General features: G+C 34.0%; 6 protein-coding genes, 1 long non-coding RNA gene and 1 other non-coding gene across 11 annotated transcripts; 4 read left to right on the forward strand and 4 right to left on the reverse strand.

Annotated features, from left to right (window-relative positions):
* Positions 1–1,671: 1,671 nt before the first annotated feature.
* LOC132276942 (S-adenosyl-L-methionine-dependent tRNA 4-demethylwyosine synthase) lies at positions 1,672–9,981 on the reverse strand. Its single transcript, XM_059778592.1, has 8 exons — positions 8,940–9,981; positions 7,815–7,930; positions 6,862–7,037; positions 6,574–6,764; positions 6,382–6,468; positions 2,743–2,900; positions 2,448–2,658; positions 1,672–2,358 (listed from the first exon to the last, which is right to left on the reverse strand). The coding sequence occupies exons 1-8, from the start codon at positions 9,810–9,812 to the stop codon at positions 2,221–2,223; spliced, it is 1,950 nt and encodes a 649-aa protein (XP_059634575.1). The 5' UTR covers positions 9,813–9,981; the 3' UTR covers positions 1,672–2,220.
* Positions 9,982–11,577: 1,596 nt separating this feature from the next.
* On the reverse strand, positions 11,578–21,143 carry LOC132276488 (probable methyltransferase PMT28). 3 transcript variants are annotated; one of them, XM_059777921.1, is made up of 9 exons: positions 20,865–21,141; positions 19,825–20,689; positions 19,574–19,723; positions 18,688–18,958; positions 18,483–18,575; positions 17,570–17,744; positions 14,523–14,765; positions 14,151–14,345; positions 11,578–12,067 (listed from the first exon to the last, which is right to left on the reverse strand). In XM_059777921.1, exons 2-9 carry the CDS (start codon positions 20,653–20,655, stop codon positions 11,869–11,871), a joined length of 2,157 nt encoding a protein of 718 aa, XP_059633904.1. In that variant the 5' UTR covers positions 20,656–20,689; positions 20,865–21,141; the 3' UTR covers positions 11,578–11,868. The 3 variants fall into 3 exon arrangements, with proteins under 3 accessions (XP_059633904.1, XP_059633906.1, XP_059633905.1); XM_059777923.1 differs by having other exon boundaries at positions 19,825–20,340; positions 20,865–21,140; XM_059777922.1 differs by lacking the exon at positions 14,151–14,345 and having other exon boundaries at positions 19,825–21,143.
* Positions 21,144–23,520: 2,377 nt separating this feature from the next.
* Positions 23,521–25,504, forward strand: LOC132279904 (uncharacterized). Its single transcript, XM_059781964.1, has 2 exons — positions 23,521–24,035; positions 24,669–25,504. The coding sequence occupies exons 1-2, from the start codon at positions 23,654–23,656 to the stop codon at positions 25,295–25,297; spliced, it is 1,011 nt and encodes a 336-aa protein (XP_059637947.1). The 5' UTR covers positions 23,521–23,653; the 3' UTR covers positions 25,298–25,504.
* A 103-nt stretch (positions 25,505–25,607) lies between these two features.
* Positions 25,608–28,852, reverse strand: LOC132279906 (uncharacterized). The gene is made up of 3 exons (XR_009471424.1): positions 28,571–28,852; positions 28,370–28,455; positions 25,608–26,041 (listed from the first exon to the last, which is right to left on the reverse strand). It is a non-coding gene; the product is annotated as an uncharacterized LOC132279906 (long non-coding RNA).
* TRNAA-UGC (transfer RNA alanine (anticodon UGC)) lies at positions 28,746–28,818 on the reverse strand. Its single transcript has one exon. It is a non-coding gene; the product is annotated as a tRNA-Ala (tRNA).
* A 40-nt stretch (positions 28,853–28,892) lies between the features above and the next one.
* LOC132279905 (uncharacterized) lies at positions 28,893–34,896 on the forward strand. Of its 2 annotated transcripts, XM_059781966.1 has the most exons (10): positions 28,893–29,061; positions 29,765–29,836; positions 29,907–29,981; positions 30,368–30,451; positions 31,358–31,438; positions 32,910–32,979; positions 33,065–33,156; positions 33,914–33,955; positions 34,052–34,132; positions 34,642–34,896. In XM_059781966.1, the coding sequence occupies exons 1-10, from the start codon at positions 29,035–29,037 to the stop codon at positions 34,711–34,713; spliced, it is 696 nt and encodes a 231-aa protein (XP_059637949.1). In that variant the 5' UTR covers positions 28,893–29,034; the 3' UTR covers positions 34,714–34,896. The 2 variants fall into 2 exon arrangements, with proteins under 2 accessions (XP_059637949.1, XP_059637950.1); XM_059781967.1 differs by lacking the exon at positions 31,358–31,438 and having other exon boundaries at positions 28,894–29,061.
* Positions 34,897–40,991: 6,095 nt separating this feature from the next.
* Positions 40,992–45,415, forward strand: LOC132279992 (large ribosomal subunit protein uL6m). The gene is made up of 2 exons (XM_059782079.1): positions 40,992–41,181; positions 44,750–45,415. Exon 2 carries the CDS (start codon positions 44,782–44,784, stop codon positions 45,088–45,090), a length of 309 nt encoding a protein of 102 aa, XP_059638062.1. The 5' UTR covers positions 40,992–41,181; positions 44,750–44,781; the 3' UTR covers positions 45,091–45,415.
* A 2,427-nt stretch (positions 45,416–47,842) lies between these two features.
* LOC132279991 (3-ketoacyl-CoA synthase 4) lies at positions 47,843–49,763 on the forward strand. The gene has a single exon (XM_059782078.1). It carries the CDS (start codon positions 48,047–48,049, stop codon positions 49,619–49,621), a length of 1,575 nt encoding a protein of 524 aa, XP_059638061.1. The 5' UTR covers positions 47,843–48,046; the 3' UTR covers positions 49,622–49,763.
* Positions 49,764–62,249: the final 12,486 nt, after the last annotated feature.

The following is a 62,249-nucleotide window of genomic DNA, read 5'->3' on the forward strand; positions in this document are numbered from 1 at the left end:
ATTACTTGATAATTTAATAACATTATATTCTATATCAAAAACTATTTTGTCACAAAAAATAATTTACATTATTATTTAATATATTATATATTAAAATATATTTTTATCAAATAAAAAATAATATATAATATCTAATTTATTCTATATTAAAAATTTATATTTTTATTAACATTTATTATGTAACTTAGTATATTACACAAATAATATGAATTTTATTTGAAATGAATAATACTGTACAGTAACATTAGTGAAAACGTTTTTGCGTTACAGTGCCGAAAATATAAGAAACATTATTTTGATATTTTCACTTTTCTTCACAAAAATTAAAAACGTTTTCTGTTATAGAAAAACAAAAATATTTTATTAAACGTGATTTTTGTTTTTGTTTTACCATTTTAGAGGTTGACAACAATAAACAAGAAACATTTTTCCTACTAAAGGCAGCCTAAACTTTTTCATTTATTATATAGATTTGACAAATAATAAATTACATATGCATGACTTGTTTTGCTCGACATACAGCTTGGAGTAGCTCCAATGTCATCATAATCAAAAAGTACAGGTCCTTGCCTGATCAAGTCGCCTAATATGTCTTTTCAAAAACAAAAGGTCAAATTCCATAGCATCTGTTTTGTAGATTGTATCACTGAGTGAAAACAATTTTGTTATCATATTACTTATAAGCAATACCAATCAAACAGATCAAATAGCTCTGAATCATGAAATATTCATCTTGACAAGAAATTATCTACACAATAAAATAGATATTACAAACACTAAGGGCTATATCTCAGTTCGGTAGAGCACCTCGTTTACACGCACGCCAATGTTTTTCAGGAGAGTCCATCATGCAATCAAAAGAATTGATACGATCAACCAGACCTTTTATTATTATTATTATTATTCTTGGTAGCCGAACTTTAAGATTCATTGAATACATGCATTTAATATCGTTCCACATGCATACATTGATCCTGCCAACAGGCCAAATACATATCATTAATACATTACATGTGAAAAATATTTTAAACTACCTTTCATTGAACATGGATTTTTGGGGCTTTAGTTGTTGCACTATGATTTCAACACGCACTTGTTGAAAAACATAGGCATTTGATCACTAGACGCATCTAATTAATTGAGAGGTAATTACGTTGTCTTAAATTAATGTTGACACACATCATCATCATCATAGTGAATAATAACATAAAACTCAATACTAGTCAATTTTCTAATTTTTCTTTCAAAATCAGATCCAAATCCAGGGACTTTAGATCATGTAAGCTGGGTAATGATCCAAAGGGCTTGGTGTATGAAAGACATACTAGATTCTAATTATTCTTTTTTTATTCCCTACCAAACTAGGGGAGGGGGGACCTGAACACGAACATACCTGCTTCCGCTCGGGGAGCTGGGCGCTCTACAGTTCTACCAACTAGGCCACTAGGTAATATGCCCATAGATGCTAATTATTCTTTCAAACAAAATGACTTCTTGCCAACCAAACAAACCAAATGGTAGGTAGAGAATAAAATAATAGATATAGAGAATGAAAAAAAAGGAAAAAAATGCAAAACAGACTAAAGCAAGTAGAAATGCAGGAACATAATGCCAAATGTGAAAAAATATGTATAGTACAAGCAATTTCACAGAAACTTTAAAGCTTGCATCTTTAACATCAAATGGAAACTGAGAAGATAAAAATTTAAATAAAAACTTCTAAATATGATACAAAAGTAATATATAACCTATTCCATAAATCTAAATGAACAAAGAAGAAAGCTTAATTGAGATTATTGAACGCCATCAGTACTTTAGGCTAGCAGCTTCAAATATAGCCAAGGTCAGTAGGTAAGGAATCCCAAGAAGCATTTCAGGCTGAGGAATCCCATTATTTTCTTGAAAGGAAGGGCAATTGAGTCACGATGCACTAGAACACTCTATGGAAGGGCGAAATGATGTATTTATAACCCCCCAAAACCAAAGCATTACAATTTTTAAATAATGACAAAATTACATGCACGAAGTATTACATTGACGACGATTTGCAACCTTCTATTGTCATGTAATGCAAAACTTTTCCTCGAGGAACTAAATTACAGTAACACCTAATCTCAGGTAACAAAAAATGAAGGCAATTCTAGCGACTCAACACAGTTACTTCAACACTCTTGCAGTTTCTCTACTTAGGTAGTCGAAATTCAGCACACACCTGATCGGTCATTGAGTTTTGTGATGCCGCTCCTTTCTATATCGAGATTGACCAGGATCAAACCCACCTTCCTCTGCTCCATAGACAGCCCAAGATGGGGTGGCAGCCATGTAATCATTGCTATTAAAAGGTCTTCCAGAAGCCACCTGAAAAGAGAACAAAAATCTTAGATGCACATATTTAATATGATGCTATGGAAACGCACACTGAAAGGTTATAACAGAGTAGGGGTTACCAAGTCATGAAACTTTTCATAATCTATCCATGTGAACCATTGGCCATTGACCTTAAACTTTTCAACCCTTGCCAAGAGGACACAACATGAGTGGACATGCTCACAAGCAACCTCATATTCCCCTTTGCTTTTTTGAGCTAAGGCCTCTGAAAAAGCTTTCACGTCAGCATGCCATGGCACATTCTCCATGGTCAACTTTGATGTAGCAGACCTGTTAAAAATTCTCTTGATTATGTCAGTACAGGATGCTGATTGATGCATGTGTGCAGGGGATGATTAAACAAGAAAAACTTACGTTCCACAATAGGTGACGCCTTTAATTTCAACAAAATCAGGTGTTCCGATGTCAAATAGGCTAAAATAGGCATCTATGTCCTCTGTATTCCACCCTTTAACCAGTGTCAAGCGATACACAGTTCGCTGCTGCTTCTCTCGGAGAGCTGTCAAGGAATCCTGGCATTGATTTTTGCAAATTAATCGCAATAAGTAATGCCTAGATGATAGAAAACTAAGGTGGAAGATCACATATGGGAATCCATGTGACAGTAACTGAGCATTATTGCTGGTTCCTTCACAACAGACATTCCGAAGATGGATCCATAATCTAATGCGTAACAAGATATTTTCATGACAGAAATGAATCCAAGAGGATAATCACTCCTAAGAAATCCAATGCGTTAAAAATTGAGAGGAACAATAGACAGAATGATTCGGAAAAAAAAAAATATGGAAGCAGCAGTTGTTAAGTAAGCACTTGGTAAAAGTAAAACATCATTCACAGGTTCAGTACAAATCAGGCAGTGTCAAGAACCAAGGGACAGGTTAATTCTCAGTGTTTAACATACGAGGTATAGGAAGAAAATGACAGTAAAAGATGACAAGTTACAAGAAAGTGGAAGATGGAATATGACATAATTTAATGAATACCAGAAACCTCCTAAAGTGAATTCATATGTCAAACAGAGATATTATAAAAAAGTAGTATGATTACAGATCAAGAATTAGTTTTCCACATTGATTCTCTATCATGGGCGCTCATGTCAGCCGACAAGGAAGCATATACATATATATGCTAAAACTGGTGTTACTACAATAGAGTTGTTTGTGGAAGACTACTTTTGACCCACAACCAAGTTTTACACATTGTTGCCAGATATTTTTTTTAAAATCGGCCAAGTTAAAACAAGGGAGGATTTTGTTCTGTTAAATTATATGGATGCAGTAAATGATTGGGGATCAGTAATTCAACTATTCTGCTTTAATGCTGTCTTTTGTGGTTTTTCAGTTCATCCAACCACCAGGGGAACAAAAAAAAGGTCATCCGATCAGGGAAAAAATGTTAAGGTGACCAAATTAGAGTTGTTTATGGGAGATCATTTTACTACTCTATGCAATAACTTTTGATGTTTTGGATCATTATTATCCGTTATTTCTTTGTTACTATCTACCTTTCTCTTTCCACCTTATATTTTTTTAAACAAATCTCCTCATTCCGCTACATAATTTCTCTTGAAATATATTTAGTGTAATTCAACCACCCCGCCCCACCCAAAAAAAAGAAGGTAAATTACAATGACCTCCCCTAAGGTTGGCCTAATTGCAAGTAGACGAAACTATTGAATTTTTTTGCAGCAAGTCCCCCTGAGGTTTGACCCCTTTTTGCAAAGACCTCCCCTCGGTACAAAAATCAGTATTTTTTGTCAGAAAAAATTGATTGAAGTGACCAAAATGCCCTTCAACTAAGTGAAAAAGGCCCTATTACCCTTATAGTGCCATCACATATACACAAAAAAAAAAAAAAAAAAAAAAAAAAAAAAAAAAAAAAAAAAAAAAAAATCTTATTTTAATGGACCAAAGTACCCTCTTCTCCCTTCAAGTATTCTCCTCCACGGCCTTCTCTCTCTAAAATGAATTCTATTGATGAACAATAGAAGAGGCATTTGGGTTTGAATCAATTGAATTCAATCTCTCATCATTTGTACACTATAAAAATCATAATCATAGTAGTTAAAGGCTCAAAGCGCACTAATGCGCCAAAGGCCTTCTGGAGCCTAAGCGCAAGGCGCAGTATAAGGCGCGAGCCTGATCGAAGTAAGGCACAGTATAAGGCGCGAGCCTGATCGAAGTAAGGCGCATGTATATAATAATGCATATTTAACAATATATTATTATATATATTCATAATCAAGCAATAATTACAGTTAATGTTAGTAGTGAACAATAAATTTATGAATTTCGTCAAATATTTCACAAGGTTAAACAATACGATTTATGCTATAGAACCTTTTAATTTAGTAGCCATTAAGTAAAAAAAGAAAATGATACGAATAAATGATTAGAAAATACTAGACGCGCCTTTTCTGAGCCTGGAGCCTACTAAAAAGTATGAGTCTGAGGACTTTATGTGAGCCTGATTGAAGGGCCTGGCCTATAGTAGGTTGAGGCGCTTTAGCTGAGCCTTGATGAGCCTGGGGCTTTTTTGGAGCCTAGGCGCGCCTTTAACAACTATGATCATAATCAATATGAGAATGAACACCCTACATATATATATAAACACACACACACTTTTTAATCATATACATGTAAATCACTGAATAATCTTTTGAATCCAATCTCTATTTAACAATCCATCCCATCCTTCTATATATACACAGTCACACAAGTTTTTTTTCCCTCTAAAATGCAAAACATTTGAGTTTGAATCATTTGAACCCAATCAGTAACATAAAAAGAATGAACACCAAATATATAAAAGCTTGTGAATCTGAAGGGATCAATTCACTAAAAATTTGAGAAATAATCTTTTGTGAGTATGAAGGTTAGCCTTTGTGACTATATGTGGCTTGTCATAACACAGTTCAGAGGATCAATGTTATGCCTTGAACAGCTACTGAGATACCGAAACTAGACAATACGACATAATATGAAGATGATGTACTGAAAATATGAAAACCCAGGAAAAAAAAGTTTAAATAATGTGTAATTTGTAAAGGTCAGCATCTTCAAATTATGTCATTTAAATTTTTGTTTAACTGCCAAACCAAACCGGATAAAGCTGGCTCTTTTTAAGTTCACAACTCACAGATCCCTCCCCCCCAAACCTCTGCTGAAACCATTATTCTCAGACTGAGACATTGATGTATAATTCCTCGAGAAAAGCTTAACAAAATAAAAACATGAGCCAACATTTACTATCTGTTTTCTCCACTCCATTCCACTCCTTAGACAAGCACAAAACAACCCAGTTGCCGGAATCTGGGTTCTTACAAAAAGATGAACAGAATTCCGATTAAGCGGATCCATTGTCATGCGTTTCTCTTATTGCCAGCAAAAAAAAACTGGGCTTGCAATGGAAGATTTTTCCGGCGAGATCGATCAAGGAATCAAGAAGGGCAGCCGGAGAAACGGCTTCACAAGGGCGGACCAACGGAAATGTCAGAATCTGGCGATTAGACTGATCATACTTGTTGATCATTGAAGAAGATGAATAAATTGAAGAAACAAACACAAAATGACGGGTTTCAGTCTTCAATGGCTGATCGGCGGTGTTTGGCAGATGTTTGTGGAGGTAGAGAGAAGAAGAGGGGTGGTGGCGGCTATGGCGATGGGTGGAGGTGAGAGAACTAAGAACACTATTGTGTCCGGTGTCTTGACATATATGAATGGGCCAAAGGGTCATTTACTATTTTCAGATATTTGTACTTTTTTAACAATATAATAAGGGAAGATAAGTGAAATCACATCAAAATCTGACATAAGAAGGTCTTTGTATTAAAATGGCAAACCTTTGGTTTATTTGTAATCAGGCCAAACCTCAGGGGAGGTCATTGTAGTTTACCCCACAAAAAAAAAGGGACAATGAAAGAAAGAAAAAGTAGAGTTGATAATAGATGTTTTCAGGTCAATTATCCAAATTCCAATAAGAATTACTCACAATAAATCGCTCCCAGAAATCCCCAAACAGTGGCCTATCAATTGCCTTCAAGCTGTCCTTTGTTGCAGCATCTACACTAACGTATAACTGCACAAGTCAAAGAAGTTAAATAAATCACATTAGATGTCAACATCAAAGAAATTAAATATGTCTACTACGTATAAAACTAAAATGAGGACAAGGCCTGCAAACCTGGGTGATAGGTTTCAGCATCTTAATCTTTTCAGGGAACTGTGCATTGGTGACCAGAAAAGTAGAAATACGCCTCCGGTGCAGTTCATCTACAAGTGAGTTAATCTCTGGATACATGATAGGTTCACCAACAAGTGATAAGGCACAATGCCTAGGGGAAAGACCTTCCGATAAGCGCTCCTGTTTAACACCTGCAGGCAAATTTGCCTTGTCAATTTTGTGCATTGGCTTATATCACAATTCTCTCTATACATTATCATCGAACTAGAATGAAAACACAAAGCCTACCAGGAACTCCTTTCATTTGCCTTATCATTTTTGTGTGCAGGTCTATGGCAGAGTTCACAATATCTAAAGGATCATCCATCTTCCATCGCCAGCTCTTTCCTACAGGATTTGTGTGATGCCTCCAACAGAAAACGCATTTGTTGGCACATGCCAAACTTGGAGTTGTCTCCATGCACCTGTTTCATTTCCAGCAAAAGGGAGGAAGAAAAAAAGAAGAAAAAGAAATTAAATTGTCACCAATGAATATCATAGCTGATGTGTAAATTAAAGAAATAGCAATAAGACTTCATTATCAGATCAGAAGTCGGTAGCAAGTTAGAGAAAGTGTTTTTAGTTGTAAGTAAAAGGCAAGGAGCTTCAATTGATGAAGAAATGAGGTGCAATCCTTTGATACTGCCGCGCATAACTAGAGCAGCCAAAGAATGGATCATACCGACCCTACATATAGGAATTGGTGTCTTACAATAAATAAAAACCTATAGGCCACATGAGAAACAATACATATAGCAGATACTAAATCTTGATTGCCTCATTTATACAGGATTTAATACATAAACATATGAATATATATATATATATATATATAATACCATACATATACCAAAAATATATATAAAAGATACGTACAATGCACATAAGATATATGTTAGTGTAAAGGTACTCTATGAGTATAAGAAGATATTTGGAGGCTCTTTTTTACTTTCTTTATATATTTTTTTCACCATTCAGAAAAATAATAATAGAACAACAAAACCAAATATAAAAAACATTTAACCATCTGCAATTGAACATGCATTTTATAGACCTTGAATCACTAAGCTGTAACTTGGAACTCAAAAGATTCAGCAGCACATTACACATTGTAAAATCTGTCAAAAATAAAAGCATTACTTGAATTTATGCAATATCCGAAGTCCAAAACTAACAAAAATGAAGTAGTTATAAGGAATCACCTATGACTCTCTATTCCATAAAACGAGTGCTTGTAGCAGCCTCCACGCCCTCTGAGTTGTGACTTGGTCCATCTACAAAGTTTAACACCGCTATGTGAACCAATAATTTTATATCCCTGCAAAATTATGTCATTTAAGACATACAGTTAAAACAAGAACTGATCTAAAAGTAAAAATAAATGGTGTAAAATCATTTATAAGTTGAGCCAAAATCATATGCAAGGCTACTATGTGAATGTATCATTCTTAAGATAGAAAGAAGCATCAGAGATACAGATTATTTACCAAAAAATTTAAAAGTGATGGTAAGAATCCAATGGATCCTTTCTAAAGATTTCACTCTGACAGTTTGCAAAACCAATAAACACCGAGTTTCTTTATATTCAAGACTTCCAAATTCCAATCATTTCAAGCTGCATACTGTGCAAGCAAGAATTGACTGTCAACCTTAGTAAGCTTCACCATAATAATTATCATTTTTTTTTTTTTTTCGCGCTGGGGGGGGAATGGAAATGATGAAGAAAATATGAAATGGAGAAAATGCTTGAAAATGGGGCGATCTGTATTAGATGAAAATGTCCAAACCAATTTACAATTACAACAAATATATATACATAAAGAAGAAGTAATATTCATAAAATTGCAACTTGTAGAAGGGATTAATGGGTGTCTTCGGACACAAAATTGTTGAACTGAATGATGTACTTCAAGATCTATGAGATGGTAAAAATTATAATTTTTATATGAAATCCTGAACATTTGAATAGAAAAAACCAAAAAGTGAAAAAATTACAAGCAAACAAAAGTTATGAAATTCAACCTATAGAAAAAAACTAGCTGAGCATACTTTAACAAAAAGAGAACGAAATACTTACAAAAATTAAGTGAAAGCCCAAAAACTGATACCATTGGTTCAAATCCTAACATACTCTTATTTAAACTAGCACTCTAGAACTTCGAAACAAAAATAGAGCCAAGCTTCAAAAAAAATTCTCATGCATCATCGCACTAAGATACTAAATAAAGCCATTTAGAATACAAAACTACAGAAATTTTCTCATAAAAACCCCATTGGTCAAATTCCTTATTCACCAATTGCAACAAGAAGAAACTTTAAAAGATTACCTGTTTTTCTAAGCTCGTTCTAATTACTGGAGTCACCATTTCTTTTTCGCCATTCACCAGCTTCCCATTAGATTCAACAATTGTTGTTGCTTTCCTTGAAGGACCTTTCCCTGCAATGTCCTCAAGATCAACAATACTCGATTCCAAGGCATTCTCTTCCTCCTCATCATCATCATCCGACCCATCAATTATCTCCGAGTCACTGTCATTAACAACCCCAGAAGCAATAATACCCCCATTTTCCGAACAACCACCTTTCAAAACTCCAATCAACTTCCCACTCCAAACATCAAACACCTCATCCAAACCACCTTCGTCAACATCACCCTCACAAACAGGCAAAACCTCCGCCGCCCCAAGCGCTCTCATCCGCTTCGAAAAACCCCTCGCCACGGCATTAAACGCCGCTCCGTAGGACCGGCTTCCAACCCCAAAGACAGCAAATTTACACTTGCTAAGCAGCAGCGATCCGACTCTGAAGTCATCGGCACTCTCCTCCAACCAATTCCCAAAGAATCCACCATTCGGAGGAGGCTTACCGTCTTCCCAGGTGGAAGCGACGATCAATACTAGGGTTTCCAAATGGAGGTCTTCGGGCTCGTAGTCCTTTGGATCGACGAGGTCGAATGCGAGACCGTTGGAGGTGAGAAGATCGAAGAGACGCCGAGCTAGGGCTTTGGAAGTACCGGTCTGCGACACGAAGAAGAGTTTGGCTCTGCGTGGAGTGAGATTAGGGTTAGGGTTAGGGTTAGGGTTTGAGATTGAGGAGAGTTTGAGGCGGCGAGACTTGTAGAAGCAGTAGAAGGTGGTGGCGGAGAGGAGGGCGAGGAGAGTGAGACGAGCGGGGACGGAGGCAGAGGACACGTTTGTCATTTTTCACTTTGGTTTCGCCCTTTTAGGACATCGTTGGCTTCACAGGGACGAGATGGTTAGTTTAATTCTTCATTTTGCGCGAAATCACTGAAGCTGGTGTTTGTCGCCGAAGATCGGGGAAAGGCGGCAAAGAAGCACACACATACACACACTGGGAGGTGTAACAAGAATTTTGTTTTATGATTTTTGCAAAAAATAAAAATTATAAAAATGATAAATTATACAGTAGTCACTTCAATTATTATGTCTACAAATATTCGCAATAGTATATATTCTTCATTTCAAATGAAAAGTGGAAGATTGCAAATTCAAAAAACAAATAAATGTGTGCGGTTTTTTATTTTTTACAAGTACTGTATTATTTTAATTATTATTATTATTTTGAATTGTTTTAATTAGAAAGTTGATAAAGTAAAAAGAGGAAGACAAATCTAGGTCGTTTTGTAATTTAATTTTGATATGCAAGCCAATTTATGACAATATATTAACCATAGAGGAAATTAGTGTTATTTTTAGATAAAAAAATTAAGTTTTGCCTGTAATTAATTATATTAAATTTATTTGTTTCAGGAGTATTTTATACATGTAAAAGAAAAGGTCACAAACATATGGATCCTATGATTCCTATAAACAAATAAACTCCTCCCAAACACACTCACTTTTTCAAAAGAGCAATGTTGTTGGCTAGTTCTGCCACTCTTTTACAAGAACTGGTTCAACTTCAATATCAAATTTTTTTTTTTTTTTTTTAATCTCAAAAGCATGCTTTATAATTGGCTTGTGTTAATTTATTAAATAAAAAAAAAAAATCCGAAATAATAAATAAACTGATCAATTTAAACAGCATTATTAAGCTTGTTTATCAAATTGACTAGGCTTGTTAAGTTAATTTCTGATCATTCTCTTAAACAATATGACTCATTAGGATTTTAAACTGATTTCTTAAATTAATCTTAATTGTAAGCTAAAAACATAATTAAACATAATTTCTGAGCATTCTCTTAAACATAATTAAATGTCAACTTCATTGAATCCTAACATTTTCTGGATTCATTTATAATGAGCCCAGAAAAACCAATGCCAATGCCACCAATCAGGCTTCTGTTAGATGATTGTGCAAGAAACTAACTTTTACATGTTCAGAATATATAGAAAAAGCAAATATTTGAAGCCAAGTGAAATCCAACTAGCCTGAACTTGTAGCATTTCATGACCTAAGTCACATGAAACGAGAACGAATTCGAGAGCAGGAGCGCGTAAGCAAAATTCAAGTCACACAGAAGCAAGAGCGCGAGCAGAACATGAGAGCTAGAGCTCGCTCAGAACGTAAAAGCAACACCCGTTGAGAAGGATTGTGTAACTCGGATTCATGACAACCCACTATTAAGATCTCCAAAATGGATAATGAACTTCACTCCCCAGCCAATTTATAAATAAACTCACAACTTTAATTGACAAAAACACAATAAACATAGATTTAGAACATGTGTGTAATAACAATGATAACTGCATCTTGCCATTTGCATTTCCTTTTTCATCTTCTAAAAAAGATCAACAACTAAACAATCACAGCTATTTGGTGCATTGCGTAAAATTGAGAAGTTGGGGCCACTGAAATAAAGATGTAATCACTACAACAGAATTGGATTTAACACTGCAATTGTTAATGAAATATTTAAAATATACTCAATTTTTTAAGGCTAGAAAAAACAAATACATCAATTTTTTATTTTATTTTATTCAATAAAAGAAAGGACTCCTGCAGTTGATGCTGAACATAATTGCTTTCATTTCCATCAGATGTCAAAATACACCCCAAAAATCAATGAGTACAAAGAAAAAAAATTGTGAAATGGTAGTATCTGACAACTGTCATGTTAGTAATAACGAACAAATGAACTTGTATATCTCACAAAATTGATAAAGAAAATCAATGCTCTTCCTTCGAACACAAGTGAGCTTAAAAGCTTGCCTTGGTTTTGTTGTATGGTAAAGGAGGGGAAGAATGTAACCTGAAGCCACCGGGGGTCACTCGATGCACATTGCAAACAGAGTTTCAAGGCCGCCACATAGTTTTTTGGACACACATGAGACCCTCCTTATCTTGAGCATAAGTCATCCGGACCTCCCAATGCAAACTTCTAAATATTTCCTGTAGAGGATCAAGTATCTCCATCTTATCACGTAGAATTGCCCAACCGCCAGGCCGTAATACACGATCCATCTCAACAACAATTGCCACTGGCTGCTTACACCTGCAAAACCGACTTTCAAGAATCAAGAACAATGATCATAAGAAAATAAATCTAATTTCTTCTTATCTCGAAAATATTAAACACATTGTCACCATATTTATTTTTCTTTCTTCTTTTTTTTTTTCCCACTATTTCGAAACATTACGTGGAAAATAGATTGCAATAAGATGGACTGTTAAGCTATTGCTTAAAAAAAATAGCTATACAATGCAAAGAAAATACAAACTACCATAACAATTATCATTCTTAACTAGTTCCAGTAAACTGTTACTAATAATTTTAAACCTGATCTTAATTTATCAAATAATGTCTTTAAATCAAGTGCTAAAATTATATATCTAATAGACTCCAGTATGTGTGTCGGGTGTGGGTACAATCAAGTCTAATACTCATATTTAACAAATATTCAAGCCTAATGACATGGGGACATCACTATGCATTCATATCTATTTCTTTAATATATATATATATATATATATATATATATATGTATATTTGTTTCCTAGGGTACAAAGGTATTCTTATCTAATATAGAGTGTTCAACATAGGCACTTCATCCACTTAAACCAAAATTATAATAAAGGAACATAGTATGAGAGCTTATGTGCAATTATATATACTTGAATTATCGGATATGTTTTGCTGCATGTCCTGTGGAACACATATTCCAGTACCAAGGTCTCATGTGTCCAACATGGGAACTCTGCATGCATTTAGAAGGGTCCATGTAAAAGTAGACTCTAATAATAGAATAATGAAAACAACAAGAAAAAAATAATAGTGCCACTGTTTGACTGTTTAAATGTCATTCTATACCTTCACTAAAGAAAAGAAAAAAGGTTCACGTTTATTAGGGGTTGTTTTGCTAGTTTGGATGGATTTGTTTGGAGTCCTATACATATATAAAAGCAGTCTCACTGTTGATACTTCCTTTGTATTCTCAAAAATGAATAAGCAAATCTCTGGTGCAATTTTGAACCAATACATGCCTGCATTGGATTAATATGGACTCTCTAACTTTAGCAATCTTCATGAAAAGGAAAAAAAGCGACAAATAGAAACCAACAGGAGAACTTCATATAGAAGGTTACAGCGATACAAATTAAAAGTCCGATACGCATGAAACTCAATGTACTATTGGATACACATTCCCTTAGATGGAGGCACTATTTCTTAGAAATCATAAAAAAATGAACCTGTATAGCTAGATCTAGCATGGTATTTCAGTTCATTGCTTCATAAAAGTTTATAGAGGCTTCGATCAGAAATCCAGCTGATACACCATTATGGCCTACACCTAGTCTTCTGTTATAGCTAAGTGTAATGGTGAAGCTACAATTGCTTGAACTAAAGACAAGTCAGGCGGTGGAAAGAATAGACATATTTGTTTGAAACACAATCATTTGAGGCAAATTCTTTCCAGTGACCTTTTATCCTATAATTTGTTTTAAACCGAAAGAAATCTAGCAGATCAATTAACCCAATTCACTAACTAAAAAGGTTAGTCTTTGACATGTTGAGGAATTCTGGATTAAAGCCTACTGGCTATTATAGACAATCTGTGATGGAAAGGAAACTGACGCAAGTGAAGATCTTAAACTAGGTCAAATCGTAAAACAATGCAAGGAGTCTGTTAGCAGTGATTTTCTTTACCCCTCCATGGGGTGTATAGTGTCAATCACCTACAGTGAGAGGATGAGTTATTTGCACCTTCTAACGGTGTCGTGTCTATATTTGGATATTATCAAGCAAACTAACCTAATCACACTATCCACATTATAGGCACAAGGGGTGCAAATTAAGGTTAAAATAAGAGCAAGAAGACAATAAAAAATCCAACTGAGCACCTGGGACCCCATGATGTGGAATGGTTTTACCACATATTATCATGGTGGAGCAATGTGGAGCCTACGTAACATCTGGGTGATGGCACACAGTTCACTCGATAGATCAGCTTTATCAGGTAACAACTGAGAATACCCTAACCTCTTACATTAAATGAACAAATGAGCTGAGCTCTAAAAGGGTCAAAAGGGAATAGAATGGATTTAAAAAACCAAAAGTGGAACGAATTCAATGTAACCTGTGCTTAAGCCTTGAGAAGAGATGATCAGCATGCAAAAGGTCGTACGATCTTGGATAAGTACCAAAAGACTCGCACCAGTCGTGATAGATGCCAACAAGTCCACGTTCAAAGATTATAGGAAGTGTGTCTGGTGCATGTACAGGGACCACATTCATAACCCAAACGTTCTGTTGTGAGAGGGCAGCTGCGAATCTGTATTTGTAACATTAATTATTTATGCTGTTTGGTTTGTATGAATTAAATCACTTCCAGTACAAAAGAAGTTGTGGATAAAAAAACAGCAGAGTTATCATTATAGCATAAAAGAAAGAAATTAACTCAACTTTCGAAAAAAGATAAAATCTAATTTAGCATTTTTGCTATGCATACCCTCCATTGATGGCTTTCATGTCCATTATATTCCGAACATTTGACCACTCAACACCCATCCCGGTGAGGTAGGACTTGTTAAAAATAGCTTTCCAGTGTTCAGTGTCAGCAATCAGTTTCTCTCTATTGTTCATCCAGTCGGGAAAAGTTTCAAGCCTCTTGGGCCATTCCTCAGGCCACTCAGTCCCACGTTGTTCTATGGCAGAAGGAATTGTGTGCAAGCAAGTTTTCATTGGAGTGTACCTGTTCAAGATAAAATGTTACAATCAACAAGGAAATTGAAATAGAAACAAAATAGATGAGAATGTTTCCATGTAGCGCCTTTGATGTAGTTGATAAAAAACTAAGGAAAAAGCATTTCTAAAGAAGAGAGAATAATGGAAACACTATGAACATTGAATGGTTGAGTTTCAGTTGTAGCATGGTACTACTTTATCTTTCGGTTGGCATGCTGATGGTCAGTATACGTAATTTTCAGATTTACTGGACATATGATGTAGTTGTGAACCATGGGTGATGTTTAGGTCAAATTATGATATTGAATCGTATTTGTGGACTTGAGTGGCTGTTTATTGTTTATATTGGTCGAAGTTCTAGCATCTCAATATTGAGTCCAATTTTTTTAGAGTTAGAATCCCCAGACGTCTATATATAGTTATACTTTCAAGTCAATGCTGATCATAGAACAAAGATGGGCATCCCCTTGAGAGCAAACAGCAAAAAAGAACGAGGGCAACATCCATTATATTTCTTCACGGCCAAAGTTGTTGTATCCTTTGTGCTATTAGTCCCTAATCAACCCTAATTGTTTCCCTATACTAGAAGCTTTTTCTTTCTTTCCCTTTTCCTTATTTTTCTTTTTTTCCTGTAAGAATACTAGAAGTATTTTCTTTAAGATCTAAACAAATGCTGACCAGAGGTCCAGAATCTCCACCAGCGTTTTTTCTTAATTGCCTGTGACCTAACATTCTCAAAATCTAACCAATCTCAGCCCCTTTTCATTCATAAGGCCTACAATCCTTCTTCCAGCTATTAGAACTCTTGAGTCTACAAGCTTTTCTTCACCCAAAGCCCACCAAATCACCTATAAAGGAGTTGGCATACATCAATTTTGCTATTATAGCAAGTAGATTGTTCTCTACATCTGTCCTACATCACCAACACTTTACATTGCGATGGAATGTTCTGGTGCAATACTGTCATGCTATTCTGTCATATATATATGTTTGATATGGACTTAGTGATTATTAAGTGCAAAATATAACGCCATTCTTCTTATGCCATGAATTATATGCGGAAAATCTACCATGCTCACCAATTTAATAGCAAGATTACCTGTAGAGAAAATGTAATTATGGGTAGTAGTATACAAAAATTGTTTGGTTTCTTTGTGGGTATTCAGCATCTTGCCCAATCTAGTAGCCCCAGTTCATCTCGACTCAACAAAACCTTTTTCCAACTACTTAAGATCGGTTAGATGAATCATATTTTCCCATTCTTCTCTAAGGTCATAGTCATAGTCAAACCACATGTTAGTACATATTTCCTAACTAACTCTACCTAGGTTAATTTTGGTCTTTCCCTTTCCCTAGCATTACCCTCAATGTGGACCATGTCACCTTTTCTAATTAGTCCATTTAGCGGTCTTCTTCACACATATCCAAATCATCTTAATCCATCTTCTGCCACTTTATCTTCAACGTGTGCCACTTCAATCATCTCAAATGTGTTACTTTCTAAATCTATCATTTCTTGTCTTTTCACACATCTATCTTAACACTCACATTTCCCCACGCGCACTTTATGAATATGTTTTTAGTTGTCCAACATTCTATCCATAAAAAATGGCTCATCTAATAGATGTTTCATATAAATTCCCTTTCAATTTTAGGGTATACGCTAATCACACAATATTTCAAATGCACTACTCCATTTAACCCATAATGTTTTGATTCTATGATTAACATTATCTCTAGTTTCTCTTTCACTGCGGATAATTTAACCTAAACAATGAACATTAATTCAACCTAAATAGTGAAAATGTTCACTTTTTGGTATGTCTTAATCCTCAATCTTCACTACACCCCGTTTGTATTTCTAGATTACTAAAATTACACTTCATATATTCAATTTTATTCCTACTTATCTTAAATCATTTTAATTCTAAAGCTTCCCTCCAAGCCTCCAATTTAGCAATTACCCCCTCTAGTTTCATCAATTACAGCAATATCATCATCAAATAATATACACCATTGAATCTCATTGTGAATGTGTCTCATAAATTCATCAATAACTAAAGCAAAAAGATATGGAGTTGTTGATCCTCGATGTCAACCTGCAACAATTGGAAATCACTTTTTTTCCGCACATCATTCTAACTATAGTCACGCTTCCCCATACACGTCCTTAATCTTGTCAATGTATCTCTTTTTTGACTCATTTCAAAGTCCTAGACAATCTCAGAGATGCAGACGCCCGGAAAGCATTACATTGTCTAGCTTGGAAGCTTCATTCGATCATTTTTTTTTTTTTTTTTTTTTTTAATGACGTGGGAACCCTCGCAACCACCCGCCCTTTGGATTTGTAGCTACCAAGTAAACCCCCGACTGCCGATGCCGGCCCCACATTGTAAGCAGCAAGTTAAGTCGAAAGTAATAATTCATTCGATCATTGTGTATTGTAGATCAAGCTATAAATAGAATAAACTATGTAAGTTCACATGTTTTGTTTTGTTTTTTTTTTTTTTTCGGAAATATCAATAAACTATTAGATTTTATTTTATTTTTGCACGCCATAAAAGGCACAATACCATCATCACCTCCTACTCCAATGTTCACCAAACATATTGTTTCTTTAAACAGCCAAAACCAAGCATGTGCACCACCTTAATGTAGGCCAATACCAAGGCATATGCCATTTTTTATCACACAACAAAGTCAAATATTACAAACGAAAAATCAAATGAATGTTGGGAGTATTGAATATCAATGATTAATTATATAGAAGAGAAAAAATATGTTCCACAAAGTTAGCACATCACACTTTACCAGGCAGCATCTGGATTCTCATTTTCCTTGCATAGAGGAGGGTTTTTCTTTCTTCTCAACTCGTATATATCATTTGATTCTGGTTTCTGATATATTTTGACACCTACTTCACTGACTTCATCAGTTTTATGAGCCAGGATATTCCAACATATAGATGCTGTCACTGTGGACATAGCTGGAAAACAGAAACAAGCATCATTCATACAACAAAATTAAGACCACTCCACGAAGAAGTAATATCTTTCACAGATGATAAAGAAATACAAGTATACAAAGTGCTTTTTGTCCACACTTCCCTTCTGCATATACACTAAGATGGAACCATGCAGTTGGTAGAAAAACAGCATTTCAGGGAACAAGAGTATCTGTTTTGCCAAGATCTACTAAAATAATGAACATGCCTTATGGCATGTAGCAAACAAGTAGGCCCTAAGGTATTATAAGCAAATATTTGGCCAGAAGGCATAGGTGAGTCATATACCATGAAAAAGTTTGTGAAAGGAAGTTGAAATGCAACCTTATATAAGATGCTCCTGCATTGTACTAAAATGTGTTGGAGTTAGAAATAGAGAAATGCTAGCGAAAAACTTTTAGAATCCTTGACAAAAAAAATACTTTTACAATGTAAATATTTGGATTACCAGCCTATAAATAAAACCAGGCCATACCATTGATCCACTCAAATGAGTCATGGTCTACAGAATAATCAATTAGACAATTGAGATGAGAAATTTTTTCTACATTGCCCTGAGAGGTATTGTTGTTTAAATTAAAAGAAATGTTCTATAACAAAAGCAGACATGATAAATATATACATCCTTTCTAGGGGAAATAAATGTATTGCTTTCTAAAGAACAATGTTATTTTTTCACAAATTGCCAATTAAAGTTCTGAATACATTTTGAGGCCACACCTTCTTCATCTTCAATGGTGTCACGTTCAGTTGACAAAATAAAGTACCCACCAGGCCTCAAAATCCTATTCATCTCGAGAAGAAGCTTAGCCCCTGCAAGTTAAGGAAAATAATATTTTCCTAATATTGACGGTAATGAACGAAGCATAATTTATTATAACAGGAAAAAAATGTGATTAAGGAAGAAAAACAATAAAACACAAACCATCAGAATGCCAGTGAATACGGCATTCACCACAATGAATTGCATCAAAAACACCACTAGGGAAAGGAAGTCTCCTAGTTCCAAACGGGCTGACTGCTACAGGAAATCCACGCTCAAGGGCAACCTGTGCTAAGTCCACTAGGTCATCCTTCAAGCCTAGTGTAAGTGTCAATACATTCTTATCATGTAGAGAAGCTCCAAAACTTGAATCTGTACATCCAATATCCAGTACTATGCGAATATTCTTTCCCCATTCAATGTCCGGTACCATCTACCAAATCCAACCAAATTTTCAAAAACTTCAAATATGCTTGAGTATAGTAAATTAACTGCTAAAACAAAATTAGCATCAGTAGACACCTTTGATATTAATAATTATAGCAGCAACTATTAACTTGCAGTAATCAGCAAGCAAATAAAAGTGTGATGTTTATTCACCAAAAAAATATACAAGAAAATATAAGTGTAATGTTCTTTAAATATAACTAAATGATTTAAATGCAGCAAGATATTTCAAAATAAACAAAATTGAACATGCACACTCTTAGCTCAGCACATTGCTTGAAATTGTCTTGGCTTATGTATTCATTATATAATCAAGTATTTGAGCTCCATGCTAGTTGGGCAACTTATTTTGTTTCATTTCTTTCCTGTGTAGGGAAACAAGAGGCAGTAACTAATAAGTAGCCAGACTACATTATTCAAATTAAAACAATTAAAATTTCACTGACAACCAAGACATAACTGTAATTATTTTCTTCAAGCAAAATGTCGGTTTGATTTTATGTTTATTTTTAGAACTCGTTCAAGTCTCTTTAAAATTAGAAATTCAAAGGCATTAAGCAGCAAAAATATTGTAGATCATTTGAGAATTAAAAAAATTCACCTCTTCAATGTAATCAAGATAATGCAGAATTCCACCCTTGAATTCAGACTGGTTCTGGGGAAAAGTGAGATATTCTCCAGACTCCACCACCCAACTGTGCATCTTGATGAATGCAGCAAGTTTTGGATGTGCCACATTCTTATACAGTATCTGCAAAACTTGTAACATTAACATAAGAGAGAGTCAAATAGTCCATATATATTCTTCATCTGATCCTTTAAACTGAAAACATATCAAACACCATAATATACCTTCAATTTGCTTTCGGGCCAGCTAACTGGAGTCGAGTATCCCTCGTGGGGAAGAGGAACAAGGCACATTGGAGCAGTTCGAGGGCAACTCCTCTCATGATGCCTATAACTCTGCAGTTTGGCACTTTCAATGTCAATACAAGGGATGTAATTATGCTTGCTTTTTGTGCTACATAATCTCCAAGTATAACGTGCTTTCGGATCGAACAAAGGACCCACTTTCTTTCTCTTCTTCCCACTGCTTTTCAACCCACCACTCTCATCTTCCACATTCTCCATGATTTCCTGATCCCCATCTGCAGCAGTAATCAAATCACCATCCACTTCCACTTCCTCATTCTCTTTGCCTTCACTCTCCACCAATTCCCCTTCCTTATCATCTGCTTCTCCTTCTTCATTCTCTTCATCTTTCTTCACCTCCTTACCTTCAGATCCTTCTGACCCATGATTCCTATCATCAACCTCTTTGGGTAACTTCCCATCTTTTCTCTCATTACCCATTTCTTTCTCAGCCTCCTGTTCATTAACAGACACAAAAGGCACAGACCCATTAACCTTTTCCTCTTCCTTTTTCAAATCAGATTCGAATTTCTTTACTTTCTTGTCTCCTGTATCAACCTTATGATTCTTAGAACCACCCACTTTCCCATTAGACGATACAGGTTTTGGGATATCGTTAAATGTACTTCTTTGAGAGGTCACAGAAGAAGAAGGAGATGAAAATACAGACCAAATGAAAATAAAACACAGACCCAAGATGGCCACTGCTGTCATCCTCAAGCAGAACCCATATGAGCGTTTTGCTTGGCGACCGAACCGAGCTATAGCCATCAATCTGTGTCTCTAAACCCAGTAGTTTTTGTCTCTTAAACAAAATTTAAAAAACAACATCAAACAAGAAAATCTATGCGAAAATCAGAAACTCAACAAAAAAAATGCTAATGATCATAACAAATCTACGAATTAGAGTATTGAAATAGTGGGAAGATAGTGAAATTTGAAACTGTGCATCAGAAGTAAAAGGAGATATAGATCCATACAAGGGTTTTCAAGCTGAAGTAAGAAGTTGGAGCACAAATTTGGAGTAGCCATCATCAATAATCATCTGAATCAACACAAGGAGGTTCGATTAACGAATTTGCCCTCGGAAATTCGAGGAAAGTCTGTGTACCCATGTTCAGAGAGTTGATGAACTGGAGCTTCAGCTGAGGTTTATTTGGTAAAATTATAATCGGCATCCACCAACTTCAGCTTTTTAAAAAACCATTACGATCATATTTACCAAAAACAAAAAGTTGCAGGTATTTATGTGTAGTTTATACTAGTTATTTGTGCTTTTATAGGACTAATAACAAGGAAGAAATCTTAAAAAAAAAAAAAAAAAAAAAAAAAAAAAGAATACAAACCGAGAGAAAATAATTAATATTATTTTCCCTTCTTTTATGGGGTGGGTGAAAAGGCTCAGAAAATATAAAAATTTATATTAACAAATTTGTATCCTTTGTTTCACATGGTTGACAAACAGTTGAGATTTGTTAAATAAAAAATGGAAAAGAAAGAAAGAAATTGAAATTTGAAGGGATTAATTAATAGTAAATGTTTTTGGTTAAGATTTTATACTTATGTTATCTTACAAGTAAATGTGGTTGGTTTATCTTTACCTCGTAGTCAATGGCAAGGGAAATGATAGAGAAAGAGAGAAAGAACATCCACAATTATTCGGGTCTATGTAATTTGTCTAGGAGGTTTTTCTCGTTATTACGTGTTATTATTATTATTATTATTTATTTTTATCTTTTTTATGAATTTGGTAATAGTGTGGAGTGTGAATTTTTATTTTATCAAGACTAATGGGTTGAACACTGAACAGTGAGATCCAGATTTTGTTAGGCCCATCATGTTTTGCAAGGGGTTAGGTTTCTGAACCGGGCCCATCAGATTTTTTACCCCTAGCCCATCAGATCTCTTCATTCTGTCAATTTTGATACACTTAAACATTAAATTCTCTCAACATCAAGACACATGCAAGGACCTATTCCCTCCCTGTCCAGACAGTCACATCTTTTGGCATTCGATTTCATTGGGTTGGTTAACTTGACTGGAATGAAGGATATACTCCTATCCGATAAGAAGGAATTTTCTTCTACAAGTTGACGTGGACTAATAAAAATAAAACATATGTCTAAAAATTAAAAACAAGTATAATTGGATCAATCCCATCTTTTCAGGTTGAAGAAACAGATAACCGGGTATTGTCTCTCTCATTCGTGTTTCTCTCTTTCTCCTCCCTATCTCGCCCTTCTGCAATGGGATCAATGTCTCTGTCATCCCTTCTCTATTTCTGATTTGCAAAACTCTGTCGCTTTGCCACCAGATCAAGCTTCTCTCATCTATAGCAAATCTCTGTACTGTTTAATTGTGGGGTGTGGCGGGTTATGCTATTTTAAGCTGGTTCGACTTTTAAATTATTAAGTAATGAATATTAATATATAAATCGACACTTGCAACAAAGTAACAATAGTTTTAAAAATATTAAATATATAAAAAAAATTTAAGGTATATATAATCTGGGTGGGACAATTTATCACTAAATTTGCCTCTGCCCCAATCGCCACACGGGTTTTTTATTATTTTACCATTTTTACTCCAAACCATTTAGGGGACTGCCAAATTTGCCGAGGAATTATCAACCCTACTCTTTACAACCAGATCGTGCTTCTCTCATTTGTAGCAAATATCTGTACAAACCTCTTCCGAAAGCCTAATCCCCATTGAATCGCCGCTACTCCCAACCCTTCACAAACACTACCGCTGCTCCCCACCGCCCCGCATTCTTCTTATTTTATTGCCTGTCGTCTAATTTTTTTTGTACTTTATATTACAAATGCACACAAATATATATTTCTATAAGAATATCAAATTTGTATGAAGTGTTGTTGGAGATCGATTAGGGAGAGGAAAGAGGGCCGATGAGTTTAAAAGTGGAATTTTTCTGGGTATTAATTTGAGCCCGTTAATCCGTTAAAAGTTGGTTGATCCAATTTTTTAGTATTAGTTTTAAATTATTTAAAGTGTTAAAATTTTGTTGGTCCCACATCAGCTAGGAGAAGTAAATTCCTTCTTAAGGTAGGAGGCAAGTATTGTCTTAAAAAAAAAGAAAAAAATACACTTTATTAATCGAATTTTTCCATGACCTACTTTCTATGGTAACAAAGGGTTCAAGAATCAATTTTCTTTTTACTTATTTTGACTTGATTTTTTAAATAGTATAAAACGAACTGCTTCCAATCATGGCTATTTTGACCCGTACTTGGTTACTTCATTTTTTAAAAAAAATAAAAAATGTAAGAGTAGTTTTTGTGATTTCCAGTAAATGATGTGGATTAATTTGCTTCTCATTCTTGGTCACTTCCCAATTTGCCAGCACGATTTCCGCAGAAATTGGGAAGATAAGGATAGCCATATTCGATCAAAAACAAAGGAGTACCTGGTGAAGGACGACCATCAAAAGGACCTACAACAATGTATAACTGGACAAGGTGGGAACAACCCACCTCTGATAATAAAAGGTCATTTCTGGTGGGGTCATTCTTACTTTTTTTGCTCTTAAAAGGGACAGCTCATGAGTTCGTGGTAGTCGTGGACTCTCCTCCTTTAAGACATTGAAGCTTGGATACGATTGTGGAGTTCTCTCAGACGTTGGTTTTGTGTGTGGCTCTCTTTTCTTATCCCTACCTGTGTCCATCCTTTCTACTATATATTCAATGCATTATCTCTTCACTTCTTTCCTTCTTACTATTACTCTTTCAAATTCTAATTCAGGTAGATCATGTCTGATCAACCAAATGGCCTGCCAGAGGACCGGACGTGGCCGGAGCTGAACTTACCGGAGTTGCTAGTGACTGGCACCGTCCGGGAATTCCATGCTGCCATTGAGAAAGAGTGGGACTCTCTTCGGAGGTCAGCGTGCCAGACTGCAGCCGGAAGAGCCCTCTGGAAGCATGTGACTCATGACTCACTCGCGGAGCTACTAGCAGGGGAGACATACCTGACAAGCCTTTACGATAAGATCAAGAAAGACCGGCTCAGCAATGCCAGAGAAATCTCCGGGGTCATCCTTGCCATTCGAACCCTCTGGTTTGATTCCAAACTCGAAGCTGCTATCAATTCCTTTGGCGGTGGAGCTTCGCAAGTTGTTCTTCTTGGCGCAGGTTGGTAACTGCAAAAACTGTCATATGTCTTGCACTTTTTGCACCTACCATAATAATGAATACTATCATAGATTGAACTAACAGAGGGATGTGAAAATACGCAAATTTCATGCACATGTTTGGTCCTTTTTTGCAGTTCCTCCAAATTTGCATACTCATACCTAAATTGTGGTTCTGACATAAGGAACCTGTCTTCTTTACTGCCCAATAAAGCCATTACATTACAGGACATTTAATAATTTACAATTGATCTCAAGTTGCAAATGATATAGATCCATACAGGGTATAAAATACCATGCTGTCATTTATCCAATTAAAAAATATCATGCATGTCACGAAGGTTCCCCTGTTTTGTAGTGATGTCATCCCTAGATAGACTTGCCACACAATGTATTTCTCATTTATTGAACTGAAACAAGAAGGATGCAGAATAATCCTTAATTATAATTGTTGATGCATGAAAAATAAAGTAGAAAATCAAATGGTTGAATCATGTCCACAGCCTGCATTCAAAACTTACAGAAGATTTATGTTCTTAAAACAAATTTTGGTTGCATTTAGTATTTGAAAATATCTAGAGTAAATTACAAATGCAGAGAAAATTTGTGCCAAATGTATTTGTTTTATGCGTAGGAATGGATGCAAGGGCTTACCGCTTAAGCTGCTTGAAAGAAAGCCACATTTTTGAGGTTGATTTTCCAGAGGTCTTGCAAATGAAAACCACAATTCTTCAGGCAGCATCAGAATCAACAAATCAACACCAGCGTCAAGGGATGACAGCAAAATCCCTTAGCAGAGTGGCGGCTGATATCAGAAGCAATGACTGGCTTGAAAAGCTTCAGATATCGGGGTTTGACCCAGAGAAGAATACGGTGTGGGTTCTTGAAGGTATCCTCTACTACCTCTCCCAATCCCATGCCATGGAAGTATTGAACATTATAGCCAACTATTGCACTCTTACCCACACAGTCCTCTTAGCAGATTTTATGAACAAGCCATCCACCACACTCTCCAGTTCCGTCTTCCACTTCTATAGCGATTGGCCCGATCATCTCCTACCATCTTTAGGGTTTTCTGATGTTCAACTTTCACAAATCGGTGATCCAGATGCCCATTTTGGGCTCTTGCATGATCCATTAAATCTGTTTGACAAGCTGCGTAGCTTGCCCAGATCGATTCAGACCCACCCAGATGATGGAACACCATGCTGTCGCTTGTATTTGGTGCAGGCTTCTGGTTCACCCAATCAAACTATTCCTTAGAGAGCCAGCTACCCATAAATTCTAGATACTATACATGTCAACTCCCAAGTATAGTGCAGGTGTAGGGATCATATATTTTTTGGTGTTGCCTTAATAATACAAATTGCATTTGGATGACAACATCACAACATACTCTCTAAGCTATTTGATGATTGTCTAAGCAAGTCAAATTATTTATACTAAGATATATTTCGAGTTCTTGTCCCAGTCTTTGGTAGCAAAATTGTCTACGAGGAAAACTTTTTACATTTCCTTTGTTCCATTTACAATTTTTATTTTTTGTACAATATGCAACAAAGAAATAATGCTTCAAAATATGGGTAAGGGGCATTATAAGATATGGTCAAAAGTGGTGAAGGACTCCCATGCTACTCTGGAAGCATGGGTAAACAACCCTGTTCAATATAGTACACTTAGACTAACAACTTATATATAGAAACATGAACATGTTAAAAGATGTTGCTGGTGGACACTATGATTAAAAAGGATGATTAATATAGTATGTTTACATGTCTAAAACCAGACAAGTGTAACTAATAGGAATTCATGACTTCTTTTTGATGCCATTCAACTTGGGTGGGGTTATAGGAAAATCAAACATGTAGAAGACACATAATTTGACAAAAGGATTGAGATACATGATGTACATGTGAAACAGGGACCCTCTTCAAGGCAATCCTTGATAGGCTGCTCGAATTTGTAACGAAAGATACTGTACTTGTAAGCACTTATACCATCTTCTGCCTGCAGCAAAGGAGACAAACAAACTAGATGATCGGAAAGAGTAGCAAATGAATATTTGACAGGCTAACTTCTGTTGACAAGAAATCATATCAACAGAATTGAACTTCACAATCCAAACTAAAAATTCTGTTATAGTGTGACATTAGTGTTGAAATGTTGCTCATCAACAACAAACTAAGACCATATCAAAATGGTAACTGCAGAGAGTACAAAGTGTCAGCTATGACCTAGGCGTCTTCAAGTATAACTAAACTCACAACTTACTGGCACCATTGTTACCAGTGCAAACATGTTCTGGATGAATGTGCATTAATAAAACGCGTCCAAATTTGCTTTTAATTTGGAAAATGATTATATTCCCGAAATTTACAACCGAACGGCTCCCCGTGCAAGTGGGAGCCATGTTTGGGTCCCACATGCACAATAAAATGAGTGTAACTTTCGTTTTCCATACCAGTGCTCCTTCAATTTATGGCAAACACAGAAAGATCATAAAATGGCACCAGTGGCATAGTACGTTCAATAGGTAATGAATTTTAGTCTCCAAAACATTCCACCCTCCTGCGATAGATGCTGCTAAATAGATTGAGCCTTGAGCCCATCAAAATTAGTTCTTAAATCAAGTAGCTATCTTTTTTCACAAGAATTGCACCTCTTGGGCTCTCCTATATTACTAGTAATAATTTGACAGTAATGCTGGGGGAAGTAAAAGACCAAAACTAATATAAGTTGAAACGATATGAAAGAATATGGTTCGACTGCAATTATGGCCTTAGAGAGAGTGAAATGACAAAACATGATTTATATAGCCAACGCCAAATAGTTGGACAAAGGCATGATTGAGTTAAGTTGATTATGTTACTGATGATGGTGATGATGGTGATGATGATGATGATGATGGTAAAGATGGCTGGGATGATGGATTAAACAGTGACGACAAGTTTCAGCCCATGTTTGATGTATGAAGCACAGGCTTCACTGACTTTGGAAGTTGGCATCTTCTAAGACAATCACATTCAGATTAGTAGCCGGACTATAAAGTGGCATGGAGAAAAAATTCCACTCTCAAACAAGGCTAATCGTATGCTTTCAAAAAGATCTAAAAATTACTCAAACACAGTATATGATTTTTATAGAAATATATAGTTAAAATACCTACTAGAAGGGAGTCAAATATCAGTTTTATTTTTGTCATTTCATTGAGAGAGGTCGAAAATTTGCAGTTAGTCGGCGGGGGGAGGGGAGCACTGACTTTGTATAAGAATAAGCAAGAAGTACCAAATATAGGGGAAAACATTAAATCTTGTGGATTACTTTGAAGCATAGAACCTAATATCATTTAAATGGAAATAATTCTTCTTTCATTGTTTATCTTGACTTGAGCCATCAGAATTTCGTTTGATTAAAAAAATTGAAAACTGCATAAATGTTTTTGAAATTCAACTTGACTATGACCAATCTACCGAATTATACACTATCAAGTGCATATGCCGGCCTAATTCTGGGAAAGATCAGCTCATCTCAACAATGCCTTCCTCTCACTAATGAATATAAGAGAATATGCCATATACCAGACATATACTTGAGTATGACTTAGCAAGCAATAATAATTTTCTTATTAAAAAGAATTGAGAAAAGATAAAAGCCCCATAGTAATCACGGTGTCAGTTTGACATGACTAAATATCAGAGTAATATGGCGAACGAATATCATATGAGAAGAATCACAAGGATAGCTTATGAGATCACTAATATTAGCTTCAGCTTCCAACTTATAAGATTTGTATCAACATGCAACGAAACATGTAAAACTGAGAATTGCATGAATTAAGAATACAAGCATTCATTTGCCTTTTAATTTCTCAATTCATTTATGTTCCACTAATTAGCCTTTGTAGTTGGATGTGCTCATAATTCATATTGCTCACAACCTTCTTCATCCTTATTATACAGTCAAAGAAAACCAAGTAAAAAAAATGCCCTTTATAACAATCACTCCATACTTATCAATTTTTATTTTATTTTTCATTTTTTATGCAATTTTCTACTTTTCTCATGGCAATTTTTTTCAACAAAGGAACAATCTATAAAATTCTCTCACACAAAAGCAAAACAAATCAATACAAAACAACCACAAAACCCCAGAGGTCCTCAGCTAAATTTGCATCATGACTAAGGAGATATGTTATTGAATGCTTAACAATAAATAATCCCAAATACAACATTTATATAAAGAGCTCAAAATGATAGCTTTCACATTCATTGATAACCAAGAAAAATGACAAAATAAAATAAAATAAGGAGTGTGTAATCTGGGAGAGAATGAAACCTCCAGTCCGGTGCTAGCTTGAAATGCAATCAGTGAAATCCTTTCTTACAATAATCACTGAGCAGCCTCTGAAGTTCATCCGAGCCCTTCACCGCAAAAGTAGGCTTGTTATTCGCTGCCAAATTAATCAGATTAAGCAATTGAAAATACATACATACATACATATATATATATATATATAGAAAGAGAGGTTGTGGATACTTGGTAAGAGATAGGCTGTTGTTGTCAATGGGAGCCAAGAGGAGGTTGGTTTTCTCTCAGAGAATGGGGGGTAATCGACAATAAAAAGTATGCGGTGTTGAAAGGAGATTTGGCGGAACTAGAACTAGAAGATGAGGGAGAGTAAAAAAAAAAAAAAAAAGGGGGTAATAAAATTTGGAGATGCGGGGGATCGAACCCCGTGCCTCTCGCATGCAAAGCGAGCGCTCTACCATTTGAGCTACATCCCCAATTGAAGTGTGGAGGCCCAACATATTATTTATACTTGAAAACAGAGGCTTGCAATCGCACAAATAAAGAAAGTAGAAAAATTTTCGCTACCGCCGAAACTTCCGTCTATTGCACCGTCAAAATAAAGGGTTTAATCGACGGCCTATCTGCTCAAGGACTTAACTTTACTGTTCATTTGTGCTCTGTCTTCGTTTAATCGATTACTTCCCAGAAAGATGGAAGCCAACAATTCTCCATTCAAGGTATGAATTTACATTGTTAAACATGTAAAAAAAATTTATTTTTCTTGCATTCTTTCCCAAGAACCAAACGCAGCGAAGAAAATTTTATAATGCCTTGAAGTAGTAATATCTTTGTTTATGGATTATGACTTTTCCTGCACCGTTCTTGTAATTTTTGTCTTGATGTGCTTTAGTTACCCCAAGATAGGTCGATGATTGTGTGAATCCTCCAGTTTGATTTAAATTGTTATTTTGATTTTGGGGACCGTTTGGTTCAAGTTTTTGAAGATATTCAAATGATTGGTAGTTCATTGGCATGTTTTTATAGTTGTCGTCTTGGCCAACAACTGAACTAAGGTATTTGTCTGGTAATTGGGAATTGCTTAGATGATTTGGTTTCTTTCTTACCATGAAACTTTCCAGAAGTTGAATCTCAGATGTGGTTGAAGTATAAGGGTGTATTTTGACTCATCTTTGGTGGAAAATTGACTTCTGATGGCCACTAGAGTGTTCTTTCGGTATCCCATTTTAGTTCCTCGGAAGTTGATACTGAAAATGTTGTATTATGTTGATGGATAATTTTATTTTCCAGCCTCCAATACAATTATAATTTGTTTGTAACAATTTGTTAGATGTACCCTTTTGAGGATTCACTTCAATACTCAATTCTTTCTGTATCTTGTTTGCAATTATATATTTATGTAAGCATAGTGTTATGATGCAGATAATCTTGGGATCATCTTCAGTGGCACGTCGGAAAATTTTAGCTGAGATGGGATATGAATTCACACTCATGGTATATCATAGTCAAATTTCTACTATATTTATTTTAGATTTCGAGAGGTTAAACCCTTCTTATAATTTAGACAGCAGACATAGATGAGAAAAGTATCCGGACGGAGAAACCAGAAGAGTTGGTTATGGCTATTGCAGAGGCAAAGGTAGTTTCTTATTTTAAAATTTCTGAAATCAATTATTTGAATGATGTTAAAATTAAAAATTGTATATCCTAGGTCTTGTGTTTGGCCTCTAACCTAGAAATGCAGTATATTAATGTAAAGCCCCTATTATGATTTACGACACATCATTACTACCTTGCCTTTTTATGTTAATGATAGATTTTTAGTGCCTAACCTAGTATATCTTGTTGTGACTGCGTCCTAGGGGTTTAAAATTGTATTTTATGTTGCATCAAATTTTCTCCTCTCATCTCTATGTTTTCTTCTGGTCTGTCTGTCCATCTTTTTTTATATATGTATTTAAGATGTCATGGTTTTTAGTTTTTAATTTTTTCTGTTGTTTGGTTTTAAATTTTATTGCATCTCAGGCTGATGCCATCATATCAAAGCTTCATGCTACTGATAGGCAAGAGAAGGATGTCAAACCAACACTTTTAGTTGCAGCTGACACAGTATGTGTTATTTCCTTTTGTTGTTGCTTTCTATATATTCAGTTGGGCTGATCAAGTCTGCTATCACCTAGTGCCATCTATGAAATGAGGATATAATGCATTTTGAAGGAGGTGAAAGTATCTTTGCATTTCCAGCACCTGAGGTCCTTTTGAGTCATGGTAGCTTGAATAAAATAGCACTTCACTTTAAGTTACTTATTTGAGCATGGCTTAAATATTACATTTTGTGGGATTGTTAGTAGAGCATACCAAGGGGTCAGTTTTTTTTTTTTTTTTTATGAACTTTCCTATTGTCTTGATTTGGGCACCTGAGGATGAATTTATAGTTTTTCTATTTTCAGAAAGTATTTCATGGATTTATGTAAATGTTATAATTAAAATTAGTTTTCTGCTTAATCTGTGAATACTGGAACTTTTAGGCTGTGAAGCTTATGTAAATTTTGACCAACAAATGTATTATAATAGAGGCAATCATATGCTGGTTTATTTAGTGAAATATAGGAATTTGATGATCTCTTTCAGGGGAAATTAAATTTATATTTATTGGTTTCTGTCCTTTGGAATTTAACTTTTTGGGAAATGTAAATGCATGTTGCGATAACTAGGAAAAAAAAAATGCATGTTGTGATTATTTCACAGGTAACCTAAAGCACAGTTGACAGTTTATGCCCACCTGCATCTATATGTAATGGTTTCATTATAATTTATTTTGGCTGGTGGCCTTTCCCTAAAGCCACAAATCTACCTTGTATCATGATTCTGTGATATTCAATTGTTGCAGGCATAAAATTATTATCATATTTTTAGCTGTCTTTGCATTTCTTTATGCTCTCTGGGCTACTTTACATAGTTCCATATTATTACTTTTACTAGGCACTTGCCTTACTTGATGGACCTTTTTGTCAGGCAGAAGCCATCATTCCAAAGTTCCCCACCGGTGATTACAGGAAGGATGCTGAGCCAACTGTCTTAATTACCTGTGACCAAGTATAAAACGATTTCTTTGTCATCATTTTTCTAGGTTACTCATCATATCTTTGGCTCATGTCTTGCATTTTCAAGTTTGGAGTAAACTTCAAGTCATGTTGCTGTTAAAATGTGGCAAATTCCTCATTTTACCTCAAGAAACCAAATCTATGGCGTATATTACTATCTCATGGGGAGTGACAGTGGTTTTTTGGTAGTATGCATTTCTAAGCTTGATTTGCGATTTAATTGTTTGGTTATCTGAGATGAACATAGTTGCTTATAAAAATTGGAATTCAGTGATGCAATTATGGGAAGATTCAATGTACCAAGGACCTGTTGTTGAAGTGACATGGGAAGTACAATGAAAAACTTCAGTTCCAAGGGGTGTTTGGTTACCTGAGATGAACACATTTACTTGTAAAAATTGAAACTTAGTGATGCAATTATGGGAAGATTCATTGTACTGCAGACCTGTTATAGTGGCATGGGAAATACAATGAAAAACTTCAGTTCAAAGGGGTTGGAGTTTTAAAACACTTTTTGAGTGAGCATGAGAGCAAGGGGTTAGCATTCTTACATTTCTTGCCAGGAAAAAGGGCTTAATGTTCTACTCATAAAAAAATAGGCTTATATTCTCATATTTCATTCTTTCAAGGGAATCTTTTAAGGAAAGTGTGAAACCGTAGGGAAGCCAAAGGAAAGGGAATGAAATCCATATTGTAACAGGTGGTTCTTTTTTTTTTTTTTTTTTTTTTTTTTTTTCTCTGTTAATACAAATATGATAAAAGCAACGTTGTTATTATATCAACCGAGAGCCTGATAAGATAAATTTATACCTGCTCTAAGTTTGTTTGCATTATCTGTTTTTCTTTTCTTCTATTTGAAACTCACATTCCCACTTTGCTCCTATGGGGACTTGAACCCTCAACCTTCTACTTTGGAAGGTGGGAGCGTAACACTTAGTTACAACCCTTGGTGTTTGCATTACTATGTTTCCCTCTTCCTGTCTTAAATCCACCCGTTCTTTTGGTTTAAAGATGGGTAAATGTGAAGTTATCTACAAAATTAATTCACTATTTATTTATTTTATTATTTTTATAAAATCTTTCTGTAAAACCAGAGTAATAACCAATTTTTATTCAATTTGTGAGTTTTGCATGTTAGATGCCTTTTACCTGCCTGCTTGTGGATCTTTTTTTTTTTTTTTTTTTTTTTTTTTTCTCTCCTGAACCTGCTTGTGGATCTTAATTGAACTATGTTTGGTAGTTCTCTCTAGTTAGGGTTAAACAGATTTTCCTTATAGATTTTCCCTAGAGTTTTTTTTTTCTATGCGGTTTGCATTTGTACTTTGTATCCTCATACATAAATGGCCTACGGATGATAGGACAAGCCTGTACACATTCGGGGTGTTCCCTCTTTTTTCCTTTTATTGAGAAAGGAAATATATTTCTTATTATATCTTTACTGCTAAAATTTGTATGATTTGGAGGTGGTGGTATATGAAGATACGATCAGGGAAAAACCGTCCAACGAGGAAGAAGCACGCCAATTCATCAAAGGTTTGCTTCATATTTCTACCCCGTCCCTCACTTTAATAATTTTATGTGCCTTGTGGTCTTAGACTCCTAGCAACATGAATTCTAGGTTATTCTGGTCGGCACGCAGCAACAGTTAGTTCTGTTCTTGTTACAAACCTAAAGACAGGGATCAGAAAAGGAGGGTGTGACAAAGTGGAGGTACTATTTAATATTTATGTCTTATGTTTTCTTTATGATTGGTTTGGAAGTCTAAGTTTTAGTGAATTTTTTAATGAGTTATGTTTTGTGGATTTTAAAGGGAACATACTTGTCAAAAAAGAGATTTGAAATTATTATTTTTTATTAAATTAGGTGACATTAATGCCTGCTGAAGTTAAAAGGAATAAAATGCAATAAGTCTGTGATGCCAGTAACATTCAGGATTACAGAAACAGCCACAGAAAAAAGAAACACATTATTTTATGTGACGATGTGAAATTATAAAACATATACAAACTGACACACTCAATGAATGGTTAATTGGTTATAGATCTTTCATAAAAAAGGCTCAAGTAATACTAGCAGTATATTTTAATATTGATGAGTATTTAATACTTTAAAATGGATGGTCTCAATAAAAAATGTTTAAGCTTATCTGGATGTATTCATTCTTCATATAGTTGAAGGCTTTTGGGGTTACATTGATGTTATGGTCTATGTTTAATGTAAATGCATAGTTAGTACAGAAATTGATCCACATTTAATTGTTAAACATAATGTTACCTTGAATTACATCAAGAAAGGGAATTTTGTTTTCAAGTAATGCATGTTCTAGTTGATATTGTATATGAAATGCTATTTCGTTTGAACTGTGAATCATATATATATATATATATGTATTTTAAATTAATTAATTTTTCAACCAATCCACAAATTTGTAATATATTGAAATAACACTTGTGTTCATGACTTGCAGATTTTCTTTCATGACATACCGGATCATATAGTTGATAACCTGGTAAAAGTTTTTATCATTGCAATGGGTAGTTTCTTCTTGTATCATATGCTGACCGACTTATTAATAGTCTAATTTGGTGGTTCTTTCTTTGTTCAGATTGAGGAGGGGATGGTGCTGAATGTTGCTGGGGGGTTGATAATAGAACATCCTCTGATATTACCCTATGTTAAACAAGTGGTTAGTTTTGTAATCTATATCATCTCTTAATGGCAATGTAAAATGAGAAATCATTGTCATATGTGGCATACTAATTAGAACATACAAGGTGGGACAACCATGACTCACTATTTTGTTGATGGGGCATTTTGATCCAAAGCATTGTCTGATGAACATAGTAAACGTACTTTGCATGGCACTTGAGGACATCTGGTGCACACTAGGGTTATAGCTTTTCCCTTGGATTTGGTTTTGTTTACTACATTTCAACCGTAAGCAACTATATTTTGTTGCATCTGGAAAAAAACATTTTAATGATCAAATACAATTGAAAGAACATTTTATAATTCATGGTAGTTGGTAGTAGAATGCCAATAGGCTGGTTGTGCCCGGGTCAGATTTTATGCTCTTCCCTTTTTCAATCTCATGCAAAAATCTTGGAAACTCGAATAATTCTTAATAGATCGGGTTGAACAATCTATTGTTCACAGCATGTCTCCAGAAATTAACGTCAATAATGCTATGTGCAGGTAGGGACAACTGATAGCGTTATGGGACTTCCCAAAGCTCTTACAGAAAGACTGATAAAGGAGGCACTCTAGTTTTAACTTGGAATGATGGATGAACACCCACACTTGTGACGTATCCATGCGGTCTATTTTTACTGTCCCAATCTATACATTATAAATTATTCTACTTTTGATAAATTTATTAACAGTCGTACGGATATCATTTATTTTTCCTCTTCTTAGTTATACAATGTGTCTTTTACTTATTTTGGCAAACATGGTGGTGAAAGCCTCTTTTCATTCTAGATGATTGTGCTCTTTATCATGGAAAATTAGGGCATGGAAGTTTACTAACTGGCGCGAAATGAATTGTTTCTCCTGTGTTTGTATATCACTTTAGCCTAAATCCACTCTAGCATTGTGCTCAAAGCCCTGACCAAACAAGATTTTGATTTTGGTTTTTTTTTTTTTTCTTTTTTTAAAAAAATAAAATAAAATAAAAGAAGAGAAATCTATCATCCCAAACCCAAGGTGTCTTTTTGTTTTAGCTTTTAAGTTGTGACACAAGGGTTACATCATGTGCGGGGTTTTCTTATGAGAAATGTTTTGGATAATTTGGACACTTTTTCATCTTTCTAATTGTGGTGTAAATTTAACATAGTTACATATGAGAATCATTACCAATTTATCATTAAGGCGCGACAATCACTGTAAAAATAAAATAATTAAAAAAGGCATCAAACACAATGATAATAAGTAAAACAATTTGAAGATGGTAAAAACTAGCAAAGTCACGCAAAGTCAATGTGAGAAATGGACCGTTTAGAAGAATTGTACACAGGTACAAGATCTTTAATTCCCTTCAAGTAACATTCAACTAAATGAGAAGGAAAAACAACACAATTATTTTTTAAGCACAATATATGCAACACCATCACATCAAAAATGCAACTATTACATTGACCATAAAAATAAAAAAAATATATGTAGGTAGAAACCGGGAATGAAATCTCTCACCTTCGATCATGATGTTGAGGTTCCATCTGATTTGTTCGATCATGAATGTTGAGGTTCCATCTGATTTGTAGTTGGTTACCGAGATTGTGGCCTCTGGCTTTTTCTCCAATTTTTAAACTTTTTAAAAAATAAATAATTAACATTTTCTCACATTTTTATGTAATTAACGTATCTATTTTTTTTTTTTTTTTTTTTTTTTTTTGAAGTCCCAGATAGAAAATAATTGGATAGAATTGATTCCATCATAAATGCTTTATCGCTTTACCATCCGGATTTCCAAGCTTAGCCAGGTTAGCAAATTTACTCTCTCTAAAATTCACCCTCTTTCATAGAAGACTAGCAAAAGTGCACGTGCATAGTGATAAAAAAAATCCTTGGAAAAAAAATTACATTAATTTTTTTTAAAATTATAAAAAATAATAAGTTGAAGAATTTAAGTGTAGAAATGAAATATGATATAATGTGCTATCATATAAACCACTATATATATTTGTAGAGACATAGTAATATTGTAATACATCATAAACTGTTTTTTTTTTTTTTTTTTTTTCCTTATCTTTTAAATATTTCTTTTTTGAACTTGTACAAATAAGTTCACATCTCAAAAACCAAACAACAATTATGAATATATAAATTATTATTGGCTTGCAATCATAATTAAGTCTAAAATATAGTTGTCACAACTTGCATATTCTTCCCAAATTTTCTTCGGTAATTTATTCTTCACAAATTTTCTCATCAATTATCCTATAAAGCTCTAATACTTAATCATTTCAGTCCCCAAATTGTTGAAACCTAAAAAAAATAATAAAATAAAATTTAATTTAATACAAAAAAACACCCCACCGAAAATGCCAAAACCTTGTGTATTTTTTTTTTATTTCTTGAAAACGAATGATAGAAAGTCCATTGCATCACAACATAATCCACTTAAGGGAAAACAAGAGATTTGAGTTGTTATATTCATATTCAATATGAGAAGGATTATACTTCACCTTAAATGGAGCTTGACTTCCTAAAGGCTTATGAGAAAATTGGAAAATTAATTTATTCAGTTTTAAAAAAATTTAATATGTAACATATAACTATCGCAAATTCAATCATGAATTAAAAACGAAAACACTAATCACTTGCATGCCAATATTTCTCTATAAATAATATTTCTTCTTACTTGAAGAGTTTTAGAATTTAATATTTCTTCTTACTTCTTTTTTTTTGACAATTAATTATAATTGACTAATTTACTCCATAAATCATAGTACTTGAAAATAATTGCAAACAATAAAGTAAAAACTGGCTTAAGGTTATCCAATATTGCTGCTAAAGTTGGAGAGTCAACTTACCCAATATTGCTACCATAGTACTTGATGCCTTTACATCCAAATATTTTTCAAGAATTTCTTGCAACAAATAAAATTTTATTTTTTTCAATTTTTTATTTCAGGTAACAAAACTACTATATATAATTAAATAGAGTAATTTTATTGATAGGAACAAATTGGTTGGAAATATATATGAAAATGTGTATATTATTTAAATCATATACCCTAGAAAGCCATGGAGGAAGAATTTGCATTGGAGGGTCACTTGTTTCTGCCAAAAGAGAAAGAAGGAAAAATTTGAGATATTTTATTTTAGCACTAATATGTGAGAATGCACAAATATTATTAAATTAATAAAAAACGAATGACTTGGTAGATATATATAAGAAATTATTGGAATTGGAATATGAAAAATGGAAGAAGAATGAGGATGCCAAATTTATTATAGTAAACATTGCTACTTTGCTTGTCATTGTTATGCCCACCTCATGCACTCTCTCACCACCACTGCTATAGAAGGCAGTAATGCATAGTTTTAACAAAACTGTAATCTTATCTAAATAGATGTGTTTTATCACCTTGGTAACCCGCCAAAATAACTATTTAGATTCAGGATAACTCTCAAGACATACCTTGTGAGAATGAGCCATCGCATAATTTAAGAAATATTTGTTAAGAAACTTTGTGAACAATGAACTGTCACATAATTTAAAAATACTATTAGTAATATTTTTAAACAAAAATCGTACTTTTGTTTTTCTTTTACATTTTTTTTTTTTTAATTTGTTTGGAATAATGTGAATTAGGCTCTAGAATTTGTAGGGAGAAATTTTTTAGGAAGGAATGGTTTCCTTTTTAAATAGTGGGATTATTATAGATTTTTTTTTTTGTTTACGTTTTTTTCTTTTTCTTTTTTATTTTATGTGTGAGAGTTATTTATTTATTTATTTTTTAAATGTATGTGTTTCTTTTTCACTTTGGCTTTTTTTTTTTTTTTTTTTTTTTTTTTTCTTCTTTTTCTTTTTGTTGCGTGTATTTATTTATTTTTGTTTTAAAACAAATATGGTACTTTTTTTTTTTTTTTTGAATAATGTGAATTAGGCTTTGGAATTTTTGGAAAGGAACGGGTTTCTTTTTAAATAGTGGGAATATTATAGTTTTTTTTTTCCTCTTATTTTTTTATTTTTTTTAATTTGTGAGAGTTAAATAAGGTGATTTAATGACACATCATTAGAATTTTTATAAAGAAAAATTGGAAATTATATGAATCATAAGGGTTGTAAATGAATTGAAAATAAATTGAAAGATAACTTTGGTGCATTTGGAGAGACTCCAAATCAGATGTAATGGCAAAAAACTAAAGGATTGTAACCTTTATATCGTAACATTTAAAAAGAAATAAATTATTACACTTAATAGCAAGAAATTAAAGGGTTATAACCTTTATGGAGACAATATGAATCATTATGTAGTTAATATATATGTTAATACTTTTTAAAAATTTAAATCAAGCAAAAATGTTTGAAGTGGGGTGGGCATGCGTTTTAAAATAAAAAATGTATGTTTTTATTTTTTTATTTTTTTGCCCTTTTACATTTTTCTTTTTCTTTTTCTTTTTCATTTTGTTGCATGAATATTTTTTTTGTTTTTATTTTTAAACGAATAGGGTACTTTTTTTATTTTTTATTCTACAATTTTTTGTTTTGTTTGGAATAGTGTGAATTAGGCTTTAGAATTTTTTTAAAAAATGTATATCTTTTTTTTTTTTTTTTTTGTTGCGTGTATGTATTTATTTTTGTTTTTAAATATTTAATGAAATAATTTTGTATTTTTTAAAAATCTAAAAATATTAAGAAATTAGCTGCACTTTTAGAATAATATATATATATAGATATATAGATTTAAATTTTTTTCTCTTTTTTTTAGTTATGAGAGTTAAATAAGGTGATTAAATTTTGTATTTTTTAAAAATCTAAAAATATTAAGAAATTAGCTACACTTTTAGAATAGTATATACATATAGATTTACGTTTTTTCTCTTTTTTTTAGTTGTGATAATTAAATAAGGTGATTTAATGACACGTCATTGGATTTTTTATAAAGAAAAATTGAAAATTGTTTGAATCATAAGGTGATTTAATGTTCAGTATTTAATGAAATAATTTGTATATTTTAAAAATCTAAAAATGTTAAGAAATTAGTTACACTTTTAGAAATGACTTTTACTCTTTTAGAATAGAAAATATTTAAAATAGACGGATAAAAAAACATGCCATCAATAACCAATGAAATAATAATTCTGTTAGAAAAAATTTAGTACCCTTTTAATTAAAGTAAATATATATATATATATATATATATATATATATATATATATATATATATTCCAAACTAAATAAAAGTTAACAATTAAGTGTAGATATAGATACAAAATTGTTAACAATTATAATAATTTAGTGTTTTTTAGTGTGATTAATTTGGTACTTTTTAGAATTCCAAACAGAATTTGAATTAAAAATTATAATAATTGTTAGTAAACAAATTTAATGTAAAGTAGTTAATGAAAATTATTTTATATTTTTTAAAAATATAAAATTTCTTAGAATGGTATAGATATAGATAGATGAATATAGATACAAAATTGTTAACAATTATAATGATCCGGTGTCTTTTAGTGTGATTAATTTGGTACTTTTTAGAATTCCAAACAGAATTCGAATTAAAAATTATAATAATTGTTAGTAAAACAAATTTAATGTAAAATATTTAATGAAACTTATTTTATATTTTTTAAAAATCTAAAATTGTTAAGAAATTTGTTACACTTTTAGATATAATAATTGTTAGTAAAACAAATTTAATGTAGAATATTTAATGAAACTTATTTTATATTTTTTTTAAATCTAAAATTGTTAAGAAATTTGTTACACTTTTGAAATAATTTTGTATTTTTAAAAAATATAAAAATATTAAGAAATTAGCTGCACTTTTAGAATAATATATATATATATAGATTTACATTTTTTTCTCTTTTTTTTTTTTAGTTGTGAGAGTTAAATAAGGTGATTAAATTTTGTATTTTTTAAAAATTTAAAAATATTAAGAAATTAGCTACACTTTTAGAATAGTATATATATATATATATAGATTTACATTTTTTTTTTCTCTCTTTTTTAGTTGTGAGAGTTAAATAAGGTGATTTAATGACACGTCATTGGATTTTTTAAAAAGAAAAATTGAAAATTGTTTGAATCATAAGGTGATTTAATGTTTAGTATTTAATGAAATAATTTGTATTTTTTAAAAATCTAAAAATGTTAAGAAATTAGTTACACTTTTAGAATAGTGTGTGTGTATATATATATATATATATAGATATATATAGATTTACATTTTATTTTTTTATTTTTTATAAGGTGATTTAATGACACGTCATTGGATTTTTTATAAAGAAAAATTAAAAATTGTTTGAATCATAAGGTGATTTAATGTTTAATATTTAATAAAATAATTTTGTATTTTTTAAAAATCTAAATGTTAAGAAATTAGTTATACTTTTATAATAGTATAGATATAGATATAGATTTTAGGTTGTTATGATCTGTGACTATTATTTTTTTTTACAAAATAAATACATAAATAAATCTAATAATATGTACTTAATATGTTGGAGTTTATTTGAGGTACTGTTAACTATTTTTTTTCCTCATTAATATACTTTCATCCTCTCACACTCAAAATTTAATCTATTTAAAACCAACTCTTTTATCCATCAGCCGTAGGATATATAAGGATTTGATCCTGTCCTGCTATCTACCAGAAGATTTTAGAATTACTTACTGGCTCAAAGATAGCTTGCATCTTTTCAGTTCCTTTAAATTTTCTTTAAAGTGGCCCAGTTAGGTTAGAAACGGATCGGGTTAGCAGAAGATTTTAGAATTACTTACTGGTCAAAGATAGCCCACCTTATAGTCCCAAGACTTGCATCTTTTCAGTTCCTTTAAATTTTCGACTAAAGTGGCCCAGTTAGGTTAGAAACGTCTCAACCCGCTTGTGTCTCGATAGTTTAGGGCTTTAGCTTTTAGGGCTCTATTAGTCAAAGCATCCAAGGGAAGAAGAACAGGGAGGGGAGAGAGCATAGCTGTTACTCGGAACCTCTTCGTGTCCACTGTCAACCAAATTTCACTCTATTCTTCTCACCGTTTAACATTGACGATCGTAGGTGAGTTTTCTCGCAATCATTTTTTTTCATTTCGTTTTCCTTTTCGAACCTCTATATATATATACACACACGCATGTCTGTTTATGTGCAAATAATGTGCACTGAACCTATCTACTATATCACACCACTTGATGAATAGATGAGATTAGTTTTAAGACTGCAAAATGGAAGAGAAGTCTTGACATCCTTTAACTAGATGACAGAGAGAGTGGTGTATGGTTTAAATTCTGTCTGCTTACATTAAATCTGCAGTTTGCCATCTATTATTATGTTTTTTTTTTTTTTTTTTTTTTTTTTTTTTTAAATGAATATATTATTATGCTTGTTTATAGTGTTTGCTAACTTTTTATTTTTATTTTTTTTCCATCAGTAGTATAAGTTTTGTAATCCTTTTTTTTTTTTTTTTTTTTCCTTCCTTTTATGCTAGATTGTGTTGCATTTTTAATGTTAGCACTTGATTATGCGTGGATTGTGTTGTTGTTGTTCCATGATCGCATTGCTTTGTATGATATAAATCAATTAACTTTCTTGTTGTTGTTGTAGAGATAGTTGTTAAATATTTTGAGAAATTAGCACCTTGTTTTTCTCTTGCAGCTGAAGATTATATAGTGTTGGGTGATGTTTGATAACCCAATCAACTCTTAATTCTGAATTAATTAAGTCTTTATTTAATTAAGTTCTTCTGATAATGAAATTTAGGTACCACCTAAAATATTAAGCTCCCTTTAAAATTTTAAATGAATGAAAAAATTTTGGGAATGAAAATGAGATGTTTATCTGTTTCATAGTTTATCTTGAAACTGTTCTAATTGTTGCTTTAGTGAGAGGAAGAAAAAGGGGTTGTGTCGAACCCTGCAACTTTTCTTTAAGAGGTGAACGAGATACTATCCAAGCTTAATGTAACAAATATTGCTTATATTTTAAATAACAATTGAAGCTCATATAAATATTCCTCCCTGAAAATCATTTGAAACTGGTGTTCCCTATGTAAGATTCGCTTTGCATCCAGGCTTGTTCCATTCTGTAAAAATGGTAACTGAATTGAGAGTGTTCTAATGAGTTGACCTTTAGTGCTGAGCTGAAGAGAAAATGTGGCATAGTGACTTTACAAGTTCATCAATACCATGCTAAAGCCATTATGCGCTCTGACTTTATGTAAAATTTAATTGAATTAATTGCTTTAAAGTTTATTTTGGTCATAAGTATCTGCGTAGCTTTAGTGAAGCTTCTTGCAAACACTCACGCATCAATAGAACTCTAGAATTAGAAATTAATATATAATAACCTCGCATAAAAGGAGAGACCACACTTTGTGATGACACGGGTAGAAATAATGGATAACCTGCTGATCTGTTCTCGTAGAAAATTACCTGATTGTCGGGTACAAAAGATACTTACTCAAGATCAGAAATTTATGTGGGCACTTCAAACACGGCACACACATAAAGAGATATGTATAAGAGAGATCTCTTGGAATTGTGGTTGAGAAATAGAAGCTTCTGCCTTGGAAAATTATAGCTGACAAATATACAAAAAAAAAAAAAAAAAATTCGGACGTATGCAACTAGAAATTTCACTTCATTCTTTATGCCAGTCTTTGTTGTGGGCACTGATCATAGTTATAAATATGTGCTCCTCTACAACTATTCTCCTTGTGTACCACATATATTTGTCAGTTTCTGCAACCTACCAGTTACCATGTGCATGTGGTGAGACCATTCCTTCCAGTGAACAAGCTAAAGGTCCTTCATATTTATATTCCACACTACATCATCCCTCTTCCACTCTCCCTCTGCCTTGCTTCAATCATTTTCATTCTCGTGTCACTGCACCTGATACTCCAATGCTCTTCACTGGTCTTCTGCAATCTATCAGTCACCGCTGGAAAACCATAAAACATTTCAGAAATAGACTCCCTTAGCTTCTCAATCAAATAGCAGAAATTGGAGATGAAATGAGAAAATTGATCAAGATGGTTTAACCATATGCAACAAATAATCAATAACCACACCATTGGGAAGGAAAGAGTGATGTGGTTCACATGGAGATTAGCGTTAATGAATAGGGAAAAATCAAAACTAACTTGAGTTGAAATATAGAATGATATGATATTTTTTTTTAATCTGAATGAGGTTATGACCTTTGGTAGAGCAAAATGTCTAAAAACGATTCATGTACCAATTAAGAAGAAGCTTTATTAAGCTACACAAATTTAGATGCTACTTCAGATGCTAAATCAGCGGAATAAAAAGTTGTTGGGAAACAAAATTGGTCCAATGATGAAGAATCATTCTAACTTTTTCTCTGGGAAGGTTAAACGATTTTATTCTAAAAAAATGTATGAAGAAAATGAAAAGACGGCCTGGAAGAATTTGGGTTGAAGAGGTCAGAAACAGCATGATGATTTATGATTTGGCAACTTACCCACCCAGCCTAGGTTGAGCTGATAGGTTAAAATGGATATATATAGCTAGGCTTACGAATTAGATGTAGTGTTTTTTATTGAGCTTAGTTGAGTTGAACAATGTCATTAATTTAAGGTTCTTTAATTGGATTTATCTGGCTGAGATCCATGAATGAGGGCACTGATCACACACACACATCTAATGAGGCTCATGCATTACCCTGGCAGCAGATTATACACTTTGTCTGTCTCCATAAAGATTTAGTCATTTAAAAGGAACGCAACATTGTGATTTGTGGAAAAAAAACTTGTTTTTAGAATGCATCATTGCGATTTGTGTAATTTTACATAGTAGTTCTTCATCTTCTTTTGATTTACCTGATTAGTTTATCTTTTATCTGAATTCTGCAGCTTCGGAGGTGGAACTTGTTTTCCTCTGTTTTTCTTCCATTTTATTTCTTAATAATCTTCGTTTGGAAATACCCGTGCAAATATATCATATTAATAATAAAAGCGTACAAGGAATGATGAGTTTGGGTTCTAGAGACATTTTAGAGAGATATTCTTATAAGCATATGTGAAGATGAGGAAACCTGCTCAACATGCTTCTGGGCCCATATGGCAAACATCTTTGCGATCACTGTCTACTGTTATTGTATTTTTAATTAAATGGAGAGCTTGTGATAGCAGTATAGCACTAGAGATGCAAACAAGTGCTGATGTTACCTTAATTCCCATAAGACTCTGGTTGTTTGAGAACTTTTGAGGTATAATATAGCGTGCTTGCTTAGTAGAACAAAACGGTGTTGCTGATCTACTGGTTACATTATTCTTGCCACTGCAATATGTTCTTACTAATATGTTGAGTTATTACAAGTAAATATTGAAACTTTTAAAAGAAAAAGATGAAAATAAGGTAACAAAATGGCTTTTGAATTAACTCAAAATTGTTTTCTGAACGTGCATTGTAACAATAGCATAGAATATTGATTCACTTACCAAAGGGCCTCTAGCCCAATGGTATTGTCTCTCCTCCCCAAAGGGGTAGGTTGAGAGTTTGAGTCCCGCTAGGGACATGTTGTATATAATGGGGGTGTGTGTTTGCTTTTACTTCCAAAAAGAAAATATTGATTCACTTATTTATATTGATCTTGCATGTTTCAGTGGATTGCAAGTGGAAAGATTGCAGGACTCAAATGGAAGCTAAATTCTTTCGTTTTCTTAAGATTGTGGGAGTTGGTTTTAAAGCTAGAGCCGAATTAGAAGGTCGCCTCTTGTACCTGAAATTAGGTTACAGCCACGAGGTTGAATTGACAGTTCCACCTGCTGTCCGCGTATTCTGCTTCAAACCCAACGTCGTTTGTTGCACAGGAATCGACAAGCATAGGGTGCACCAGTTTGCTTCTGCTGTTCGAAGTTGCAAGCCTCCCGAAGTTTACAAAGGTAAGGGTATCATGTACATCGATGAAGTTGTAAAGAAGAAGCAGGGAAAGAAATCTAAATGATCAACCAAATAAGTCGGACTTGTTCCGATTTAATAGCATGAAGCTTTTACCTATGCGGTGTCCGAGTCTGCAAGGTTAGAATGTATCAAAGAGGTGTTTATGTCTGCCTCAAATATCTTTGAATGTCTAGGTTAATGGAAACAATTTTGTTTTGAGTTAATCGAGTCTGAAACTTCATAAAAAAATATTTTCTTGGCATGGTAGAATTTTCTTCTGTAGTATGGTTTTCTGCTCCAGTTATGAATTGTGTGTTGTGAACATGCCTGTATACTGGATAATGTCTGCTAATAAGAGAGCTTCTGTGCCTTATTTTTTTCCCCGGTAAGCATGAGAATATGTTACCAAAAAACAAAAATAACAGAAGCAAAGAGAGATATATCTGTGTATCAAGAGACTGATGTGGATAATAATGGAAGAGACCATGAGAGACATTTTTTCCTACCACCATTGTCATCCTTGTCTCTCTTTTTCTCCTCCCAATTTTTATTTATTTTTAAATGATTTATTTATTTATAAATTTTTTTTCTCTCTCTCTCTCTCTATATAATTTTTGTTTTTGTCGACCTCTCATCAGTTGACTGTGACCATATCCACTCAAGTGACTCAGGCTAGTACTATCTTAATTTCTTCACCTAATTATTTCCTTGTCGTTTGATAGTTAATGATTGTTCTATATACTTTTCTTTTAACTTAATTGGTATTCATTTATAGCTTAAAATCCTACTAACAATCCTCTGTATCTAGGAAAAGAAATAAAGTGAGATTTTGTGAATATAAAAGTGAGATCTCTGTATTTAGGAAAAGAAGTAAAGTGAGATTTTGTGTTCTATCAAATGTAAAAGTGAGATTTCCTGACGACAGTAAAAGTCTTTAACACGAAGGCGCAGTTGTTTATTGAAAATTTTAAGCACTTAACATTAAGGCTTGTTTGTTTGGCCACAAAATATTTTTTTAAATTTTTGATTATTCGTAAAATATTTATAAAAAAAACAAAAAATTAAAAATTAATAAAAATAATATATTTATTAATTTTTAATTAAATATTTTACATATCTCGCCTAACAAATTCGATTTCAACTTTGTCATATAAACATGACAAAGTAAAAATAAAAAATAAAAGAATATTTTGACCAACACTCATTCGCAAATCGTACCCAAGAGTTGCACCTCGACAACTGCACCATCCCCATCCCATAACCGCCGCCACTACCGCGACGACAACACCATCCCCATCCCATAATCGCCACACTAACACCTCACCCCACAATCGCCTGCTGCTCCACCACCGCCACCCACACAATCACCAGCGACCACCTCATCTCCGGTCACCTCCAGCAATCTGCAGCCCTCTCGGCGGCGTAGGGACCCGGTGGGTTAGCTACGGACTCAATTCTGACCAGAACATCGGACGATTCCTTGGCAGTCGGTCATGGAGTTGACGCAAAGGTCCTCGTCGAAGGCGGAGAAGATGGAGGTGGCACGTGAGCCGACAGCGGTGACAGCCTCTTTGATGGATTCAGGGCCAAAGTCTTCGAGGCCCACGTCTTAGACGAAGATTAGGAAACCCTACGCCTAATTCAATGAACCAAAAGAGGGTGTTTTGAAATTACATAAATACCATTTTTTTTTTTTTTTTTTTTTTAATGAGATGGCAAATTTTATTGAAGGTTTTTTTTGTCCAAAAATTATAGGGACAACTTTATCTTCCCCCTGAGGGGATTTTAGCTTCCCCTTTATATATATATATATTAGATAGAGAAATTATTGGGGCAATTTTGTTTTTTATGTTTGTTAATATTTTGGATTAAAATAAATTTAAAAAATGAGGATAAATTTTTGACGACATGATATTAAATTTAAATTTTTAATATGATATTTTGTCAAATCTAAGGAATGTAGTAGAATTAACCTTACAAAATTTTCATTTTAAGTTAGTTTATCCGTTAAAGTGATATTTTTAAAAAATTGGATAATTAGAAGCGTCTAATTTTTTGAGAAGATAGTTAACTCCTCGTACAACAATTTTCTTACCCTTTCAACAGTGGACATAAACAAAAGAAAATGATAAGTGAATTAGTTATTACATGTTATATCCATGTTTTTATAACAAGTAATTGTAAATTATCGCTCACAAAATAACAAAAATTCTTTCGTTTTTTTTTTCACCATTTTTTCTTTTATTTCATAACTAATATTATTATATTTTTTTTTCCAATCCTATATACAATCTAGAAAAAAGTATTTTAAGTAGAGTAATATTATCAAAAGGCTTCTCCAACCTGTTCACATATTTTATTAGGAGAGACTCTTTTAATGAGAAATTTTTACACGGATGACAATCACAAAACAAAATATAATTAAAAAAACGACTGATTGAATTAAATATACCGTTAGAAGCCCAACAAAAGATATCTAGCTGCCCAAATTTAAGGATTAAAGGTCCAAACCCTGAACTCTCTCCCAACAAGTTTACCTCAATTATTTGCGCATTCTGTTGTTTCATGCAGTAGCCCACAATATCGGAAAACAATCTTAAAATGGATTGAGTCAAACGGTTATTTAACTGTCAAAAAGCCAATAGGAAAACAATCTTAAAATGGATTGAATGCATCCAACGGCTGTCCATCCTTCGGTCAGTCAGTTCGGTGCTCGCATTCGTCACTGTAGCTTTTCTCAATTCAAAATCTGAAAGTCAACGGCCATCGGGTTTCTAAGAAGAAATAAATACTCTCTCTTCTTTTTCAATTACTTTGAATTTTCATACTCATAATCCAATTCGTCTAGTTGCTTACGAAAGCTCTCTCTCTCCCCTCTTTTTTACCGCATTATCGCATATATGTGTACATATACTATTATGCACTATATCCATATCTATATATAGTTATATATATATTTTTCATTATTACCTTCTCTCTCTACATACCTCAGCTAAATCAAGTAGGGTTGAGCCACCACCATGCAGGGAGGCGGCGATGCTCAATTCAACACCGTCCGTGGAGGCGGTTCTTCTGGTGGTGGTGGTGGTGGCGGGACGGTGGGGGTTCAGATCCATCACACTCGGAGACTGCCGGATTTTCTACAAAGCGTGAATCTGAAGTACGTAAAATTAGGTTATCATTATCTGATCTCGCATCTGTTGACTTTATGTCTCATACCTGTAATGGCTGTGATTTTGGTCGAGGTTTCACAAATGAACCCTAATGATATCCGCCAATTGTGGCTTCACCTTCAATACAATCTTGTGAGTGTTATAATTTGTTCGGCCGTTCTGGTCTTCGGATCGACGGTTTATATCATGACACGTCCTCGACCGGTTTATTTGGTTGATTACGCGTGTTATCGTGCTTCTGATAATCTCAAAGCCCCTTATCACCGTTTCATGGAGCACTCGAGGCTCACCGGAGACTTCGATGAGTCCTCCCTCGAGTTCCAGCGCAAGATCTTGGAGCGCTCGGGGCTCGGTGAAGAGACTTATGTCCCCGAAGCGATGCATTACATCCCGCCACGGCCGTCTATGGCGGCGGCCAGAGAGGAGGCTGAGCAGGTCATGTATGGTGCTTTGGATATCCTGTTTAGAAATACTCGTGTTAAAGCAAAGGATATTGGAATTCTTGTTGTGAATTGTAGTTTGTTTAATCCGACACCTTCGCTTTCAGCCATGATTGTTAATAAGTATAAATTGAGGGGTAATATTAGGAGTTTCAATTTAGGAGGAATGGGTTGTAGTGCTGGGGTGATTGCAGTTGACCTTGCAAAGGACATGTTGCAAGTTCATCGGAATACTTGTGCTGTTGTTGTGAGTACTGAAAACATGACCCAGAATTGGTATTTCGGAAATAAGAAGTCTATGTTGATACCCAATTGTTTGTTTCGAGTTGGGGGTTCTGCGGTTTTGCTGTCGAACAAGTCTGTTGACAGAAGGCGGGCCAAGTATAAGCTTGTTCATGTTGTGAGGACCCATCGCGGGGCAGATGATAAGGCTTTTCGTTGTGTTTATCAAGAGCAAGATGATGCAGGGAAGACTGGTGTTTCTTTATCAAAAGACCTCATGGCAATTGCCGGCGGGGCTCTTAAAACCAACATCACAACATTAGGTCCTCTTGTGCTGCCAATTAGTGAACAACTTCTATTTTTTTCCACTTTATTGGTTAAGAAGTTGTTCAATGCATCTGTCAAGCCTTATATCCCAGATTTTAAGTTGGCATTTGATCATTTCTGTATACATGCTGGAGGAAGGGCTGTGATTGATGAGCTGGAGAAGAATCTGCAGCTGCTACCAATTCATGTGGAGGCTTCTCGGATGACTCTCCACCGATTTGGGAACACTTCATCGAGCTCCATTTGGTATGAGCTGGCATATATTGAGGCCAAGGGGAGAATGCGCAAGGGTAACCGAGTCTGGCAGATTGCATTTGGGAGTGGTTTCAAATGTAATAGTGCTGTATGGCAGGCACTTCGGAAGGTACAACCATCTTCCAATGGTCCCTGGGAGGATTCCATCCATAAGTACCCCATGAAAGTTGTCACCTAGTCAACAAGAAGTTGGTTTGGACTCTTCATTCAGGGTATTGCTCATTACTAGCCTAGCCTTCTGTATCGTCTTCTTTATTTTCTGCTATTGTACTTTACTGGTCCTTTTTATATTGTTATTGAAGTCAGAATGTGGTTTTTCTTTTCTTGTGTTCCCTTCTTGTTTTACTTACATGTCTAGAGTAGTATGATGTCCTGATTTGCTGATCTTGTACCGTCCTATTCACGAACTTCTTCTTATGCTTCATAACTTTGTGTATTAATATTTTGGGTGCATTTATGAATTTTCTCTTCAAAATGCTTTTCCCTGAGCTTTCTTCATAGAAATGAAAATTGCTTGAAAGTAATAAAATTGGATTTGAGTTGATCAAAGTTGAATGTTTCCCTTAATTTTACAATTAATTTTTTATATATATAATTTTCTTTATATATGTCGAACAAGTTTGGCATTCTACTTTAAATAGGGAAGTATTACTAAAAGGATTAAACATCAGGAAAAAAAAAATACTTTTGTTACAAATGTATATGGTTTTATTAATGTTCCTGTTTGGGGTTAATTTACGCTTTATAGGAGAAGTCTTAAGCAAGTATTGAAAGGAATATTATTGTCCCTGTTCAACAATCTGATGTGCCTATTCCAAAGGTAAATTGGGATTTTCTAAGAACTTTCCTGGTAGCTTCATATAAGTTTTGTAAAAAAAGTTTCTTTTTCTTTCTTTCTTTTGTATGCATCCTGCACATAGAAATTTCTTCTTAATACGCCAAGAGTCATGATTTTTCTTATTGTAATTGAACTAAATGGTCCTACATGCTGGATACTTTTGCATCACTCTAGAGTCTCTTCATTTGGCATAAATTATTTCAACCTTGTGGTGCTGTTACGATGTTCAATTAGTCTGGTCTGGTCTCTTTTACAGCCATGGTTAGAGGTTACTTCAGATCTATCTATCCAGATAGGGCGACCATATAGGCTTTACAAATATGCAGTTTGATGTGCTCAGAATTTTCTTAAATTGCTAGCCAAGCTATTTAAACAATGATGCTTCTCTTCTAACTCCCTTTGTTCCTATTTCCTGATTAGATAATGGACCTTGTAAAGTTTGATAGTCTAGATATGCCATCAGGCATCAAATTGTATAAACTCGTATAAATGGAAAAAAAGACAACATGGTCGGTATGAATGAGGAAATTTATGATCCTTATGCACGTGTCTAAATTACAATTTTGTTGCATAATGATAGTAGTGCTGCCATATAATTCAAAGCAGAAGGATTGAGATAGGGGTTGACTCATATTGCCTGTCAAGATAAGTTGTTCTGTTTGTGTTGGTTATTACAGTTTAATATTGCTCAATCCTCCGCGCCAGTCAGTCTCATCAGAGTTGTTGTGGGTGGCTACAGTTGTTATGTTTGCTCAAAGGCTATAGTTGTTATATTAGCTCAAAGCCTATAGTTGTTATATTAGCTCAATCTTTCATTTGGATTATACATCTTGGACATCTTACTCCTTAAGGGCTCATAATTATATTACGTTGTCAGTTTTGAATGCCTTGTTATATTAGCTCAATCTTGAAATTCTTAAATCATTCCAGTTCTCCACTCTCAACTTTTTGTCCGACAAATTGAACTTGTTACAGTTTTTAGGAAAGAGAATGGTCCTTAGAGCAGACTTAATCTCCTTCAAGTAGATGTTGCTAATGGAACTCGCATGGAGCAGCAGACCTTTCAAACTGAACTTGAACTGTAGTAAGTTCGGGGTTGTCCAGCATTGAAAAGCATTAGTATCCCTTCCAAGAAAATACGAAAGTATGTTTATGTATGCCCTTGAGAGATTGGAGTATGGATGAGGTCATCAAGTAGAGTAGAAATCTGAAAGCTCCATTCTTTTTTACTTGCTGAGTAGTTTATTTGCATTGACTAGCTTCTTAGTGATTTCCATCGCTAAAAGGATAAGCAGGAAAGGTATTTTTGCATTGACTAGCATTGTTGAGAGTGCGTCTTGGGAATAAGATAATTTGGTAAAGTTGAATTTGGTTGTTTAAGAACCACTTGAAATGTAAAAATGTGGTTATTTTTGGATTAAATTAGGAGTAAATAAAAAGCAAAGCAATCACAGGATACTTACGTTTGTAATTGGGTTGAATGATTCAACCTGACTAAACCTACTTAGGTCAATGGAAAGTGATTTTTGAGTTTACACAAACTCAGTATAAGTATCTGAAGTTCAACCAGGCCAACTCAGTCTCCATTTAACATAGCCTTGTAACCCAAATTGCTTTTATTTTTTTCTTTCTCTAATCATTAAGCTCTATGAGACCCTAATGGACTCTTTGTTACTTCACATCATATGCATTCAATTATATCCAAGGGTGGTTTGGATATAATTACCTCTGATGCTGCTGTATTGATTCACTACTACCCTTCTGCCGGTATCACTTTGCTAAATAAGGTATGAAAAGAGCTAATGGCTTTCTGGTTTCTGTCTTCAAAGTTCAAATGTATACAAGGTTTTGTTGTACGGAGATGACAATTTACTGGAAACAGAATGTTGTATCATTTAAGAATCTGATTTTGCGAAACGTTTTTCATTTATTCCGCACTTCGTGTTATTATTACCAATTTGCCTGTTTTTGCAAAAATCTTGATCGTAGACTTTATAGCAATGTATTGTGCATGCAATGTAATACATTTTGTGTGGTTTCATTAGTGTTATGCTAATTATGGAAAGTTATGATGGATCTTGCTATAGATTGAAAACATGTGGAACTAATTATGTTAGGCTTCTTTTTTTCTGTACATTTATTCCTTTCCGTGTCAGGTTTCAATTTAGGTGAGTTTGTCTCCATGGGACCACATCGTCACTCATTAGTTTGAACTTCAGTCTCCATGGGACCGCATCGTCACTTGTTAGTTTGAACTTAGTTAGCAGATGTTTTTAGGGATAATTCCATAAAAATGGTCTTTTGGGGGTCAAATGCCAAAAAAGTGGAGTCAAACTCTAATTTTCTAAATTAATGGAAATTTTGTAAATGCTGACTTGGACATGGAAATGTACTGTAAATTTTCTTTTGATTCCCAAATTGCCCATTCAATGGTGGCACAAAGCTTGAATCTTCTTGTCCTCGCCGGTACCGCGAGTCACCGCGAATCGTCCCAAGTCTGTCTCACCGGCTCTCCAACAGTCGCCAAGTTTGTCTCACCGCCGCTTCATCTACGCCGACTTCCTCCACCAAACCTTGACCCTCTCTTCCTCTCTCAAGACCCATTTCCCCTCTCTCTCTAAAGGCCAGGTCGTCTTCATTCTCTCCCCTCCCTCTCTCCACCTTCCGGCTCTCCCCTCTCTCTGGGAGTTGTCATCTCTCCCGCCAATCCACTCGCTACCGAGTCCGAGTTGGCCCACATGGTCGGACTCAGTAAATCAAAAATCGCCTTTGCAACTTCATCTACTGCACATAAGCTCCCCATCTCTCCCACTTGACACCGTCCTGGTCGACTCAGCCGAGTTCCACTCAATGATGACGATTCCAACAAAAGACAGATATAATCAAGACCGACTCAAGGTGAATCAGTCTGATTCAGCGGATATTCTTTACTCAGTCTGAGTAGGAGAGGACGAATCGGCGCTTGAGGCTCATGTTCTTCCACCGTTGCATGACCTGTTTGAGGCGCACGATTTGGGTGATTTTGTTGACCTTCTTGTCGGTAGAAGCCATTACAGTTCTAGAGAGAGAAAGCTCTGTAGAGAGAGAGAAGGCACAGCGGGAGAAGAGAGAGAGAGGGCCCAATCAATTGAATGGGTAGTTAGGTAGTTTCGCAATAGGGCAGTTTAGGAATTAAATGAAAATATATAGTACCTTTCCATGTCCAAGTCAGCATTTGCAAAATTTTCATTAATTTGAAAAACTTGAGTTTGACTCTATTCTTTTGTCATTTGAACCCCAAAAGACCATTTTTATGAAATTATCCCATGTTTTTAGGGGTCCATGGACCCAGAGATAGTTTGTTAGCTACATGAAAGATAGAGCACGTGATAAACGTGCTGGGGTGTCAAAAAAAAAAAAAAAAAAAAAATGTGCTGGGATCTAGAATGTAAATTGTCATCATGTCATGTGTGAATATTTGGAATATATATAAATATATATATATATTTATAGTACTGTATATCATCACTGTATTGAGATCCTCTAGTGCTGGACGGCTCTGGTGCTGTACTGCAGTGAACGCTCTGTCAATAAAACTGGACCTTACTACTGTTGTGCTGCGTCAATAAAAGTGGACTGCACTGTACTGCAGTGGACGACCTGCTCATCATTGCAGACCTATTTTGAATCAATCTGAAGGTAGAAAATCTTGCCCCCAGGGGCTTGGTGATGGTGGTATTTGTCCAGTTTTTAACCTCAACACTTGCTTTATAATTCCTGATTTAATTGGTGTTGTCGTTGTAAGGTAGGTTGCAGCACTTTCTGTTTATAGTTTGGGGTGGGTTTAAAGACCCTGCTCAAGGGAGTTTCGAGTTTCAAAAAAAAGAATTGTCGAAAATTTGTATGTATTTGGTAATTTTGCTTTTGGGTTTCAAGGTGTGTTGATATCATGCTATCCTCCGATAGTATAGGCCGATGTTTTAAATGCAAATCCACTGTCCGTACTTACCCAAAAAAAAAAAAAAAAAAATTCATCTTTTGTTGTTCTCATTTGATTCGAGGGTTTCACTAGATTTGTTGTAGTTAGTTTCTCATTTGATTCGAGGGTTTCACTAGATTTGTTGTACTAGAAAATAAACTTCACTTTTAGTTAGATATAGAACATTTGAAAAGTAAGCAGAAGAAGGCCGTAAATTCAGCAAGTTAGTTAGAAAGGAGAACACTTGACCGTCACAATTTCATCTGACCGTCACAAAATTGATCACTTGACAAATTCAAGTAAATACGTTTATGTTTATTCTTTTTGTTCAGATGGATAGAAGAAAAGATAATAAACTCATAATTTATTATGTTGTTTAAAAGAAAAGAAAAAAAAAAGGTTTTAATTGTTATTACCATTATATATAACAATATTTATAATATTCTAATTTATAAAAGATAGTAATGTAATTTTCTATAATAGTCCACTTGTCTTTCCTTCTTTTTTCAGCTCGCGAATAAAAATTCGTAGAGGAGAAAGGATGATTCTCCTTTCTTTCCTTATATCATTTCTACCAAACAAAGGAAGTTAGTTTGTTCCTTTTTATTTTCTTTCCATACATCTTTCTTCATACCGAACACAACATTAGGCCTAGTTTGGTATGCAGGAATGGGCACTCTATTCTAACTATTCTCTTATTTGGTATGATATTTAGAATGGGAATAACTATTTTCTTGGAATGAAAATTCATGTCACTTCTAAACAGATGAAATGAAATTCTTGGCCGCCGCTACCGCCACCACCACCACTACCACCATCGCCATCGCCGCCGCCGCCACCCTTCATCGGCACCACCACCACATTTCCCCACTTCTACCACCACCACTTAGAATTGTGATAATCAATTCATTTCAACATCATTTCATATTTGCAACCAAACAAGAGAATGAGATTCATTCCCATATTTATTCCGTTCCCATTCATTTCATTCATGCTTATTAAACTAGGCCTTAGGTTCATAAAAATTGAGTATTGTATAGTTTATTTAGATAGCTTTTAACATTTTCTTTTACAATTACAATGAGTTATAGTAAGGTGTAACGGGTGGGCGCTTACCCATTTACCTAAAAACTCAAGTTGTTGGTGTTGGTAAAATATATGCTTCATATGACATTTAAGATATAACAACCCTTATACTAATATGCTATGAGATAATTAATAATATGCTATGAGATGATTAATTAAATATGCAACTGTATATTTAATTAAATATGTAAAATAAAACAATAAATTAATAAATAAAGAATCTGGACCGAGACTAGTATTGAATATTATGTCCTTAAGACAGATTCGCCCCACTATGACGCTAACGGACTCAGTAGCGTCTATCTCCCAGGATACAACGGTCTACATCCACTAGTAGTAACACTACAAACTCGTGGATACGGCGAACCTCCTTCTTGTAATACTTTCTCTAACTCAAAAATGCATCTATACTTTATAAATGCTAAATGGTTCGGATCAATTTTAATATGGTTCGATGAAATTGGATTAGGGTTTAAGTGGCTCGGACCACTTGACCTATGGTTTGAACCCACTTGGGTTGGGTTCAAGTCTAAAGAGGAAGAGAGAAAAAATTGAATTGAACGAATTGCAAATAGCAGCCCAAGGGGTCTTTATAGAAATACAAGTGCCTTTTCGGATTAGGTGTGTCTCTTCATCATTGGACACAATCATTTATATGTGTTTTTTCATTTTGGGACACAACTACTTATATGTGTCTCTTCATCACCGGACACAACTGTTTATATGTGTCTCTTTATCACCGGACACAACCACTCCAATTGGTTGCAATGTTTCACATGGTGTCTATTCACCACTGGACACATCCACTCCAATAGGTTGCAATGGTTCAATGGTGTCTGTTCACCAGTACTAGACACATCCATTCCAATAGGTTATGTCTGTTCATTTTAAGTTGCATTTTTTCATCCAACAACCAACCAGTAATCATACCTATTCAGTAAAAGACATTTATTGATGACTAATCAAACAATTTACATTTACAATTTCTAACAATCCCCCTCATGAATGGAAATTGGCTGCTTAAATGCAAAAGATGATCATGCAAACACTAGAAAGAGTATAGTCAGAAAGTTATTGCATCGGGATAGGTAGCTTTTAGCCTTGAACCTTCCCTAGTGTATTACTATCAGATTTACTGGCTAACCAGTGAACATGATGTCTTGAACTGTTCAATCGTTGATGTAAACTAAGATAATAGCAAACACACAGTTCCCTTCCTCACAGAGTTGGTTCTCATTGTTGCGTTCATTTTGGCCCTAAACAACTCCTGGTATTCAACGAGTGCTCCAAAAAACTTAGCATTTGTAATTCTCATAAAAACGACCCCACTTCACACTCATATAGATGACTTTTTATTAAGAGTATCCTACCATACCCCACTTGAATTTTCAAGGTATAAGAGTCATTAAAAGCATAGCTTATCCTAATCTTCGCTGTAGGTAGCACTGTCTCATCATAGAAATTGGTAGAAGATTTATATATTCCCAGTGCTTCTGGTGAGTCGCTTAAAATTTCTGTTGTCCCTTTGAACCTAGATCTTGGGATCTCCAGTCAGCTAGGTTGGGTTTCCATTAAGGTGACTCGTTAGCTTTTGGCTTTTAATCCCATTCCCCTCGATGAACTGTACAATTGCTCTCTAGTACAACCCTCAATTTTATATGTGGCCACAAGATTGTGTTTAGAAATGTTACACTATGCATAGATTTCTCCAGGTGAGAGCAACTGTATACTTTGTGCCCTAAAATTGCTTATTGTTAGTAATATCATTTTCTTTAATGGCACAGATATAGACTTACTTTGAAATGTCCTCTAAATGAAGTCTATTGACTTTCTTATTTGATTTATTCAAAGTTTCTAACTTTGAATTATATTAAGAACATACAACTACACATTTAACATAAAAGACATATCCACTCTTGGATTTGAAGTCTTAAATATCCCACGTCCAGATTGTATCACTGTTATACCTCCAATTTAATTAGATATCTCGATCTATGCAATATTGGACTTAGGGTGTATCTCAACTACTCAATTTATTATTTTTTAGTGATTCGATCCTGAGTTAAAAATGTGCAATTAAAAACAGTTATTAAGATGTCTTGCAATCTCAACTAATGATATACTTTGACTAGTATTTATATTTGAGATTTTCATCTACAAAAGTTAGCTGGGCTTTTGTTATCATAACTAGTATTATCTCAATCTCACTCTATTGAGAATATACTTGTTATCAGATGTTAAATCTTTCATATCATATATACCAATTAGTATATCATTTATTTTTTAAGGCATACAATGATTTATGCATCACATTTATGTCATTGTCTCGGTAGTGGCTTTAATCCATTTAAGGACTTATAAGCTAACACACTTGACTTTTCAATTGGAACAAATAACTCAGCACTTCAACTAGAAAAAGAACTCTTCTAGTTGTTCCATAATATTTTCCTCGTGGGAAATAATATGCACTATTGTTATAATACAATAAATGATTTTTGGTTATATCCAAAATCTCTTAGGATTAAGAACCCCCACATTTATAAGTATTTCTTATCTAATGAGGTAACTCGTAGCAAATTTCATCTATGGACAATATTCCCCTACAACTTTGGGATAATCCTGAAATTTTATATATATGATATATTTTTTATGGTTTTCCAACTTCTGAAAATACCATATATTAAAATTTTCATCTCATTTACCTTTCCAAGGTTCTATATTCGCTTCTTAACAAGCATGTGTAACAGTCTCTAGTGCATATGTATTCACTTTATCTCTAGCTTGTTCTTATTATATGTCACAGACGTTACTGTGAATTAATGTTTGAGATATTAATTACAATGGGCTCTAATTAATATTTGTCTCTACATCTCTTGTATTTATGAACTGAAATATTCATGTTTAGGTTCATGTTAAGTCAGTTATATTAACATGTCATAACTTTTCATGTGTCACACATCATATAACTCAGTCATTTAAGCAAATAATTCTCTTATTATTTAAGCTTTGAATACAATCACCACAGAGTGAGCACTCACATCTTAGCTATTAATACTAGTTAAAAGTAAGCTCTTAGTTATCATTATTAGCTTAGATTAAGTACACTCTTCTCATTTCTCACTACTAGGTTATAATGAGCACCCACTTCTCAGCTATTACCGCTAGCTTGAAGTTAAGTTTGTTTAACTATCATTTAGAAAGAAAAAAGAAGAAGTTTGTTTAACTATCAATTCTAGTAGCTCATAACTTTAGTACACACTCATCTAAGTAGTCTACCTTGGTAGTAGAGTAATTTGTTTTAAAGAATATTCTTCAAAAAACTACTACTTTACAAGCAATATTATTCCCTTTTACATGAGCAGATATGATGTATAGCTCAAATAACTTATGGCTAAAATAGCTACTCATCACCCTCGTGTTTTTTTTTTTACTACCAAGTTGAGAGCTAGAACCAATTAACAGATTTTCATCTTCCTCTTAGGTTCTGTGCACCTCATTAATTATTTTAGCTTATAACTAAGCTAACTAGTTTGCAACTTAGTAACATTTTAGCTTTTGGCTAAATTGTACATTAGAGCTAACTAGCTTGATTTAGCTTGTCTCGGTATACTTGCTTAGTGTATTCATAAGATTTTTGATTAAACTTTTTAGAGTTGTCGAAAAATCTTCTCTTATTCAGCCCATTCATAGCTATACGTGTCTTTAAACACTAATATAGATCTTTTTCCTTTGACTATCGGGAGAATTGACATAGCTAGACTAGTCAATTTTTGTTTGTTGTATTAAATACACAAATCAGTCATGACCTCATACAAAATCAATAATATCACACATTAAATAAACTATATTATAAAATTGAATTACTATGCACACTAAATAATTTAACTACATAGCTCAATATTATAATCTCAAATAAAAGTAAGCACTTATATAAATAATATTGAACTCACATAAATAATATTATATTATATGATTAATTATATCACATAATTAATTTAAGAAAAAAGCTTTGTGGCTCATTCTCCAATAAACATGCTAAAAAACCAGGACCAAAAGATTTAGATGTTCTAGCCCTGTTGCTACGTCTAAGCTCATCCTTATTTTCGATCATTGTAAGATTTATGCATAAGAAAATGATATGCAGTACTGTTATGAGCATAACCTATCAAAGGTTTTATGTAACGATTCACTTCACCATATGGTATGATTTTGTCCGCTTTGGGATCGAGCTCGCATGATTTTGTTATTTGGTTTTATCCCAAAATGCTTCATATTAATTGGAGATAACACCACTACATAAAATCACTTCACCTTTCCCTTACGTAGGTGGTGTGGGACTGTGCACCTGTAGCTTGCTCAGTGTTATAGAATGTCAGTGCCTCTTCCACCCGCCCACGGCACACCCACTCACATGATCACCACATTATAGGTCCTATTATAACTTTCTTAGGAGTAGGAACTACAACCTTAGTTAGACACCCCCGCATTTTAAAGAATTTATAGGAAGGTTTTTCGACCTTTCTATGATTCATATGGTGTCACATTAGTTTTCTTTTGTAAACCAGGACCAAAAGATTTAGATGTTCTAGCCTTGTTGCTACGTTTAAGCTCATCCTTATTTTTGATCATTGTAAGATTTATGCATAAGAAAATGATATGCAGTACTGTTATGAGCATAATCTATCAAAGGTTTTATGTAACGATTCACTCCACCATATGGTATGATTTTGTCCGCTTTGGGATCGAGCTCGCATGATTTTGTTATTTGGTTTTATCCCAAAAGGCCTCATATTAATTGGAGATAACATCACTACATAAAATCACTTCACCTTTCCCTTACGTAGGTGGTGTGGAACTGTGCACCTATAGCTCGCTCAGTGTTGTAGCATGTCAGTGCCTTTTCCACCCGCCCACGGCACACCCACTCACAAGATCACCACATTATAGGTCCTATTATAACTTTCTTAGGAGTAGGAACTATAACCTTAGTTAGACACCCCCACATTTTTAAGAATTTATAGGAAGGTTTTTCGACCTTTCTATGATTCAAATGGTGTCACATTAGTTTTCTTTTGTAAAGCAAAGTCCCCCCCTCCCCTCCAAATTGTGGATTAAACCAGAACTTATCAATATAATATTCATCATTTCTTTTAAAGAATGGTTGTTGCATTCAGCAACACCGTTCCATTGAGGTGAATAAGGAGTGATAGTTTGGTGAATAATGCCATGTTCTGAACAAATGTCAATGGATGGTGCTTCGTATTCACTACCTCTGTCACTTCTTAATACCTTGATCTTTTTGCCAAGTTGATTCTCAATCTCATTTTTGTAATATTTAAACATTTTTAAGACTTTATCTTTACTTCGTAACAAATATACATAACATCATCTGATATAATATATCATAGATGAAAATAACAAAATATCTTTTTCAACCTCTAGTTGGCACATGTTTAAGGTAATATAATATACTACATAATATCATATTACAAAATTAAAATAATTCAACAATTATTGAATTATATAAATAATTCAATAATTTACTAATATAATATGCTTCAATTTCATATAATATTGAACACATCAATATTTAACATATTTTCATATAATAATGTATATAACATTATGTTATTATATCTCATTTATTAGTATAAGTTCTACTTGTTTATATCTTATATTGAAGCATATAATAAAACATATGCAAGGAGTAATTCTGTCTTAAGATTGTTGGTAAAATATATGCTTCATGTGACATTTAAGATATAACAACCCCTATACTAATATGATATGAGATAGTTAACAATATGCTAAGTAATGATTAATTAAATATGCAACTATATATTTAATTAAATATGTAAAATAAAGTAATAAATTAATAAATAATAAATAAATAACCTGGACCGAGGCTAGTATTGAATACTATATCCTTAAGACAGATTCGCCTCGCTATGGTGCTAACGGACTCAGTGGCGTCTATCTCCCAGGATACAACGGTCTATATCCACCAGTAGTAACACTACAAACTCGTAGATACGGCGAACCTCCTCCGTGTAATACTCTCTCTGACTCAAAAATGCATCTATATTATATAAATGCTAAATTGGATGTAATCCGAACCAAATGGTTTGGACCAATCTTAATATGGTTCGATGAAATTGGATTAGGGTCTAAGTGGCTCAGACCACTTGACCTATGGTTTGAACCCATTTGGGTTGAGTTCAAGTCTAAACAGGGAGAGAGAAAAAATTGAATTGAACGAATTGCAAATGGCAGCCCAAGGGGTCTTTATCAAAATAGAAGTGCCTTTTCGAATTAGGTGTGTCTCTTCATCATTGGACACAACCATTTATATGTGTCTTTTCATTACTGGACACAACCATTTATATGTGTCTATGTGCCTCTTCATCATCGGACACAATTATTTATATGTGTCTCTTTATCATCGGATACAACCACTCCAATTGGTTGGAATGTTTCACATGATGTCTATTCGCCACTAGACACATCTACTCCAATAGGTTGCAATGGTTCACATGGTGTCTGTTCACCAGTACTAGACACATCCACTCCAATAGGTTATGTCTGTTCATTTTAAGTTACATCTTTTCATCCCACAACCAACCAGTAATCACATCTGTTCGGTAAAAGACATCTATTGATGACTAATCAAACAATTTACATTCACAAATTCTAACAGTTAGGTAGTGTTGCATACCCACTCATTTATACCCATGTCATTTTTCATCTGGATCCGATGTAGAACAAGTCTCCCTTTGTAATATTCTCCCTCACTCGAACCCACGTAACACCTTCGTTGCGGTCGGACCACCTTGCCTACTCGGGGTGAAGACCCGGATGCCCTCCGGGCCGGGCGCTTTGCGTGATACCGGATCAAGGATTGGGTCTAACTCTGATACCAACTAT

This window comes from Cornus florida, unplaced genomic scaffold (assembly GCF_030987335.1).
Source record: "Cornus florida cultivar Cherokee Brave unplaced genomic scaffold, ASM3098733v1 CherokeeBrave_3.0.0_Hap2_Chr10, whole genome shotgun sequence".
NCBI classification, from domain to species: Eukaryota; Viridiplantae; Streptophyta; class Magnoliopsida; order Cornales; family Cornaceae; genus Cornus; species Cornus florida.

What these genes read in the sequence shown, in the direction of transcription:
- LOC132279991 (XM_059782078.1), top strand. Translation starts at nt 48,047, where the DNA reads ATGCAGGGAGGCGGCGATGCTCAATTCAACACCGTCCGTGGAGGCGGT.
- LOC132279904 (XM_059781964.1), top strand. Translation starts at nt 23,654, where the DNA reads ATGTCTGATCAACCAAATGGCCTGCCAGAGGACCGGACGTGGCCGGAG. An exon ending in AGTTGTTCTTCTTGGCGCAG is followed by an intron (nt 24,036 to 24,668) that starts GTTGGTAACTGC and finishes TTTTATGCGTAG; the next exon opens with GAATGGATGCAAGGGCTTAC.
- LOC132279992 (XM_059782079.1), top strand. Translation starts at nt 44,782, where the DNA reads ATGGAAGCTAAATTCTTTCGTTTTCTTAAGATTGTGGGAGTTGGTTTT.
- LOC132276942 (XM_059778592.1), bottom strand. Translation starts at nt 9,812, where the DNA reads ATGACAAACGTGTCCTCTGCCTCCGTCCCCGCTCGTCTCACTCTCCTC. An exon ending in GCAAATGAAAGGAGTTCCTG is followed by an intron (nt 6,765 to 6,861) that starts GTAGGCTTTGTG and finishes ATTTGCCTGCAG; the next exon opens with GTGTTAAACAGGAGCGCTTA. An exon ending in ATGAAAAGTTTCATGACTTG is followed by an intron (nt 2,359 to 2,447) that starts GTAACCCCTACT and finishes TTCTCTTTTCAG; the next exon opens with GTGGCTTCTGGAAGACCTTT.
- LOC132279905 (XM_059781966.1), top strand. Translation starts at nt 29,035, where the DNA reads ATGGAAGCCAACAATTCTCCATTCAAG. An exon ending in TCTTAATTACCTGTGACCAA is followed by an intron (nt 31,439 to 32,909) that starts GTATAAAACGAT and finishes TATGATTTGGAG; the next exon opens with GTGGTGGTATATGAAGATAC. An exon ending in TACCCTATGTTAAACAAGTG is followed by an intron (nt 34,133 to 34,641) that starts GTTAGTTTTGTA and finishes TGCTATGTGCAG; the next exon opens with GTAGGGACAACTGATAGCGT.
- LOC132276488 (XM_059777921.1), bottom strand. Translation starts at nt 20,655, where the DNA reads ATGGCTATAGCTCGGTTCGGTCGCCAAGCAAAACGCTCATATGGGTTC. An exon ending in TATTCACTGGCATTCTGATG is followed by an intron (nt 18,576 to 18,687) that starts GTTTGTGTTTTA and finishes CTTAACTTGCAG; the next exon opens with GGGCTAAGCTTCTTCTCGAG. An exon ending in CACCATTGAAGATGAAGAAG is followed by an intron (nt 17,745 to 18,482) that starts GTGTGGCCTCAA and finishes TCTGTTTTCCAG; the next exon opens with CTATGTCCACAGTGACAGCA.